General features: G+C 36.4%; 1 pseudogene; it reads right to left on the bottom strand.

Annotated features, from left to right (window-relative positions):
- Positions 1-5,064: 5,064 nt before the first annotated feature.
- On the bottom strand, positions 5,065-49,944 carry LOC124362048 (annotated as a pseudogene).
- Between the last annotated feature and the right edge of the window lie 6,336 nt (positions 49,945-56,280).

Here is a 56,280-nt window from a genome sequence, read left to right as displayed (position 1 = left end):
ATTTATTTTCAGAAGTGAGATGGGATTTTTTTCCAGAAAGCCAATTCATTTTCGAAAATTATTGTGTATTGGGTTGCAGTAATGTGTTCCGAATTTGGGTTCGCCTTGTTAGTCACCTATCGAAGCGGGTTCTTAATTAAATATTTGATATAATTGTATTGACTTAATTGAATTTTGTTAAGGAAAACGAGTGATCAATTTCCAACGTTAAGAGTAAATGTAACATACACATATTCGTTTTCATTTACTTTTATTCTCCAGCGTTTGAACCAATCAGATATTGAATTCAAAACATCTTGCAAGGTATGAGAATGGATTTTAACGAGAAGCGAAGACATAAGTGTCTTCTGCAAAAGCTGCAGTTAAAGTAGTTTCATTAATTTGTATATCTGCTGAGAAGAGTGTGTAAAACAGAGGGCTCAATACACTACTTTGTGGAATTGTAGATTCAATCTCTTTAAGTCTGAATTATAATAAAAAGTTTTAATTGTGGAGTATCTTTCAGATAGATAAGGTTTAATAACATTATAGAGAGTGAGAGGTAGAAATGATTCTCTATCATGAACAAAAGGCCAGTTATGTCAGACTTTCCTGAATGCCTCTCTTACAGCAAGAAACGCTACAGAATACAGAATATACCTCTACCTTTTACCTTTTCTAAAGTTTGCTTAATCAAATCAAGTCGATTGTTTTCGTTTATCGTACAAGAAATTGTAAAGAAGATGTTAGTGTACATTATGCTATATAAACAAATGTAATTTAGTCTTTTAGTAAACAAAACATCATAATATACACTTACACTATAAAAAACACTTAGAAATGAAGTATTTGTTAAATTCCTTTTGAATGAATGTTGACTTCGAACCTCCTTTATAATACAAGGCAAGAATGTTGTAAATAGTACGGTAATACATGAGTTATAAGGATTCTTTTAAAATTCGTTTGATTTGTGTTTAGGTAATACACGATTTCCTCTTCCTCTTATGAGGTACAAATGTTAGTAGTATTTTTTATAAACAGCTGGGAATAGGTCCTGAACATGCAACACTCGTGTCCCAACAGTCCGACCAACACTATTATAAACAGTCCTGCAAACAATGGTTTGCAAAGATTTTCTACTTTTAGTTTTTGTCTTGCTTTAATACACCATTTCTGTAATTTTAATAGTCTTAGACAGTTTTTATTGCTCGAGAATCCACAGAAGATAATACCGCAACGAAGAATAGATTCTACTGAAGAATGATATTCAGTACATGACAACTGCATATCCAAGCAAATTGGCCGGGGCGAAGCACACGGAACGGACTCTTTTGCAAACATGATCAACATGAAGCTCCCAAGAAGAGTTCACATCCATATGTAAGGCCTTCTGGTATCCATATCAGCTGTGTGGATTGTTTTCCACTGCAGCTACTTACCATATTGTATATTTTTGTGTACAGGCCTATACAAGCGTAAAACATAATTTGAACAGACTAATGTAGCCATAGATGTATCCAGGGAGCTTACGTTTTGGTGTGAGGATAGCCGCTAAGTGGCAGTGGTCAGGTCAGGGGATAGAGCAAGCGGGCGAGTGCCAAGCAGTGGTGGGGATACTGTATGAGGGCGGCATCACAGCGGCGGAGGGGTATTTACCCCACCCTGCGTGAACTAAAATCGTCCAGTGTCTTGTCTTTTTATAAGCGATGTACCTATAGTAGTATCATGATTAGGACCGCGTTTTACACAACGGTTTGGGTGCCTTCAATAAGACTTGGTATGCCCATACCAATGGTACTTCTTACATTGTACCAAATTATTATATTTATGGGGAGATTCAAGTACAGTTTTGGCATTAAATAGGAACCCAAAACTGTAAATTTCATAGTTATTAGACGCAGGCTGTAAATTAACAAAAAGACAGATAAAAGTTCTATAAGTCTAGCATGTCTTAGATTATTCGATATAGATTATAATCTAAATAGCATGACTATAAGGTGTTATAGCGGTATTCTACTAATATAGCTGAAAACTAATATTTTCAAACTAAAAATATTACATTTATATAAACAAAATAGTTCAGTCCATTTGTATCAAGGAAGAATTTAAAGAGTACTAAACAATTAAAAAATGTAAATATAAAACAACAAAATTTGGAATGTATGAATATTAAATGTAAAAATTACCTTACCAGATTAGAAATTTACATTTATACAATAAGGGGAAACGGAACGCGTATTTCTGTAATGTTAATGTAAGCAGCATATTCTAAGAAACTACTGGGTATTTTTAATGGAAATTTTTACCATATATCTAATCACCTTTGGTACATACGCTAAGTTTTTAATAGTTTTTTAATTTCTGAAATTATTTTTGTTTTTAATAGTTTCCAAATATATTTTAGGTCATAAACTTATTTTCTCAGCTTATGTGAGAAGGTTGTGTACATATTGTGTAAAATTTTCAGTTAGATATCACAAGTGGTTTTGAGACAATTTTCCTTTTTGACGAAAAAATTTATTTTCGTAAAAAAAGCTATTTACTAAAACATAATACGACAGATTATTGTACCTTGGCTGTGGTGTACCTTGCGCATCATTTACTATTTCCGATAGGTGGTGCTATCTGTTGGAATAACGCGGTATCATGTCGGCCATGACACCTTCTCCGTCAACCACAGAGAGCTGTAGCGCAATCGGTCAAATACCATGATTGTGAGTAGTATTTAACCTGTATTTTTCACTCTTAACCTCAATAACTCAAGTTCCAGTTTGAAGCAGATATATTATGATTGTAGAGTAGATTAATATCCCATCTGGTAGGGCTAGTAAGTTAAAGGAATACATTGATTTTACTTGTTATTTTTTATAGTGAAGGGTTAGGCGTGGGTAGTCATTTTTCTTTTTGCTCAAACGCTCGCGTACCTTGGCATCAAATGGAATCTTGCATCTTGAACCACCAGATCAAGATGCAGTAGGTTACAGAGAATTGCTTTTTCTTGTTCTAGATCTGATTCTATCACCATGAAGCAAATCCGGTACGGAGGAAACTATTGAATGCGGAGGCATAGCAGAATGCCACCGATGTAATAACAAATTATGATCCTGAAAAGGCCGAAAACACACACGAAAAGTGGGGCCAATAACTTTGAATACTGTGTAAAATACGTTATAAAGCAAATTTTTACTGCTTCATAAGAGCAAAGCCTGGTTAGCTTCAAAAATGTCGTAAATACGCAATACAGACGAACAAAAAAGGGAGTAGGTATTTTACCTTTCAAGTTTGCTACGGAAATAAAAAACTACCTAGAAAAATTGAATAATAATGAAATGGCCGGCGAAGAATGGATACGAGCAATTTTTAAAGACACTCTCCGACAAAAATCCCATTAGAAAGCCAAAAGCCACTAGCGTTATCTGTGAGACGAGCTTCAATCGCCATAGCATTCACTGTTTTTTCGCGAACATAAATGCCGTTCACACTCATTCGGACCAATTCCTTCTGAAAATATATGGAACACAAATGAACCAGGACTGACCACAGTCCAAGACCAGTCTCGAACCGTAGCTCCTAAAGGCATAGACGTATCCCGTGGGGGGGGGGGGGGGTTGAGGGTTGTAACCCCCCCCTATTAATATAAATATTCAAGGTATATTTTAATTTGCGTTGAACTGAAAATGTACTCGCAGTTGAACAATGTATCATAGTTCAGTTTTGTTTTAATTTGTTTTGATATTTTAACTATAATAGCTGACATACAGTAAAACAAAAGATTTGTTCGGAATGACGAGTCCGTCTGTGACCCGTGGGATTGACAAATGATACAGACCTCACTTCCAGCGCTTCGGGCGAGAGAGAGCGAGATATAGTCATAAACCCCTTCCAGTCATCTTTTTGAACGGTTAATTTGTAATCTAAACTCAGTTCTCATCGCTTTCGTTGGTGGCGCTAGTCGTGTATTAGTGACTTGTGTTATTAATGAGTACAGATACTTACAAAAAATAAAATATAAGTGCAAAACCTCTAGATTGCTGATTTGATAATTTAGAAATATTATAATTCTTTAAAGCGATTAAAGTTTACTCGCAGGTACTGTCACAATACTCTAGTATTGTTTCAACCAAAATTATGTAAAACGTGTACAAAATTAGATGGCTCTCAAAACGAGTTTTATAAAAATGTTGACAACCCTTTTTTTATTTTATAAAAATAAAATAATAACCTAAGAGAATGTCTAATATGACAATATAACCCTTGCTATTAATAGTATGATTACATTAAAATTGCCAAAAAAACTAGATTTATTTTGTATCGATTTATATTCGTGTATGTTCATTAATTACTAAGATAGTTATTAACCAATCACTGTAACGTGTTTCTGTCACACTTTGTGTATGAAAACCAAAAGTTACAGAACCAAAGTAATTAAATATCGTGCTTTATAAATAACATTTAACTTCAAGTTCATATTTTGTATGTCTATATTTCTTCATCGCCGAGCGTCTGCTGTGCCTATGCGCAATACACGCTTAACCGCGGTAAAAACACAATTACTAATTATGTCTCACAATTTATCGAGTTGTATACACAGTACATATATTGTCTAAAAATTTACTAAGAATAAGCATTACGATGTCTAACAATGAAAGAAACATATTTCACTGCAACAATGCTCCCAGCCAGGCCTTAATATTGAAGTGACAAGTTATTCTTTTCTAGACTTGGACGAAGCTCTTACAGTCATTAGAGCATCAATAGAATATCCTTAAAATCTATATTAGAAACTTTATGTAGAAAAATAAATTATACTTTGATCTATTTCAGGCGTTAACCTTTTCATCCCACCCTTGCATTTATTTAGCTCTACTCTAGGAAAGACTGTAGTCTGGAATTGTCAATATTAAAAAAATGTATTCAAAGAGGTTATATACTCTTCATTTATTCATAATAAACTTCCAGATTAGGTTTTCCAAGTATTCACTAAAGTAGAATCAATATAACTCCAATTTGTGTACATTAGTATGTTGATGTATGTTTTATTTAAAATATAGTTTGGTAAAAAACAGGAGCAAATAAATACTGATGTATAGTTGGTCTTTGTTATTATTTATTCATACATAGTTTCATGTTTAAAATACAAACACATAGAAGTTTAATTTAATAAAAGCAATAAATAAATTATGCATGAGTGGAATCACGATCCACCGAAGTGTTAGAAGTTGTAAATTATGTATTACTCAATTATCTCATTAAATGTTAATGTAGTTCAGTTAATTAATAATAAATAGCTGTAATGTATAATTTACATAGTACGGTTGAGCAAGTATACATATTACTATTAAAATGAACTTGATTAACACCCGTTGTATTATTAATTATAGCACAATGTATAAAGCCATAAGGTAGTGTTTTACTCACAGACTAGATGAAAATGCATAAATAATGAGATAAGTTTATTACGAAAACAATATCAACTGTTTTGTATACGAGAAGAAAAAGTTAAATACATCTAGGAAAATAAAAAATATCATAATTAAAGGAAAAAATGATGATGGTTAAACGATTAAATCCCTGAGCAAGGATAAAAATTGTTATATGTAGGTGGTCCAAAAAGGAAACTTAACGTATTTACAGTAGCGAAATTGATAACTGCTTTAATAATATACCAGATATAACTTTAGAAAAATTCTTAAAATATGTGTGTTGTATTCTTTTAAAAAAATATTTGTTATTGAACATAAATACATAACATTACCAAAATTAATAATAAAACACTGTTGGATATCTGTGATTTACGTACTAGTGTACCACCGGTGGTACATTATACCCAGTGCTATGGAAACATTACTTGAACACTTCCTGTGGTACATAAAGGTCACATTATCTATATTAAAATAAACTACAGGATAATTCATACGATCTTTGATTATATACAGTTAATTTTAATAGTACCATTAATAACATACAATGTGTTTTATTAAATTTTCTCATGCACCATCATGAAACATGAATTTTCAAAAGTCGATATGTACCATTGCACATGACATAGTGAACATCTTTAAATTGCCTGACGCTATGATGAAATTAGTAAGCATTACGCTCAAACGTTTAATTTTATTTCCAGAGAGCGTACATACACAAATGATAAGTTTAGTATTGAGAAATGTACATTCTTTCTTTACAGATTTATGATTAGTGAAAAAGTTGTTAAGGCAGGAGTGCTATTTTAGTTTGTACTAAAACTAATGAAATATTTGGAAAAGAAAATACAATTAAAGGGCAACATTCGTCTTTCAAAGATAAAAAAAATATCCAGTTCTCAATCTTCTTTAACAGTTAAAATAAAATTAGAAGTTTTGGTGAGTATTTATTAGATTACAATGGAAATTGTTGAGGTGTGTCAAGAGGGTAGGAGATATCATATTTTCCACTAGGAAATGCTAACAAAACGATTTTAATTGAATTATTTCATTTCCACTCTTTATAACAAATGCATTGGTAACCTCAAAGAGAACCCCAGAGGGTTCACTCCTGGCTGGTTTATACCTACCTCTTCCAGTTGAACACAGACTGGGTACATAAAAAAACCAATGTGTCTGGGCAACCTTATGGGTGTCCAGGAGAGGCACACCACTAACTGCAAATTTTGAGATTTTGGGGCGCAAGGGTAATTTAATACATGTACTTTACTGCGGGAGATGACTGTTGGAGTTGGTAGGGTTCGTTCTCTGAGAGTCAAAGGTTCATGCCACCCCATGCCTGCTTTGACTGGAGAGGCTGGTTCAGAGCTGGCTTTCCCTTCTTCTGAGGTGACATATGACTTAAGATTAGTTCCCTAAATTTTTCCTCATATATCTCAACAGGAGGTGGCATCTACCCCTAACCTTGCCCAGTCAGAATATCCTGTCACTCTGGAAGTAGTGCAAAGATCCTTATTGGATTAGGTGCAATTTTTTAAGCTTCGTGTCCTAAGAGAACAAAAAAACCTGAATGGGAATTACGTTTCTTCTAAATGGTTTTTAATATTTGAGATTAACCTGTAAATTTTTATTTATGAAAACAAGATTTCTCCTTTGAAAATTGTAATATGACACAAAAGTTGGTCCCTGAAGTATTGGTTTAGTCAACCTCCTCTACGGTTGGACCCTTGCCTCCTCCTTGGTGAAGTTTTGTCATGGCAGGCGCACAGTCAGCCTGCAGCTGTTTCAGTTTGTCTCGGAACTCGTCGGTCTCAGCTAAGGGAGTTGCCGTCCAGCCAGGTTGTCACTGCCGCACATTTCTCGGCCACAGCAGCCTTCTCCTCGGCTGTCAGCTTGTCTCCTGCTTCTTCTGCTGCCTAAAGAATAAATAGTACTTCACTTATTAGTCATCATTCAACTTGAGTAAGTATTACTTAGAATTCAGAACTTTACTGAAAAAGATACAACAAAATTGGGAATGGAAAGAAAAGACTCCTTGTGGATGTTGGTGCACACTCGGAAGCTGTACAGCTATAACTAATTTAATACAGGAAAGACCAAGTTGTCAAGTACATTTGAACCACCCAATGAATGCCCAGAAGCAGCATGTCGCTAACCACAAATTGTGGAAAGGAGACAACTTGATAACTGAGGAGAATAATAGTTGTAATTGGTAAGTTTCACTTCGTTTGAGGGTAAAAATATATTTAGTAAATAGGCTACCTGTGGAAGAAGCAGTGGGTAAAGCACTTCAGAGTTTGATGGAACATTTTGAATGTAGGAGAGTCCAAACGTCACAACACATGATTGGATTAATTAATTGTAGTATATAATATTCTTAGTTACAGAATCCTATCGAGACACAACTTACCTGCTTGACACTAAATGCATAACTCTCCAGCTGATTTCTGGCTGCTACGCGCTCTCTTTGCTTGTCATCCTCCCCTCTGTACTTCTCAGCCTCCGCCAACATCCTCTCTATCTCTTCCTTGGACAGCCGCCCTTTGTCGTTCTGGATCGTGATGCGCTCCGATCTGCCAAAGAGAACGTTTTTATTCTTCTGTTATTTTGGTTTAATGAAATAAATACTTGTAATGCACGGCTAGATTATCATGGTGTTTTCGTATCCACTAAATTATTTTCTTTGTTTGAAGTTTGTTTTTGACTATGGAAGGATTATGAAGGAAACAGTATTTATACGGGCATTTGCCATTGTTCAGTGATAAAAAAAATCAGTAACACTACGTTTCAAGATCTGTAATCTGAGTTCTTCCTCAGGTGAATAACTAACCAAACACATAACTACAATCTAGGTAAAAGTAAACAAATCATACGAGGAGAATTGTGAGACGCATAAGTCAAGAATCACAATAACCGTGTGTGTCAACTCCACTAACTCTATAACATGACGTAACAAACACAAGACTATTTATTGAAACTGAACTACAGAATACAGGTCACGGTAGGTCTGCACTCGCCGACCAACCACCTAGAACTGAATTGTATAGTTAACCCGTATAAAAAATTAATTTCCTTCGTATCTTCACAGTTTATTTATACAGCTATATAGATCATGATATAGTAAAAACATAAAGAATGTTTCCTTGTTATGATTAGAATTAGGAAATGGTCTTCCAAGAATGAAGGTGCTAGTTAGCCACTGACCACCCATCTGAGGTTCCGATTTTAATATGATGATGAAGTTTAAAACTGTGCTATAAGTAGAAATTTGTCTAAAATCCATTAATTTTTCAATATAGAAACTTAAATTGCAGTATCTCGATGCTAATGAATTGTTAAAAATATTGTTATCTGTTAATACTAATTGTTTATAATTTATATTCATCAGTGTTTCTTCTGGGAAAATCTATACTTACCACCTTAAATGACAACTTACTGTAACTACTGACCTGCCGGTGCTGCTATCCTTTGCTGACACATTAAGGATACCATTAGCGTCCAGATCAAATGTGACTTCCACCTTGGGCACTCCACGTGGCGCAGGAGGGATCCCTGTCAAGTTGAATGTGCCCAACAAGTTGTTGTCTTTGGTCATCGCTCTTTCTCCTTCAAATACCTGCAAACAGATTTACTGATTTTAGGAAAACAGTACACTTTTAAAGAAATGTGGCTGTGTACAGTTTTAAAGTGTCTTTGTGTCATATTGAGTGCATTTAATGTCTGAGTAAATACACATGTTTTGTAATTGTTCTGGAAAGAAAGCTTTAATCAAGAGATTTTAGATGTGGGCTTCAATGATAATCTCTTTTTAAAGCAGTATTTAATTGAATTATTGTAAATTTTCTTTGTTCTGTATAGTCAAACAATATTCTTAATTCTTAAAGACATATTTTCTGGACAGTTATAACCAATCGCCAATAAGCATTTTGATGAAGCGATTAAGACACAGCTATTTATGGTTTCTTATACACATTTTCAGTTGAATTTTTATTTTAATTGTTACCTAGACTCGAAATATTTTACACAAAAGATCAAACTTAAAGAATTTCTACTACAACATCATTTTAAAACCCAAGTGGAGTAAATATTTAAGTTCTTGACATAAGAAAGCGATTAAAATATTGCTTTATTTACGCTACGTATATATTTAATGGCTTAGAAGAAAATTAATAAACATATAATTGATGAGAAACATATGTTTGCTGACAAATTAGCAAAAGAGGCAATCAAAGATGGCACTAAAATAGAACAATTACATATATCCATAGACGATTTCAAAGCGTACCAAAAACAATTATACTTCTCAAAAACTAAGATCTGTTTATAGGAGTAGATAAAGCTCGATGGTATAAAGAGGTGGATGTAACAATACCAAAATATACATGGTTCAAAAATGTTGAAATGAAAAGATGGGAAATAATCAACATTCTAAGACTAAGATTTGGTCACGCCAATATAAATAAAAACCTATATACTATTGGTCAGTATTTCACTCCACTATGTCTGAGATGTACTTTAGGTCATAGTGAAACTTTGGAACATATCTTTTTTACGTGCCCTGCATATGACCATGCCAGAAGCCAAGGTTTAAAATTAATAAAGAATAAGTATGGGATGAATGTTCAAAACTTAACTAAAATTCTGCAGTCAAACAATTTAGAGATTTTTAAAGAATTACTTCAATTTCTGAACTCAATTAAGAAATGTATTTAAAACAAAGTAACTATCTGCATATTGGTAACTTAAATGTAACCTGGATAAGGTGCTTCAACCTAGGAAGCCTGATGGACCCTTAGCGAGAAGATAACGTAGATCCTTACAAGACTCCTACGTCAAGAAACAAATAGTACATTGAGGCGGCGTGGGATTTCCCGAAGCCTACTAGCCTAGAGCTAACAATTAGAGAAGAAAAAAAAGAGAAACATATGTATAATTGGACAATTATATTGCAGATAGTACAATTTAAAAACAGTTATGCAGTATTAAAAATAAAAAGCAATCAAAGGCCATTAAAATTCTAAACAATGTACAGAGAAAATATTCTGTTTGTTTACTTTTACTAATGTAAATTGCAGTGGATTTGAGAAATACGATACATTACTAATGTAATGATTTTTAAGTGCATGGAAGTAGGCGGCCCAAAGGGGGAAAAATGTACAAGATGTTATTGTACCTGTATGGTAACAGCGGATTGGTTGTCGGTGTAAGTGGTAAATGTCTGCGTCTGCTTGCAGGGGATACGGGAGTTGCGCTCCACAATCTTGGTCATCACTCCACCTGCAGTCTCTATACCCAGGGATAGCGGAGCCACATCCACGAGCAGCACATCTTGGATGGCAGAGCTTGTGTCTCCTGAGAGGATGGCTGCCTGGACTGCTGCCCCATAGGCCACTGCCTCGTCCGGGTTTATCGACAAATTGAGAGGCTTTCCGCAGAAAAAGTCCTGAAATGTATATTTGTGACATTAATATAGAATAGTAACTAAAATTTGAGCCCCAGGATGGTTCACTTCTGGCTGGTTTATAACTTCTAGTTGCACACTGGGTACAGCAAAAACTAATGTGCCTCTTAAATTTTGGCAACCCTGTGGATGTCCATGAGCGGCACATCACTAACAATGTTGAGATATTGGGGTGCAAAGGTAGATCGATAGGTTTAGTGTACTGCGGGGGATGTTAAAGGCAGTTAGCTAGCCTAAAGATAAGGGCTTGCAACTCCTGCTCACTCTTGACTTGAGAGGCTGGTTCAGAGATGGTTCAGAGATTGTTCTTCCAAGGAGACATGACTGTGATTCCCAAAATCCTTCCTCATGGATCTTGACAGGAGTCTGCCCCTACCACCAACCTTACCCATCCAGATTATCCTGCACATAACTTAGCAATGGTGGAAAGAGCTATGTGAATGTTGAGTTTAGCTCCAGTTCACCTTCCTCTTAGTGCAGCATCTGGAATCTTTCCCTGTCACAAACTTGGCTCCTGGAATCAGGAGTCATGTTCATCTGAAAAAATTCAAAAACAGTCGGTGACGAAAAAGCTAAAAATGAACTCTTCACATTGTTTCGATATCACAGAAACCTAGACAATAAATACAGTGTAAAGTGTAAAGGTGAAGAAGTATTCTCTTTCTCTCACCAAGTGGAAAGGTGAATCAACCCTTAACAATATATATATATATATATATATATATATATATATATATATATATATATATATATATACAATCCAGAATTTTGTATTTGCATGAATAAAATATCTGCCATAGTGGGTTACTGCTAGTTATGGCAATAGCTTTGAGAGTAGTATCATCTGACTCATAACTATTACCATAGATGGCAGCAGTGGTGAATTCAGACCATCTGGTTCATGTTGGATTGCCTACATGAATTAGTTTCCTTTCACACTGTGGGACGGCATATTTACAGTAGATAGCTGAAGAAACAAGATCGGAGGGACCAGTCACTAATATCTCACCGAACCATTCACACTGTGACAACAATCTGGAGAAACAAAAGAGGGCAATGAGCTCGAAACCATTGCAAATATAATCACAAAGCAATGCACTGGACACAAAGTGGAAATTTATTTGTCAGAAATCCATCGAGGCGACAGTGGTTCCGTTTTGCAGAGAAGAGGCTTACGGTACTGATAAGGTAAAAATTAATATGATTCCTAGACTGAACCAAATAGCGAACAGAGATTGAAAAGCAAGACCATACAGAGTACTGCATCAGGTTGAAAGATATCTATGCTTTTGAAGAACTTTGAATCGAGATACACAAGCAAAGATAGTGAGCAGGGTGGCCCGCAAAATAGGCAAGCATTTCATTTTAGGGAATTAAAATAATCATAAATAATTTTAATATTAATGGCACATTGGGATGGTTCGAAAAAGTTTTGGGAATTCAGTTGTGTGTGTGTGATTTTTGTACAATACGGTATTGAAAACAGCGGCGCTTGATTTCCTAAATGAATTTTAGTAAGTAATAGTATTTAAAGTTTATTAATGTCAACTAAAAATTCATTAGACAGGAAAAATATAAACAAGTTATAATAAAATATTTAATTATTACACCGTCGCATGAACATTAATTTTATTTGTTATCCAGCGTAGCGGTGGAGAAGCTGAGTCACATCTGCGGTGCGGGTCATTGTTAGTTGGTCAAGGACACACTTACGCAATCTATTGGAGTGACCGATAAGATAAGTCTAGTAAGACCTCTTCTTCGCTACATAGACTGCGCCTTCATTTTATTACGTTCATGTACATCTTTGTTGAGTACTGCGTCGACTGAATATTGTATCCAAGGAGTTGGAGGCGTCATTACTAGAAAAACTCGTGATAAATGATGGAGAGTGATGGATGAACAGCTCAACTTGCTGAGCTTAAACGAGAAGCAAGAGCCTGTCTGTCTGTCCATCCGCACGTTATCTTGAAAACGAACTGAACTAGAGAATTTTCATTTTGCATTAAGCTTCATTTCTATGTAGCCAACATCGAGTTCAACGATGGTGTATGTCACTCCATGAGATTTGGCTGAGCATTAGTGAAAATTTTTAAATTGATATTATAATACATCATTACATGGATCGTTATAACATTTGATGGAGAAGAGAAAATCACAGAAAAAATAAAATTTTAAACAAACTGAGTACAACCATGTGACATTTTAACATATGGCTTGGTGACTCATGCAGCTATAGACTTGACATTTTGCAGACAACCTCAGCGAAGGCTGTTAAGTGACATGTGGTACGGTTATACTCTTACATTGTTTTATGTTAAGTTCATAGTCCTGATAACTTCTCTGGTTACAGAAGTAGAAAAAAAATGTTTAACACTTCTGGGGAAGATACAGACGAAATTTATAAGCTGATGTAATGAGTTTTAACTACAATGAGTGAAATGTTTTCATTCATTAATGGCGTAAGGAAATTATATTCAGGTATTACATTATGCTTTAAATAATGTTTACTTATTTGGATTGAAATGTTATAAATCACAATATTTTACTTCCTCCAGGTATATTATGTGCACATATTGTAAAAATTTTATATTTGATCTTCAGCATATTTGAACCTGATTTAAAAACTTACAAATTTCATAATTTAAATGTCTGCAATTTCACGTGGAGTGTTAAAAATGTCTTTCTACTTTTCTGTATTCAGAGAAAAGTTATCAGAGTTATGATACTAACATAAACAATATTTTCCAAACCAAAAATCAATTGCACCACCTTAAAGTAAAAATATTATTAAAAAATATTCGTTTCAAAATAAGGAATCAGACCATATTAAAAACTTAACGAAATATACATTTTTAATGTAAAGCAAACTAGAAATAAACTTAGCACACTAACAGAAATATTTAAAACTTTTAAGATTGGAAAACGTCTTAAAGAATATTATATGTCAATTTTAATGGAGGACTGCGAGGCTTTAAAAATACCTAAATTTGTAGTTGAGCAGAGCAATAGTTAAACAAATAACAAGAAACTATTTAGGGTATTTTTTAACTTCCGAAACACTTTTGTAAACAGAATCACAGAACTTCTGTAACAGATTTTACGCCGAATTGGACCATGTCTTTAACATCGGCATATCTGAATATTTCGCAAATTAATCGTAGTTTCTACTTTATCATATACAGAGACATCAATTCATAAACATACGATACTTATAATTATTATAAGTGACAATAATTGGATTTTTACAATGATTTCTTTTATAAACTCGAGCCTAAGTCCAGACACCACCAGTCTGACGCTGATTTTCTTTCAATTTCTTTTTTGAAAAATGCTTTCCCTTCTCCAGATATGAATGCTTTGGATATTCTACAAATCAATCTTTTTGAAAGTAAGCTATACAGGGTGTTCTGAAAAAAGGTGCCCATAAGTCAGGGCGTGATTCCTCACATCAAAATAAGAAAAAAGGTCTAATTAACATAGGTCCGAAAATGCTTAGTTACCAAGTTATACAGGGTGAAAGATTTCGTCCTGAATTTCAGTTCCCCTGCTGCAACGAAGCCCTACGGGTATTTGTTGGCTGTTAATAAGATGTACAATTTAGCGTACTTTATGTAAAATGAACTGAAAAATTGAATAAAACCGTTTCCAGACCTGTAGCTACAGTAATTTTAAGATATGTGACGAAATACGCGAAACTTGGTCCCGAAAAACAAGTTACATTTAGGTTTGAAGCAGATTTACTATGTTAAATGTACAATAAACACAAAATATTTTTTCACGGTACTTGTAGAAAATTTAATTTCGAAGAGAAAGATGTAAAAATAAAGTCTATAATAGACAAACGCAAACTTTAAAAAAATAATCCTTAATTACATACAAAAACGCATGAAAAATAGACAAAATCTGTTAAGCTCTCTACAAATGTAATATTGAAATTAAAACAGCTGTTTTTATTAAAACAAATTAATGAGTTACTATTATTTTTTATCAAGTAAATATTTTTAACAATCATACATTATCATTACATAAAAAAGTTATCTGAATTATCATTCAACAAAAAAGTTACACTTGTCCTAAAAAAACTAACCACTGTCACAGTAGAATGTTCAAAATGTTTCCCCTCATTCAAAATACAAGCATCCAGCCGTCTTCTCATAGACTGCCGAACTCTTTCGAAGATCCCAGGTGTCTCACGTATCCTTTGAATCCCGTTAACAATCCTTATTCGCAACTCTTCTATGGTATCCACAGGCGAGTCGTAGACAAGCGTCTTTAAATGTCCCCATATAAGAAAAAGTCTAGAGGATTGAGGTCAGGTGACCTTGCAGGCCGTGCTACTGGGGCTCCTCGACCAATCCATCTGTTTGGATATGCTTCATTTAAAAATTCTTCTCTTACTTGTAATGTGTAATGAGCTGGAGCTCCATCCTGCATGAACCACATGTTGTTGCGTGTGTATAGTGGCACATCTTCGAGTAACTCATTCAGATTAGTCGTCAAGAAATGTAAATAATTTTCACCATTGAGCGTATCAGGTAAAAAACTAATAAAAATTTTTATCACCCAGAATAGCAGCCCATACGTTTATAGGAAAACTGATATGGTGACTGGTTCTCTGAAATAGCACGTGGATTTTCAATTGACCACATGTGAGTATTGTGGGTGTTAAGAATAAGCCATTCTTGAAAATTTTGCTTCATCAGTAAAGATAATGTAATTTAAAAAATGTGGGATTTCTGCACCTTTGGATAAGCCATTGGCATAGCTGAACACGAGGAAAGTAATCTCGAGGCAAAAGAGCCTGGACCCTTTGATAGTGATAAGAATGCAACTGCTGCTCGTGTAAAATCTTCCAGACAATTGAATTACTAACACCGAAATCCAAGGCTAGTTCTCTAGTACTATCTTCCAGGATGATTCTCTGTTTCGTCCAACACGGCCCTCCTCCAATTCAGCTGTACACGTTGTACGTGGCCGTCCTGATCTACCAAACTTTTCCAGATTTAAAGGTTTCCCGTCTCGCTTAGCCTTCTATGAATGGAAGAAAACATTTTATGAGTCGGTAACTGTCTATGAGGAAAATGTTCCTGATAGAGTCGTCCTAGCCTGAGGACTGTTGCAATGTGCAAGACCGTACATTAAATGCATGTCTGCCATTTCACCATTAGTGTACATAATATTCATATTACCTGCCATGATGAATAAGATATTATTAGCTATCAAAAATTAACTTCAACGGCACTCGCACTAACTTGTATTAAAGTACAGATCAACACACGCACTTAATGAGCAATGGAAAAATAGCTGCTTGTAATGTTTTATTTAAATTATTATAAACAATGTTACATTGTTAAAACATATGTTTTAAATAGAAATTATTTTGTTTCTCAAATCAAATATTTTAATAAAACAGCTTGTTTTTAATTTCAATATTACATTTGTAGAGAGCTTAACAGATTTTGTCTATTTTTCATATGCGTTTTGTATGTAATTAAGGATTATTTTTTAAAGTTTGCGTTTGTCTATTATAGACTTATTTTACATCTTTCTCTTCGAAATTAAATTTTCTACAAGTACCGTGTGAAAAAATATTTGTGTTTATTGTACATTTAACATAGTAAATCTGCTTCACACCTAAATGTAACTTGTTTTTTCGGGACCAAGTTTCGCGTATTTCGTCACATATCTTAAAAATTACTGTAGCTACAGCTCTGGAAACGGTTTTTATTCAATTGTTCAGTTCATTTTACATAAAGTACGCTAAATTTGTACATCTTAATTAACAGCCAACAAATACCCGTAGGGCTTCGTTGCAGCAGGGGAACTGAAATTCAGACGAAATCTTTCACCCTGTATAACTTGGTAACTAAGCATTTTCGGACCTATGTTAATTAGACCTTTTTTTCTTATTTTGATGTGAGGAATCACGCCCTGACTTATGGGCACCTTTTTTCAGAACACCCTGTATATGGCGACAGCGATTAGAAAATTACGTGTACGCGAACGCGAACAAATGTCTTACTTAGTAAGTAAGACACGAGGCACCTGAATTTACAAGTAATTTTAGAAAATACAAGTATACTTTTATTAAGTTATATTTAAAGGAACAAAGAATTACATCAGGAATAGTACAAACAGCTGTAATTTATCCCAGGTGTCTTGGATAAATGTGATGTGATGTGAGGTTATAAGATGTGAACTTTGTCTACCAGTAACATTTTCAAATCGCTCGGAAATGCAATGGATGAAGCTAATAAAACAATAAATACTTTATTTCGGTCAAAATAATCTCTGAAAATAATTCTGTTGAGATATATTTTTAATTTGAGAAATCTTTGCGAAACTAATAGGAATAATTTACATATTGTTATACGGGTTTCAACTTCATTACTGATTTTTTTTAAATCTAGCGTCTGGGATGGAATGGCAACGGAAGTATTAAAGAAACACGTACTCTATTCAGCAACCTTCTTAAGTGTTTCGCATTGTTATTGTGAGTAGCCAATCATTAGTCGGGGAATGTTTCTAAAACCCCACCCTATTGTGCATCCAATCTTAAAACAACTACTAAGCCTCATTTCAGATACATTAAAATTTAGGCCGATATCTTTGCTTCCTGTCTTTACAAAAGTATTTGAAATCACAAACCTTTCCTTACTTCATTTTCTAACAATTCACGATCAAATAATTTTTTGTCAGTTTGGATTTAAAGAAGGGGTTTTTATCATAGCACAGCATCGATGGGGTTATTAATTTTTCATGGGTTGGGTCGATTGCGCTGTCAGTGCAATATAAGTGACCTGTCCTAATCGTTCAACTCGTCCAGCTTACTTCTATTGAGAAAAGTGGAAATGTCTAAGGTGAACAGTGGAGCTTGGTGTTTTGTCTCCTTTTATTTGTTTGATAGAAAGCAAGCGCTGTGTACAGTTAGATGCTAGTTGATTTAGGAATTTCCCAGGGCTCTATATTGGATCCTTTCTTTTTTCTCCTTAAATAATTTTCCAACGAACATCAACTCCAATATTGTTTTCTGTGTCAAAGACTATTTATCTATAGTGTTTAATATTGTGTTCTCGACCTCAAAGGGCCGCAGAATGCTATGAGTTACACACATACTTACTGAATGTGTACGCAAATGGTTTTTGTCAAATGGTCTCCACTTGAATGAAAGTGATATTCACTTGAAATGAGGTGTTATTCACCACGTCATTGTACGAGTAGTTGTAGCTCTTTTAAAAGTCATAGGGTACCCAATTTAGATTATGCTCGTCTTCTAGAGATTATCGTTGATGAAGGCTGAATTGGTCTTACCACGTGAAAAACCTGAGCTTTAATCTGAATTGCTTGCTTTTTATTTCAGAACCTATTTTCAGTAAATAAACAATTCTATGTACACAACTAATTATGTATAAAACTGAAATAAGTTGTTTTGAGGAGACTTCACTTGAACCCTAAAGAACTTTTTAAATGCAGAAATGATTTTACGTTACATTTATAAGGCCAGGTATCATTATCGTTGCTGGCCTCTCTTCTGAGAGCTTCATATTTTATCTCTTTCCAAGATAAAAAATCTTAAATCTTTCTTTCTTATCTCTCTTTTTTTCGTTGGTGATCTATAGCTGTTATTTTTCTGAAAGGCTGTAAGCTATCCTATTATAAGGGGACTAAATTGAAATAGATCATTATTGGAAATATCTGCAACCTTCCTTACATTCCACTGCCATCTTGTAACGTGTATAGTTCATTTGTCCACCTTCCCCTTTTCAATTTATTTTAAAACAATACGTCAAAAAATCCTTCGTTCACGAGAGACGATCTTCCAATACTGTTTCATCCTTTTGATGACGATCCCAAATGTTGGAAACTTTGCATTGAACCCTTATTATAAATTACTTCTGTCATAATATGATGAAAGATAACCACGATGATGTTACTTTATAAAAGTTCCATGGATAAATTCTCTTAAAAGCCATACTGAATTTTCACCACTATATATTTTTCTTCTTTCATGAAGAACCTTGATTTACCTCTTTGTTTGGAATCTTATTTTCACAAAAACCAATTGTAACGAAGTTAAACTTTAAATCCAAACTTAAGCTAAAATTAAAATAATTCTGAAGTTTTAACGTTACCTGAAGCATCTTCTGAATTTTCGGAATCCTAATGGAGCCTCCGACTAAGACGACATCATGAATCTTTCCCTTGTCGAGCTTGGCGTCGGCAAGAGCACGTTCCACGGGGGCAAGGGTAGACCTGAACAAATCCATGCAGAGCTCCTCAAACCGAGCCCTGGTGATTTTCGCGTAGAAGTCCTGACCCTCGTGCAGGGCGTCTATCTCCAAACTAGCCTCAGTGCTGGAGGAGAGTGTTCGCTTGGCTCGCTCACAAGCTGTGCGCAGGCGCCGTACAGCGCGCGTGTTACTGCGCAGGTCCTTCTTAAATTTGCGCTGGAACTCTTCAGCGAAGTGCGTAACCAGCCGATTATCGAAGTCTTCACCTCCTGGCAATCCAGAACACATTGTATTTATACTTGTTCCTGTATAATTTTAATAGGTTTTTAATTCTGGCCAGCACTTACATCGTAAAATAACAATGGCCAAATATTTAGGTTGACAACAGTTTAATTCTTAAACAGTTCAATAAATGTGAAGTTCAATAAATAAACTGAAAATATTTACTGCTGTATCGATAAAGAAAATATATTATGAATTATACAAATAGAAAATGATACAAATGCAATGGTTATTGATTTTGAAAATGTTCTACATTTGCCTATACACCAATAAATCTTGAAGAAAGGAATATGACTATTAAATAGTCATATTCTTTTCTTCAAAATATATGAATTTAGATTTATAAATTTTATAAATCTGATAAAATTGTTACTATAGACAGATTGAGGTTTCAGGTTAAATGTTATTGTAAGGTAACAAGACTGATACTCCACAATGAATTGATGGAGAATATGAAAAACGCAATGAGTAGTGTATTTATACTATGAATTGCAGTATATTATTAATGCTGCTGGCTGTTTATCAAAGCTTCAAGAATACGCACCAAGGTGGGTGTCTCCGGCGGTAGATTTAACCTCAAACAGTGAGCCCTCGTCTATCGCCAGAATGGAGACGTCGAACGTCCCACCTCCAAGATCGAAAATGAGAACGTTCTTTTCACCCTTCAAGTTCTTGTCAAGACCATATGCCAAAGCTGCGGCCGTAGGCTCATTGATGATTCTTAACACGTTTAGGCCAGCGATCGCCCCTGCATCTTTCGTCGCCTGGCGCTGCGAGTCATTGAAATAGGCGGGTACGGTGATGACCTGAAGCATTAAAAGCAATGTTGACAAATGTGTAGGAATAGAGTCCAAATAATTTAAATAAAGGTGTTTCAAAGAGGAGGAAAAGTAAGGGATTGCGACTTATTTTGAAAAGTAGAAGTATTTTGGAAGAAGATAGAAAACTAAATTTTGTGAAACCCTAAGGCATTACTGAAGAAGGAACTTAAAAAGCATAGGAGAGAAAAGGTAACGAAAAAGTTAAAATAGATAATGATGTGGTGATATGAAAGACAAATACCGAGATTTGAAGGAGTCAATTGTAATGGATTAAAGGAAATTATTTAGGTTGATTTCGTGCTAACTAAACTGTAATATTAAAAATAAATTCAAATTGATCTAGTTACGGCTTTGAGGACATACCGCATCAGTGACTTTGCCTCCCAGATAGGTCTCTGAGATTTCCCGCATCTTGGTAAGGACCATGGAGCTGATCTCTTCAGGAGCGAACTTCTTGACCTCTCCCTTGTATTCGACCTGGATTTTGGGTTTTCCACCATCACTGACCACAGTGAACGGCCAGTGTTTCATGTCTTCCTGGATCTTCTGATCATCAAATCGTCGCCCGATCAGCCTCTTAGCGTCGAACACCGTGTTCTTCGGGTTCATCGCCACCTGATAAGAACAAACAGTTGGTTAATAGTAGATCTTTTCAAGTAATGATACATGTATGAGTTCTAGATGATCTTGCTCTACAATATCAGAACAGATAAAAATATCATCTGGCGAGTACAGAGTGAGACGAAAGCATTCACGATTGTTTACACTTACCTAATGTTTGTGGTTACTCTGCTGCCAATGTAAACAAGATACAAAAGTGGCGGCACTGCATGGTTTGTATAAAAACATATTGCATTCAACAGGTTCTTAACCGTCTGGATGGTAAGCTAACTGTAATGAAAAGGTCAACATATTTATTCAAATAAGAAATCCATAACCTCAAAATGTTGATGTGGTTAACAACTACAAAACCTATCTTGGTGAATTCTGTTAAATGTATTGTTTGGACGATGTGAAGCACTAGGCCGGGGTCATTTACCACACTATTTTAGGACAAGTTCAAGTGAGTCCCGAAATGTTTATTGGGCTATATTCAGGCTAGGCTCAGGTGAATCCGGAAATGTTATTGCATTACTTCAGGCTATATTCAGATGAGTCCGGATCCATTTATTTCACTACTCCGGACTAAGTTCAGATGAGTCCGGAACCGTTCATCACTCTACTCAGGTTAGGCTCAGGTGAGTCCGGAAATGTCAATTGCACTACTTCAGGCTATATTCAGATGAGGCCGGATCCATTTATTTCACTACTCCGGACTAAGTTCAGATGAGTCCGGAACTATATATTTCACTACTCCGGGCTAAGTTCAGACGAGTCCGGAACCGCTCATCATACTTCTCAGGTTAGGCTCAGGTGAGTCCGGAAATGTCAATTGCACTACTTCAGACTATATCCAGATGAGTCCGGAACCGTTCATAACTCAACTCAGGCTAGGCTCAGGTAAGTCCGGAAATGTCAATTGCACTACTTCAGGCTATATTCAGATGAGGCCGGATCCATTTATTTCACTACTCCGGACTAAGTTCAGATGAGTCCGGAACTATATATTTCACTACTCCGGGCTAAGTTCAGATGAGACCGGAACCGTTAATCATAATACTCAGGCTAGGTTTAAGTGAGTCAGGAAACGTCATCACTTTACTTGATGATAGAGTTAGATGAATAAGCGATTGCTTAGGTAAAGATGATATTTTTTTTACCGTTGCGGGGAAATGTTGTAGTTTAGTCGTAAGTCTAGAAATGATTACGAAACTATGAAATTAAAAAGGGAAGAAGGGCGCAGAATTTAATCTTCTTGTCGCAGATGCTTGTTATGACAGTGCTGTTGGGGTGATTCAACATTCAATCAAACACCTAGGAAATGATTAAACCTACAAAAATATGTGATTATAATTGTATTCCTAAAGATTAAATAAATATTTAATTTATCATCTAACTGGGTTTTAGTTTTTGTATATTAAGAGTTATAGTTAAAACTACGAATTTAGGTAATTACTCATTTTTATAGTTTTATAACAGGGATGAGGGGTGGGAGGGAAAGGGGGTTATAAAAATTAGAAAATTATTTCGGTCTCCTTTTAAAAATCATTTTGTTCATCCCTGTTGACCAATGGTTTGTAATACGATTTTACTAGTTACAGAGAACAAGAGGAAAGTCAGTGTAGAGTTTCAACCATTTAAAAAATGTTCCTGCAAAATTTTATGAACCCGGTATGTGTACAAATTTTCAATAAACATAACATCTACAGTATAAAATGCGGCACGTTTAATACCTTAATTGTACTAATAAAGTAATAACTGGGAAAATGCATAGGAAGCTGCTATTTTACAAACAAGTGAGGACATTTGCGTGTAGTTAAATTAGTTTAAGAAATAAAAACGTATATTTACAACTATTTTTAATACAAACATCAAATCTACAACGTCATATAAACAAAAAGGCTTCGATTTGAATTCAATAACAGTTTTCCAGTATTTTACGCTAGGTGGCATTCCAAATGTGAAGACCATAACTTTGTTGGTTAATTCGATATAAATTATTTAGTAAGAAAGTTAATAAAAGTACTAAAATTATATAGATGGAAAATGAATCTTCATGAAATTTTAATCGGTTTGGTAGTTTTAATAACTGCGTTTACAAATGTAGACATTGTATTTTTGATCACTTGAAATAAATCTGCTACTAAGCCAGTTAGCTAAAAACTATTTTACTAGCACTGTGTTGATTCAAAAATTGTTTCATTGCTTAAATGAATCTACAATACGCACAAATCACCGTAACAAAAACAAATGTAAAAAAGCTACCCATGAAGGAATTATTATATAATATTACATATGGCTGTAATAAGCTTTCAAAACCCTTATATGAGTAAAAAATCAAATTTATATTTACGATCCATAATTGCATTTATCGTACTTTCAAAATAATTTTTATCCATATCTCCAATTTTAACAATATATACATAAAGTAATTTCTAGCCAAAACAATTATACGGTGTTTCTAGACTGTTAGCTGAGTCTGTCGGAATGATAGAGGATGCGGAAAATGAACCTCGCCGCACTTTGGCTCCAGTGTCGCTAGCCGTGCAGTCCGGTGTGGGTGTCGGCTAATTTTGTCTGTTTGAGCACAGCTCTCCATTACATATTTCCACTTTGTTGTCAGTTCAGCCGAACCAGATGTTGTATCTCAGCCTAACATTTGAAACTGCCTTTCCAGCTTGGTAGTTGAACATTCCACAACTATGATTCACTTGTAAGTGAACAAGTACGATAAGTCTCCATAAAATAGTGATAAGCGGTGTAATGGATAAATAGAACTGTTTAATGATTGATAGATGTTTTAAAGCGATATTCAGTTTCACTATAATGTAAGGTGATCTTTAGTAAGAAAGAATCAAAGTTACCGTGTTCTCACTGTTTGAAGGTTGACGTTTTAGAACATCAGTTTCACAATAACGTAAAGTGATATTCAATGAGAAAGAACCAGCGTTCTCGTGGTCTTACTGTTTGTTAATTTATGTTTTAAAGCGTTATCAATTTCACTACAAATTGAAGTGAAGGGGAGAATGTCCGCTGAAATAATAAAATTAAAAACTAAATTACTGGATTAAGTCACACAATGTGCGTGTTTTAGGTGACAAGGTGTCGGCAAAGTTTACTTTCCAGTAATTCCAATAATGATGGTTTGAATACTAGCTCAGTGTAGTAATAAGGAAGTGATGCTGCATTTAAAACCAGTTTTCAGAGACCTCTCTTCGTATGACCTCTTTGCCAAATGTGTTCATGGTAAGACCCAAATCCGAGAGAGAGCTTGAACCATGTCACTCAGTCAAAAATACCTAAATTGTTTTGTAGGTTACAATAGTCTCGAATGTGTAGTATTAGATGCGGTGCTAGCATTTAACTGTGGGGGAGTGTATAGCTAAAACAAGAGATTTTAAGAATATGGAAGTGAACAAAAACACACAGCGACAGGTCTTAGGAAAATCAACAATAAATGCGTTAAAATACTGAAAAGGCTAACAGGAAATTACGACAGAAGCAAAGGTAAGGAGAAGTCAAATGTAAAGGAAGAAAGAGTACACAATGGACAGGAAACAATTACCCATTGTGGCGCTATAGAGTTTGAATAGTAAGTTTTGAAGTTTTCTTTACTTTTTTAAATTTGATGTATCTAAACACGAATTTTTGTGTTATTTTCCTGTATTTAATGTTAGGAATATGGTGCAGGATTGAAATTAACATTTGTCCTTAGTAGGCCTAAACGATCTTTTAGTGTCAAAAAGGTTTAATAATGTTTCATAAAAGTGCTTCTACAACATCCTCATGATGTCTAATACATGCAGTAAATATTTCAACTTAATGCGTAGTATTTTGTAACAGGTACATGAAAAATTGTGTTTTCCAATTCAAAATTCATTGGCCAGTCTTCAATAAGAAGGAATCAACGTTCTCTGTTGGCTAATTGTTTTATAATTGATATGTTCAATAAATTCAAGTTATCTTCTATTAAAAGAATAACGTTCCCAGTGGTCTCAGACGGCAGAGAATGTTTTAATATGTAGCATTGTTACTTGATGTTTTTAAAAGAAGTGAACAATGAATCACACAAATAGAAAATTACTCGGATATTAAACTTCACGAGCTGTATAAACAATTAACCTCACTGGGTTCTTGTTAATTTTAGTCTTGCTCCTTGATAGTGTTTACCAGACGGTTGCCAGATACATAACATAATTCATTCACGTGATTTACACCACTGGTACACAGCCGTAGATGAAGTAACGCATGAACGTGGCTGCACACAAATTACTCAGCTCTACAAAGAAAACAGTTTCGAGTTTTGCCTGAGGAACAAGGTACTCCACATCACGTTTCGTTGAAGGTTCATACGGAATTTCAATCCTATAATTAAATTAGTTTTAAAGATATCTTGCAGACAGCTACGCTTCGCTAACGCTCAGCCACTTCCCATGGAGCGACTTGCCTCATCTCGAATTTGATGTTGTTTATTGGCTGAGCGTTGGCGACTGGTTTTCTTTTAATCTATTAAGGCACTCCGTTTGCGTTAGGTCTGTTGTTTGTGTGTCGTCAGAACAATGTCATTCCTAGTTTGTGCATGTCTGGATGTCTGTCGAAACAAACTGACATAGACTTGAAAGTTTGCAGGATGCTTCATTTTATATGGGCAACACTGAGTTCGATCATGGTGCATATCATTTCATGGGATTTGACAGAGCGTTAGCGAATATTTTTACATGGGTCTTAGGGAAACTATGATTGTAACCAGAAAATCACGGAATAAATTCGTAAGCAATTTGAGATTTTTATATTTAACGCGTGTAACCTCCTACTCCTACACCTTTTGGTGACTTCGTGCACAGACTTTCATTCATAGGGTAAAAAAATAAAAATAAAATAAAAGTCAAGGCTTAAAATCGGTGAAAAGACTTCATTTCAGCACATTTTTGCGTTGTAGCGTCCTTAGTAACCCACCGGATTTTTATTATTTAAACATTGCTATTAAACCAAACTTAATGAACAAAATGTGAGTGTACCAAATAGGAAGATGTTTCGTGAAAAATTTTGTCTGTTATATTAAATTTTGCATGAAATTTCATTTCTGCATATATAAGAATGAGTTTTGTGGTGGAACCATGAATTCTGGTTGAATGTCCTTGAAATGTATCACTTGGTAGCTTGACAGAAATTCACTTTTCTGATACATATAGATGTAAAGTTTTATTTTCTGTATGTTTGTGAGTATGTCTGTTTGTCCGAGGGTATCTCTGGAATGAAATGTAGGCGGATACGCGTCAAGGGTATGGCCTACATCTATATGAATGAAGCTTTATGCTTCATCTTGAGATATCGTGCGGACAGACTGAAGAGACATTTTGTCCGCCACATGAGTGACTATTTCGTGTAGATTTTGGTACATTAAAATCAAATAAAAATATTCATTAATGCAATTTTAGAGAAAAGGAATATTTCCTTTGAGGTGAAGATTAGTTTTTAAAAAGTTACAGATACAATAACCCGTATGTTGATATACAATTTTCAAAATGTTGGAATCCATTTCTTCTCAGATTATTCTAGTTATGTAAATAGTTAGAAAGTATGTGATATACAAAGTGTTTAAACGCCTAATTTTGCTCTACAAAGAGTTACAACCTAGATAAACAAGTTGTATGAATGTAAATGCCGAGAAATAATCAACAAAAATGTTGTACGTGGTAACATAAAAGGCCGCCATACTGAAACATTTATCTTAATGGATTTAGCGTATAATTCTGTTGTTTCGTTTCAGTTGGAATCAATGGCGATAAGGGTGTCCACTCATAGTGATGTGGAAGTACCCATTGTTTTAAATTACTTTAAGTGAAAAAATATTTTAACTTTTGTAAATTTTGTACGTATAAAAGAAATAAAAGCATGAATTTTAATCGTCCCCTACTGACATTTTTAAAGAACTTATCCAAAGTATACATGAGTTATGTTTTCTTAAAATTTATTAAAATACAATACAAAACTTAAAAAAAAAAAAAACATAATATGTTAAGTGCAAATTCGAAGCCAATTATAATTTTGAAGATAATGACAGCTGTCACCCATCATGTAAGAAACAAATATAGGCTTGAAGAAAAAAATATTTTTTAGTGCATAACATAAAACGTTATATAAATACTTTGCATGTATCTCCCGAAAATTAACCCAAATAATGTATATGGTATGAAATGAAGAAACATCGACCAGGCCTGCCATACCAATTTTTTAATTTATTAATTTCATCATACAAAAAGCTAAAAAAGCATTAAGTGTATGGTTAAAATCAAATCCTTATTTAAACATGTATGCTTGATAAAAATAGTCAGAAACCACTATTTTATTATATGTACCATTATTATATTTTATTAATATGTAAACTTATTTTTGTGCGAAACATACGTAATGGCGTAGCTGTAATATACTTGTAACATTTTTATAGCCGCAGCCGTGACGAAAGACTTATATGTCGCTTGCACGCTTTTAGTGAAAATATAGTTTACAAAAATAACTCTTGCCATGTTATGGTCATTAGTGATGGTAGTGTCTATAAGAAATGTCTGCCGGGTCAAATAATTTTAACTTCTAAAAAAAATTATGGTTGCCTGTAAAGTCGGTTTTACGGGCGAAGATTTTACGTGACAACGTCTTTTTCTCGGTAGAATATTTATTGATATGAATATTATTAAATTGCACAATAGGAACAAGGAATTGAATAAAAATAAGAATTGCACAAATTTTAACTATAGAAATATATTTTGTTTACTAAAACATTGTACATAATTTGAAATTAATTAAAATTTGTTATTGTAAATGGTAAAGTTGAATAAAACATTTACTAAAATTGGAATTTGAAATTCTTGCTAAACACAGTTAAATTCTAACTCCGCGCGTGGTGATTGGTCGGTTTAGTTCGTTTGTTTGGTCGCACTGTTATGACAGGTTAGAGGTTATAATTTGTTATTTTAAATGTTTGACTAGCAATACGCGCTGTTTCTTCTCAATCGACTGAATTACGATTGATTGCAGAGTGATTTAAACTAATAATTTACTTAACACTATCAACATTTGTCAATAGTATGACATAACCTATAAACTCAGTTTCTCAACTTTTGTGTCAATCTAACAATTAATCAATCAATCATAGTTTACGATAATGAAATATCAGTGTACAATTATTTACCTTTATTGTTGTAGTTGTTGTAATTGACGAATCTAAGCACTCCACGTTTTCACGAATAAACATAGTTATCTGCTTTATCCCGTGCGGCGGACCCACAGTTATCTGCTTTATCCCGTGCGGCGGACCCACTGGACGGGCATCGTAACGTTACCGGGCGTTACACTTTTTCATGAGTGACTCCGAGCCGCAACCTAATTTAAGACGTTGTCACGTCAAAAACCTAAACAGAATATTACCAAGAGACTGACGAGTTATTTACAAACGTAATACCCTTAAATCTGTAAGAAATGTAACTGAAACATACATTAAGCGCTAAAATATACATACTTTTTCTTGTAATTTGGCCTAGAGCGCCATTAAATTAATGTTTAAACTCAGGTAAAAGTTAAACTTTATAAGGGACCCAGAGAACTTCTTTAATTAGCAAATATTTCATCCTATTTAACAATCTTTCATATTAACTATTTCGAAAGTTTTCATAATCAGCATTCATGCCATCAGTGTTGATGTCTGTTAGAGATGTAGCCTTGAAAAGTGTTTTATAAATATGTATAATACAATATAAATAAACCTTTTAACACTTTTTGTAAACTTTTATTTTTGTTACTATGTACATTTCGAAATCTGTGATTTCATCTTCAGGTACTCAAGATGAAATCACAGATTTCGAAATGTACATAGTAACAAAAATAAAAGTTTACAAAAAGTGTTAAAAGGTTTATTTATATTTGTTTTATACATGTTGATGTCTTTTGAACAAATATTTGATAGAGCGTATCTGCAGACACGTGATAGGACGTTGGTTTGCAAATGGATAACAGTATTGCAAAGATGTAGTCAGGAGGGCATCCCAGGGGACCTTCCCCAAAATTTCATTTTTAAAAATTATTTTTTTATCAAGCGATTATTATTATTTAAATAATTCAGTATTACTGACGTGTACTGTTGAAATATCGTTCTCAATATTGTAACAAGTCAAGAACTTTTTAAGGAACAAAATGGGGAATAAGCGGTTGACTGCACTTGTCTCACTTTCTGTCCACCACGGGAAGCGGTAAGATGTCAATTTCTCCAGAGCAAGTACTATAACAATTACTCAGAAGTCAAGGAGAATGTTAATTTTGTAAAAAACTGTTGCATATCATCATTTTTCAATGTGGATTTGTATATTTTGTACTATGTTTTTCAAACAGTGAAAAAAGTATAACCAATTTCAACAATTAATGCTGCACAGCCTTAGTGGACTCAAATTGTGATTACGACTTCAGCCGGTTATCTTTTTATTTTTAGAAATTAAAATAAGGGAAACATATAAAAAGCTAAGGTAAAAAGTTATTGATGAAATATCGATTCTTTTCTGGAAAGGTATTCATTGTTTCTTTTCTTTATTGTACAATACTAATTCAATATTTAGATTTCCGCATTATTTTAGAATTAGTGTGAATCATACAAAACGTTTTACGAATAATTAAACATTACTATTGTTTTTGATACGTACTTTATAAGCCAACATTGTAGAAATGAAAATGTTTGTATGCATGGTATTTCTGTAACGCACAGTAATATAAAGACAGAGTATATTTCGGTGGTACTTGGCTCTTGTAGTATAGCTCTAGCAAAGATGTCATAACTATACTCTCTCCAAAATAACTTTGCACTCGGAACACCCACAACTTGACAACGTCGCGAGTGCTCTGCTACCGCACCGGATGTCTGCTTGCTCTATAAACTAGCAAACAACACTTTTGCTAGTTATCAATTGGGCAGTATAAAATTCTTGGTTTAAAGTTTATTATTGACGTTGGATAATTTAAAAAGCTAACAGGATTTTGGAAATTTGCCATCGTTATGCTACAAAAACAGAACGCTACGTTTTTAGGATTGGAATCTGCCCTTTTTATTCTTGTGCCAACAAAATTCAAAAGTTAGTCCAAGCAAAGGTCAAAAAGTTAAAAGAATAACATTCCTATGTGTGCCGATGAATTTGCTAAAATCAAACTTGACAACGATACAAATTTTATGTCAAAACACCCAGTGGCTTACCTTTCTCACCAGTGTCCTCTTATGACCGTTCTGGTTTTCAAGTACTGGTGATTAATAAACCAATACCTATAATATATTCTAAACAAAATGTTTTATTTTCATGGTGAAAATTGTGACGGTCGTATTTACTTGTGACACAGCTGTATACAGTTAGTCGAAAATGAACGGTCATTTTATAAGGTTTTATTAAAAACATCTTCTAGTACACATGCTGCAAGCCTCAGTGGCAGATGCCCGACGGCGCGGCGGTTGTATAAATGTATATATGTAAAACTTGTACATGATGAACTCTAGTTGAATAATTTACAGGGAAGGAAGCTTTCTCTTTATGCTAGTCACATATTTCACTATAAAAACATGAGCTTGATTTTTTACGTAAAACTTGTAGTGTTGTAAAATTTGATTTGGCGAGTTCCTCGTCGTACATGGATTACATTCAATTTTTGTGAATGCTTAGCCCTAATGTTACCTTTTTGTTTTTTAAAAAAGGAGAGGCTAATTCACTTTTGAGCCTTATTCTGCCCGTCATCACCTCATAAGCCACTGGCTTGTGCGAGGATCTTATTAAACAGAATAAGGGGGAGAGTCGATGCAGGACAAGATCGATGGTACTGGTAAAAAGTGCAACGGTCACAGACAGGATTTGAACCTGCGCTAACTCAGACCCAAAGTCCAACGTCCAAGAGATTTTGTCACCTGTCGCAGAGGATAAATTCCAGTCTAGAAACGTAGTTTGTTTTGTAACACATGACGATAGTAAATGTCCCAAATCCAGTTATTTTTAAGTAAAATATTGTCATGTCCCACAAATCAGCTCTACCCCAACAGTCCTCGACTAACAACTAAGATGCAAAGTAAATGCAATTTGGTGTACATCCAATTTTACCGCCTGTACCGCGGTTCATTAAATATGTCACACGTGGCTGTGACAGATCGGACCACGCGGTTGGGACTGACTGGACCTGGACCACCTCTGTTACTCGCATATAAGGAGACAAGGCTGTGCTGATACGCTAGACGAAATTGGTCGACGGGTGCGTATGACGTCACTCGGATCAACAACGACACGCTGATTCACTTCTCAATACAGTGTAGAGGTGTCAGGCCGTTCAGGAACTGGAACCGTTCCGACCGGAACGTCCCAGGCTCGGAACTAGTTCCACGAGGTCCAGTTCCAGGCGTTCCGTTCCGACTGTGCTTGTCTACTTATTTCAGTTTCTATCTGATTTCAGTTCGTTTGGCACTTCTCTAATACGCGTTGCTCCTGGGAGTTATCTTCTAATTGTAATATTTTATACTATTTTAGTTCTACTGAAATTTGTTTTTGATATTATTTTTTATGATATTAATTCTCATAGGAAAACTAAAACACCAAAGCTCGAATCAAAATCAAACCAAATCAAATAAGTTTTATTGCAGCGACAACAGCACATTCTGTAACAAACGTCATAGATTTTAATCTAAAATTTCTTACATTCATATCACAAAATTCTCATTCACACATACAATTTTACAACTATGCACCTTTCATTCTTCGCCAATGTAACCCACTTTAAACAGCAGAATCAGTCGCCTAATTAGCGGTCTCCCAGTTAAATGCTAAAAACTCCCCTACATAATAAAACTGTTTTAAGCATAAAACTCCCCAAAAGGTGTCTGTTAGGGAATTTTTTATTGAAATTGGCAATCTATTAATAAAATTAACACCTGCCTGCGAGGGCAGATGTTCAAAAACCACTGTTCTGTGTCTCGCAGTTCGTAGTAGTTCTCTACCTTGTGTCTCATGTATATGCATGTCACGGCCTCTGGTTAAGGCACACTTATACATACAAAACAAAGTGGTTTCCAAAATGCACAGATACAGGAGAGTTTAACAGCTAAAATTCCTTAAAAGCTTTCCTGCACGACTCTCTGAATGTTGTTTTTACGATTATTCGAATAGCTTTTGTTTGGAGTTTGAATGCTTTCTGAACATGAGAGTTTGCGCACGCTCTCACAGGACCACTCCTTAGTGCAAATGGGGGTAAATTAAGCCATAATACGCCGTTAACAGTTCCTGACATGAGCAGTATTTTGCTAAGAATCTCAAAACAAATGCCTGAGGAAATTTTGGCGCAAACATGATTGATGTGCTCATTTCAAGTCAATCCTCGATCAAGGATCAAGGCTTATTCCTATTAATTTTGAAGAGAGGACTTCTTCCAGTGTGGATACAGCTAACAAGACGGCAGATCCACAATGGTTGCCCACATCGTGCAAAGCAACATTTAAAACGTTGGATTTTGAGGTGTTTGTTGTGAGATTGTGGCTTTGGAAGTATTGTACACAGTTATTGATGTCAAAAAAGGCCTGTTTTTCCATCACTTCACTTTATATTGCACTAAAACAGATAGTCGTATAATTAGCATACTGCACTAGTCCTCCATGCAGAAGTGATGGTCCTATGTCGATCACATAAAGCAGGAAAAGCACGGAACTGAGAATGGATTCCTGGGGAACACCGTCACTCAGTTCTATTGGTTTTGACGATTGATTTGATATTTGGGCAACTTGGGATCTATGACTATGAGCTAAGCCATTTAAGCTGTGTGCTGAGGATGGACACTGGCGGTGGACGTCGCGATGTCGAGCGGTGTGCTAAGGATGGACACTGAAGGTGGGCGTCGCGATGTCGAGCGGTGTGCTGAGGATGTACATGGCGGTGGGCGTCGCGATGTCGAGCGGTGTGCTGAGGATGGACACTGGCGGTGGGCGTCGCGATGTCGAGCGGTGTGCTAGGGATGGACACCGGTGGTGGGCGTCGCGATGTCGAGCGGTGTGCTAGGGATGGACACCGGTGGTGGGCGTCGCGATGTCGAGCGGTGTGCTGAGGATGGACACTGGCGGTGGGCGTTGCGATGTCGAACGGTGAGCTGAGGATGGACACTGGCTGTGGGCGTCGCGATGTCGAGCGGTGTGCTAGGGATGGACACTGGCGGTGGGCGTCGCGATGTCGAGCGGTGTGCTAGGGATGGGCACCGGTGGTGGGCGTCGCGATGTCGAGCGGTGTGCTGAGGATGGACACTGGCGGTGGGCGTTGCGGTGTCGAGCGGTGTGCTGAGGATGTACATGGCGGTGGGCGTCGCGATGTCGAGCGGTGTGCTGAGGATGGACACTGGCGGTGGGCGTCGCGATGTCGAGCGGTGTGCTAGGGATGGACACTGGCTGTGGGCGTCGCGATGTCGAGCGGTGTGCTGAGGATGGACACTGGCGGTGGGCGTCGCGATGTCGAGCGGTGTGCTAGGGATGGACACCGGTGGTGGGCGTCGCGATGTCGAGCGGTGTGCTGAGGATGGACACTGGCGGTGGGCGTTGCGGTGTCGAACGGTGTGCTGAGGATGTACACGGCGGTGGGCGTCGTGATGTCGAACGGTGTGCTGAGGATGGACACGGCGGTGAGCGTTGCGATGTCGAACGGTGAGCTGAGGATGGACACGGCGGTGAGCGTTGCGATGTCGAACGGTGAGCTGAGGATGTACACGGCGGTGGGCGTCGCGATGTCGAGCGGTGTGCTAAGGATGTACAAGGCGGTGAGCGTCGCGATTTCGAGCGGTGTGCTAGGGATGGACACTGGCGGTGGGCGTCGCGATGTCGAGCGGTATGCTGAGGATGGACACTGGCGGTGGGCGTCGCGATGTCGAGCGGTGTGCTAGGGATGGACACCGGTGGTGGGCGTCGCGATGTCGAGCGGTGTGCTGAGGATGGACACGGCGGTGAGCGTTGCGATGTCGAACGGTGAGCTGAGGATGTACACGGCGGTGGGCGTCGCGATGTCGAGCGGTGTGCTAAGGATGTACACGGCGGTGAGCGTCGCGATTTCGAGCGGTGTGCTAGGGATGGACACTGGCGGTGGGCGTCGCGATGTCGAGCGGTATGCTGAGGATGGACACTGGCGGTGGGCGTTGCGGTGTCGAACGGTGTGCTGAGGATGTACACGGCGGTGGGCGTCGTGATGTCGAACGGTGTGCTGAGGATGGACACGGCGGTGAGCGTTGCGATGTCGAACGGTGAGCTGAGGATGGACACGGCGGTGAGCGTTGCGATGTCGAACGGTGAGCTGAGGATGTACACGGCGGTGGGCGTCGCGATGTCGAGCGGTGTGCTAAGGATGTACACGGCGGTGAGCGTCGCGATTTCGAGCGGTGTGCTAGGGATGGACACTGGCGGTGGGCGTCGCGATGTCGAGCGGTATGCTGAGGATGGACACTGGCGGTGGGCGTCGCGATTTCGAGCGGTGTGCTAGGGATGGACACTGGCGGTGGGCGTCGCGATGTCGAGCGGTATGCTGAGGATGGACACTGGCGGTGGGCGTCGCGATGTCGAGCGGTGTGCTGAAGATGGACACTGGCGGTGGGCGTCGCGATTTCGAGCGGTGTGCTAGGGATGGACACTGGCGGTGGGCGTCGTGATGTCGAACGGTGTGCTGAGGATGGACACGGCGGTGGGCGTCGCGATGTCGAGCGGTATGCTGAGGATGGACACTGGCGGTGGGCGTCGCGATGTCGAGCGGTGTGCTGAAGATGGACACTGGCGGTGGGCGTCGCGATTTCGAGCGGTGTGCTAGGGATGGACACTGGCGGTGGGCGTCGTGATGTCGAGTGGTGTGCTGAGGATGGACACTGGCGGTGGGCGTCGCGATGTCGAGCGGTGTGCTAGGGATGGACACCGGTGGTGGGCGTCGCGATGTCGAGCGGTGTGCTAGGGATGGACACCGGTGGTGGGCGTCGCGATGTCGAGCGGTGTGCTGAGGATGGACACTGGCGGTGGGCGTTGCGATGTCGAACGGTGAGCTGAGGATGGACACTGGCTGTGGGCGTCGCGATGTCGAGCGGTGTGCTAGGGATGGACACTGGCGGTGGGCGTCGCGATGTCGAGCGGTGTGCTAGGGATGGGCACCGGTGGTGGGCGTCGCGATGTCGAGCGGTGTGCTGAGGATGGACACTGGCGGTGGGCGTTGCGGTGGCGAGCGGTGTGCTGAGGATGTACATGGCGGTGGGCGTCGCGATGTCGAGCGGTGTGCTGAGGATGGACACTGGCGGTGGGCGTCGCGATGTCGAGCGGTGTGCTAGGGATGGACACTGGCTGTGGGCGTCGCGATGTCGAGCGGTGTGCTAGGGATGGACACCGGTGGTGGGCGTCGCGATGTCGAGCGGTGTGCTGAGGATGGACACTGGCGGTGGGCGTTGCGGTGTCGAACGGTGTGCTGAGGATGTACACGGCGGTGGGCGTCGTGATGTCGAACGGTGTGCTGAGGATGGACACGGCGGTGAGCGTTGCGATGTCGAACGGTGAGCTGAGGATGGACACGGCGGTGAGCGTTGCGATGTCGAACGGTGAGCTGAGGATGTACACGGCGGTGGGCGTCGCGATGTCGAGCGGTGTGCTAAGGATGTACACGGCGGTGAGCGTCGCGATTTCGAGCGGTGTGCTAGGGATGGACACTGGCGGTGGGCGTCGCGATGTCGAGCGGTATGCTGAGGATGGACACTGGCGGTGGGCGTCGCGATTTCGAGCGGTGTGTGCTAGGGATGGACACTGGCGGTGGGCGTCGCGATGTCGAGCGGTATGCTGAGGATGGACACTGGCGGTGGGCGTCGCGATGTCGAGCGGTGTGCTGAAGATGGACACTGGCGGTGGGCGTCGCGATTTCGAGCGGTGTGCTGAGGATGGACACGGCGGTGGGCGTCGCGATGTCGAGCGGTATGCTGAGGATGGACACTGGCGGTGGGCGTCGCGATGTCGAGCGGTGTGCTGAAGATGGACACTGGCGGTGGGCGTCGCGATTTCGAGCGGTGTGCTAGGGATGGACACTGGCGGTGGGCGTCGTGATGTCGAGCGGTGTGCTGAGGATGGACACGGCGGTGAGCGTTGCGATGTCGAACGGTGTGCTGAGGATGGACACGGCGGTGAGCGTTACCATGTCGAACGGTGAGCTGAGGATGTACACGGCGGTGGGCGTCGCGATGTCGAGCGGTGTGCTAGGGATGGACACTGGCGGTGGGCGTCGCGATGTCGAGCGGTGTGCTGAGGATGGACACTGGCTGTGGGCGTCGCGATGTCGAGCGGTGTAGGCGGGAATCCCGACACAGTTAACCCGAAACTATTCCCGGAGTCGTGTGACAGCCGTCCCCGCGAACTCACAAATATTTCATCTGCCTTGATAAACAGTCTTGTTCGTTACTAAGGAGGTCGCCAACCTACAGCTGATTTACGCGACGCTGTTTACCTAAGTTACGACATATAAATAATGTCCATATGATAGGCCTGAACAATGATAATGAATTTGTCTGAGTTAAATATACGAGTAATATATTTTCTTTATATTCTGTACTCATCCTATTATAAAGAAGAAAGTGCTTCTGTTCGTTTGCTCTGCTTTCAAGCGTAAATTATTCAACTGATTGTACTGAAATTTTACATGGAGATTCTGACGGTCCTCGGTATGAGTATAAGCATATTCTCATTTCGAAATATCTTCAGCAGAAAATTCCAGTAGACTTCTCTACTGTGTTATATATTTTCATAATCAGGAAAAGGCAAAATCAACAATGGAATAAAACGTTCAAAGACCGGAGTAAAATACAAGCTTTTTGGCATATTTTTTATCGTGGCTAAAAGGCAAACTCAACATTGGCGTCAAAAATATAATTCACTCGAACCACTAGTGTTCTCTTGACATCAATGTAATTTTAAATTTATAGCACTAAAAGTTTCTAAAGGAAAACGATCCAATCCCATTTGCAACTTTGTATTGACTTCACCGAGAATCGAACCCGATACCTTTCGGTTGGAGAGCAGCGGCCTTACGAGCATCTATTTCGTAATATTATTTCGGGGGGGGGGGGGGGGGTTAATGGAGTCCATAACATAGTTATATTTTATCGAAAATAATTAATATTTATGCTTATTGGTATGTATATTGTTACGTATTTGTTTACTGTTATTGTTTTACCTTTAATTATTTATTTGTTTATTTATTTAATACTCTTAATATTTAAAATTTGCTTCATATATTATCTACTTTTGACTAGCTGAGTTTAGTTAATGGAAAATGTTGTTCATTCTTGTTATCTACTTGTAATTATTATTCTCTATTTATTTTAATTGTCTCTGTTATTACATTTTCTTTTAAAGTTATGAATGGACTCAAAGTGAAGGAGTATAAAACCAACTTCCAAAAAAGAAGTAAAAATGGAATAATCAACATGACTGGGTAATTTATGCGTACTCTACGAAATGCATGGGGCACTTCGAAATTTTGTTGTTACATTTGTGTGAATAAAGGCTTTCTAACTTGTAAAAACCCATTATTTTCAAAATTTCGTCTCAAATCCAATGTTTTTAAGCGTTTAGAATCGATATTAACTTCCGAATTCGTTGTCCTCTTCCAATATTTTGTTCCTTAATCAAAGTGGTTCTTCGTTTTCCTCAAGCACAGAGATTCACAAACACACAGCCAAATATTCTGAAACAGCTCTCTTGCTCGTAAAGAAAATGAAAGCGGAACATACCTAGGATATGTTTATCCAAAACTAATTGAAGCTGTTTGTTTTCTCACACTGTTTGGGTCCATGCAACGTTTACACGTTTGGCAGCCTCGTACTTTGCAGTGGTTGCAGTGTTTTATTGTTTACTTGCAAACAAAATCGGAGACTGAAATATACCGTCGATACTGCGCCTAATTTTAGTCTCATAAATGGAACAGTGGTCATGGATGTCGGAGGAGTCATAAATATTGGATGGTAAAACCACTCAAGAGAGGTGTCGATAATAACACGTATCAGTTCTCTCCGGTTAACCTCCGTAATAGCACACGTGAGCAGAGAAGTTTTGTGGTTATTGAATTACACTGATTATTGTTTCAGTTGCGGCCAGTAATTTAGGCGAGACGCGAGAGTGGAGTCGGTACGGCCCTCAGCCGCCTGCCCTCGCCTTGTAGGTACCGCAGGTCGGGGAAAGGCCGAAGCCACACAGTCGCCTGCCGTACATGGCGTGGCGGCCAGCCCGCTCTGTCAGGCCCTGATATGGCTCTTGTCTCTCTCGTACAAGACAATGCCACAAATTGCAATCTCAACTAATCACTCAATCCTTGTCCGTTTTGACTACATTACTCAACTGACACCCATCGCCGCGCCGTGAGGCAAGGGCTCGATTGTTTCACTTCGACGTTGGTGGCAAGCCACTGGCAAGTCTCCCCCCCCCCTCCCGTAGGGGGGAGGGAAGACAACATAATACATCACTTGCGGGAACAATTTCCCTGTTAATACGCCGCTCTCCAATTATCGTACGTACATGTCTTTATATTCATAAACTACTAGCTGTTACCCGCGGCTTCACACGCAATCTTTAGAACCGAAGTCCTTATATTACTTAGTAAAAGCACTTATGATGTAATATGATGGAGTGCTATGAACATTTTAAAACGAAAGTAGGCGTACATCAAGAAGATATTATTTAAGTTCATGGTAAATAGTATCCAAGTTTAATTTAAATAATATATCATGTTTTGCACCTGGAAGAGCATTTCTGGTTCAAATTAACTATATTTCCAACGTCACATCTGAGCCTGCATTGTTACCCCAATCAAGAAAATACAATACACAGGTCTCAAAAACTTACTTCGGTCAAAAAAGCGTCTATTTCTAGCCTTTATCACATATTTCTGGTGTAAGATATTTCCAGTACCATATTAGAGTTTGCCTTGTCCTGTCGAAGAAAAAAAGTATACTTACGTGTAGGGCCAAGAACCCTACTTCAATTAAAAAGTTCACCTAGTGCAGACCATTTAAATTCACTTACTATGTCACAATTTATTATTTATACGTATTGCCTCGATCAAAATACTATTTAGTTGGAATATGCAGTTCTTGGAAATCTACTTTGGTCAAAATCATCTACTATGGGCTTCTGTAATATACTTTCCGTCTAACATTTTTCCAGGGACATAGTTGGGTTTGCCTTTTTGTCCTGATGAAGAAAATATACACATAAGTAGAACTGAGAAGCCTATTACGGCCTAGAAAGAAGTCCTACCCATTTCCTATGTACTTTCGGTATAAGGGAGAAATCCTTATTAAGGTTATGCAACATTCCAAAATAAAAGTGTTTTGTTACGTTGAGGCATGTTAGTATTAATTTTTCTCTGTTTTCCCATAAGCCACTGTTAAAATACCATATCACAATGTCAAGAAAGCCTACCAGTTTAAAGTAACGTATGTGAAAACATTCATGACTTTGTTCATTAAGGTTTGTTTTATAACAGTGTTGAAATAATATATAAAATGCATTGCATGATTTAAATTTAAATTCATCACTGGCACGATCTGGAGTAAAATTTTGATATTAACTTTGTATTTACTATCTGCATTACACTACTGATCAAGCACTGTTCACTTCATATTTGATCAAATTTAAATGTAAACAGATGTATCAGCCAATTTGCCAACATAAAACTGAAGGTGTGAACAGCTGTTTAGTGCCAGTTTAATTTGGATTATGAAACGTAAAAACTACATTTTTTCTGAATTTCAAAATATTCCAGGTAGCTTTTCTTATATTCTGCTTCATAAAAACCTTCCTCGGATTTCAATGGACATTTTACAAAAAGAATTAACCGAATTGGTCCAGCAGTTCTTGAGATTAGCGCTTACCAACACATTTAACGATTCATTTTTATTTATAAGATTAGTGTGATTAGCAAATACGTCATTCAATATTCTAATGAGCAATTATATAAGTTTATTTTTGAGGATGGAAGGATTGTGAAGGAAACAGGATTTTTCCGGACATTTGCCATCGTTCAGTGAAACAAAAATTCAGTAACACTACGTTTCGAGATTGCAATCTGATTCTTCTTCAGGTAAATACTAACCTAATACATAATTTTACATAAAGTTATCTGAAGAAGAGATCAGATTGCAGATCTCGAAACGTAGTGTTACTGATTTTTTCCACTGAACGATGGTAAATGTCCGGAAAAATACTGTTTCCTTGAGCAATTACCATGCTCTCCGCAATGGAACAATACGCATGCTATTTGGCCTGGAAGGAGTACTACTCTTATGAGGAAGCCTACCCAACATGTGTAAATATTTTCAATAATACAAATCAAAGGCCATATGTTGTCAAACTACATTGAATTTTAGTCCATAAGAACAATGTGTGTACTAAAGTACACCTCATAGTGATCTTTTTTCCCTATGACCATTCTAGAAGCCAAGGTTTTAGATTAACTAAGAATAAGTATAGGATGAATTCTCCAAACTTAGCTAAAGTTCTTTAGTAAAATGAGTTAGATATTTTTGAAAGAATTTAGATATTTATTTAAAACAAAATAACACTTTGCAGACTTAACAAAAATGTAACTTGGATAAGGTGCTTCATCCGAGGTCCTCCTTTTCGGATTAGTAATGTTTTATAGACCTCTGGCGAGAAGTTATCCTAGATCCTTACAAGACTCCTACGTCAAAAATCAAATAGTACATTGAGGCGGCATGGGATTTTCCGAAACATGTTAGCCTAGAGCTAACAATTAGACAAAAAGGTTACACTTAAGTTATTTTACGCCCTTGTTTTCCGTTGTAGAACTATGGGAGCTGTCGTATTTTAAAGAATGATCAGTACGCGTCCAAATTAAAATACACATCTTTCTAGTTTTTTTTTTAATATTTAAACGATAAAGTACAAAAAGTTAGTATTTTTCTGAGGAATCAATAAAAATATAAAAAAAAAAAAAAACAAAAAAGTGTTTGGGTGCGTATTAATTGTATTTATTTAAAAGTGAGACATTTCTAATAATTCTACAACTAAAATAAGGTTGAGTTTTGACATAGTTCTTATGGCACTAAATCAAAGTAGCTGTCAATACATCTGGATTTTAATATTACATGTATGAGAGTATTAAAAATCTAAAATTCCAGAATTAAAAATTTTAAACCGGTGGTTTAGTTGGCTATATTTACATAAACCGAATTTTATTCATTATGGAAGCTTAATAAACACTAATCGAGTTGTTTTTATAACCTACATAAAAACTTATTGAAATAGTTGCATTGTTTTATTTAAATATTATGAAAGGACAATACGATTTTGGACATTTGCGGTTGTCAAAAAATGTATAGCACAACGTTTCGTGGATTGGAATCTATTCTCTTCGTCACGTGAAAATATAATTAGTACATAAAAAAGAGAAAGAAAAAGAATATGGTTCAAACATACTCGTAAACTGTTTAGAGTCCAGATAGAAGAAAATAAACCCAGACGTTGTCACTGCACAGGATGCATATTTTTCTTTTTTGTATGTACTAATTATCTTTTCACCTGACGAAGAGGATAGATACTAGCCCTCGAAACTCTGTGTTATACATTTTGTAACATATAACGGTGGCGACGACCGTAATCCTGTTAACCTGTCAAACATTTCATCGTCAATAACAAACTTTAAACAAAGAATTCCACATAGTATTGTATTCCACATTCATTTAAGCATCGTCAATAACACACTATAAATAAATATTAAGGTTAATAATTTGCACTGGAAAACGTCTGAACACTCCATAAGGTACAACACAATAAATCTATCACATATATTTATTTTCAGAATCTTTCAATGATCATCTTCTGATGATTATTAGTACAAATTTGAAGTTAGATTTCCTTATTCATAACATTTATTAAATCTGCATAAAATCGCCAGTGAAATATTACAATAATTTAGTAGAGTGTGAGTAGTGTACAATCATTGATGAATAATGAATTACATGGAGTAATACAAACCGATACCACAGAGTATCGAAAGACCCGACAGAAAGTAGCGAAAGTCTATACAGATGTAACTGACTGGAAGGGCAACTTTTTTGCTCTTTGACCTTTTGATTCCGTTCATATATACATACTTATACATCCCAACTATACCCATACATGGTAACCAACGGTGCACAGAATATCTTTATGCCGTCTTCCCAAGGACAACTATGCTGTTCTTTACCCTTTTGGTCGCAAAATCTATAGAGTTCATCCTCGGGCCAAGACGACTCTATATACGAAGTTTCAAGTCTTTAGGACTCGCACGTTATCGCACAGACAATTGTGATTTTAAGAACGAATTTTTAGGACCCTGTTGAGTCCAGGCAGGAGAAAATAAACATAGGTGTTGTCACTGCACAGGATGCATATTCTTTCTTTCTTTTTTATGCACTAATTATCTTTTCACCTGACGAAGAGGATGGATTTAAATCTTCGAAACGTTGTGTTATACATGTTATAACATATAACGATGGCGAATGTCCGAAATCCTATAATAAATACATATATTCACAGACATAATCACGCATATTGTTAATACTCGTGTTACTGTGTCTGTTACGACAGGTATTACACAACAGCGTCACTGTAGTAACACGCACCTAGGCTCGAGAACACACCATAATGTTCTGGCAGGAACGATGGCTGCTACAGAGCAGAGGACGTTGGACGGCTGTACTGATTAGAGACCTTTATAGAACGGTTGGAGCTACAACACGGGGAGGTAAATTTCTACGTGACAAGTTCCAAGTTCCTCGCCGGCCATGGCAACTTTCGAGCGTATCTCTTGGTACGGTGGGTAAATGTAATAGTTCGGAGTGTCCCCATGGGGATGCGGAGCACGACAACGCCAACCATGCGTTCTTCTTTTGAAGACGGTGGGAAAACGAAATAAGAAGACTCGAGATTTCCATAGGCCAACTCTCACCGAACACCATTGTTCGCAAAATGATCTCTGAAGACACTCTTGGAATACTGTCTCTACTCATGTAGAGGGGTGTTGACACCCAAAAAATTAGAAGAAAGGTAATACTACCCCGACGTTGCCCAACCAATGGCAAACTCTGCTTAAATAGACAATCTCTTGTTGAAGTAATGAGGAAAGCAGATCGGAGAGGGAGCGATAGCTGGGCGGTGAAATGTTTGGTGGGTGTTAGTGTCACTCACCAGCGGAACACGCTGACGGTGCATTAGCATTTTCCTCATCAATTTAAAAAACAAATAAAAACCGGACACTGACGGACTAACGCTTGTATACTTGATGTATTCCAGCTGAATTGAACTGTCTGACACCTCTACTATAAAGTTGTGGTTTCTGAAAAAGAAGTTCTACGGAAAAGACTTAAAATGTGGTTTTCCGGAGATCGTATTGGTGCTGAAAATGTGTCTCTAAAACACTTAACCATACTTTAGCAAAGTAATAAACATACATATTTTATAAGTATGAACAAAATTGTTATTGAGGAGAGAATATTGATACTAATTGACTGAGCGTTAGCTAAGCCCATCACTCGAAGGACTGGAAAAATGTAATTTCTGTCTGTCTGTCTGTCTGTCCGCGTGATATCTCGAGAAAGAACCGATCTACAGACTTTAAATGTTTGCAAGAAGCTTTATTTCCATCAAGAAAATGGCAGAATAAATAAATTTGTTAACAAACTGGGAATAATCATATGAAATTTGACATGCGCCATAGTAACATGTGTAGTTTAATGAAATGACCTTTAGACTTGATATTTTATATTACAGTGTGTTATGCGGTACTTGGTACCTATATTGTATTAACAGTGGGTCTATATTAACAAATTGTCAAAGTTTACTATCAAATTGAATTTCTGTTTTATTGATAACATTAATCCAAGGGCACTCCACCAAATAAATAACTCATCTTTCCTATCGGGCAGATAGTCTAAAATTGGTTGGAAAAGAAATTTCAGAGAGATAAAACAAGATTATGAATAATGTATCTTAACACACTTATTGTTTTAGAAGCTAAAAATATCTGTAGGTGAAATGTTCCATGGAATCCATTAAGAAACATTATATTCAATGCAAAATGTATGTTCCTGTAAAAGATTTTTTAAAATTTCCCATCATTTAGTCGAGATAGCAGGCTTTAAAGCATAATTTTATGTTTAAATTACACTTACCAATAGCAAATATTCGAAAAATACTTACCTTCACAGATTGTCAAAATAAAATGTAAACAAACAAAATTACTGTAAACCATATGCAGTTCCTAAAACTGTTGATACCTTGGTTTTACACCAAAAGAACAATGTATTTGAATCCCAGAAGTACGGAAAGAGTCAAGATTATGTGAATGTTAAATTTAGCTCAAGTTTATCTTCCTCTTAATGCAACGTCTGAAATCTGATGCTGTCACAGACTTTACTCCTGGAATTTGCAGTCATGTTTGTTTGAAGAGATGAAACAACTGTGACGAAGAAGCTCAACTTTTTAAATCGTTTCGACGTTAGAGACACCTAGACTACAAAATATAGTGTAATCTAGGGGAAGAGTAATTGAGAGGAATGAATCAATGTGAAACCAGTTAGTTCTTCGTCACCTATTTTGGAGGAAGGTGAACTGGAGCTTAACTCAACATTCAAATCGTCAACATTAGTCATTCAACATAAATCTTAATAAAAACCAAACCACATGAAAGTCTCAATCGTTTGTACTTTATCGTTTAAAAATCCGAAAAGTATAAAATCTAGAACAAAAACTAAACATTGTTTGTTCACGTATTTATTACATGATTAAAATGATATCTCCCACAACTCTTATGACCAAACATCAAGGCTTTTAAGTTTTTTAAGTAAAATATTGTAAAACTCAAGATCATTTCAATACCGCCTGGTCTTTTTCACTGAACTGTTATTATTGCTTGATTCCGATTATTGGTATAGCACAACGTTTCGAGGATTGGAATCTATCTTCTTCGTCAGGTGGCGGAGGCATTAGTATATACAAAAATAAAGAACAGAAATAAGAAAAGAAGGGAAAGAAAAGAGAGGGACCCAAAAGCTGCTTGGAGTCTAGTCGACGCGTTGACGATGCAGAGAATGCAAGTCCCGAGCACAAGTCATGAGTACGAGAAATGCAATCACACATCACACCGGCACGGATGTAAGTGGCATCTTTTGGGTATGTTTGAACCCTTTTCTTTCTTATTTTCTTCTTTCTGTTCTTTATTTTTGTGTGTACTAAAACCTCCCCCATCTGACGAAGAGGATAGATACTAGCCCTCGAAACTCTGTGTTATACCTTTTGTAACATATAACGATGGCAAATATCTGAAATCCTGTTAACCTGTCAAACATTCCATCGTCAATAACAAACTTTAAACAAAGAATTCCACATAGTATTGCTTAATCGTTTTTTACATTTCTCAACAACATTCTCTAGGATATAATCACTTAATACATTTGATCGACCAATCTAATACTGCATATACTCCATCCGAATGTATTCGCCATATGTGTTCTGTCCTCAACAGGTCGACCTTCTCGTATCCGCCCACACACGTTAGATAAGACTCTAATTACATTCCTCAGCATGCGCTGCTGAGTCACAGGTTTGTGGAGGTCACAGCTCGCCGAAAGGAGCTTTAAATGTCCCCGCATTTACTATCATCTTAACGACTCATTTGCATATTCTATTTTTATTCCTCCCAAAAATGGTTATTTCGCCTTATAAGGATAGTGACCACTGTTACGACCTCTACTGAGGTCACACGGTCGTTCGACAGTCTCGACCCACAAAGCGGGTGTATGACATCAACTCATTTGAAATATAAATGAAGACTTGAAATGCATAATGGGATGAGTGCCAACTATGAAGGTTGGAGACGATTTAAACAAGACTGCGAGTAATACAAGATCAAAACAATTATACACGTATCTAGAGTTAATTTAAAGAAATAAAATATTGAACTGGTCGTGTGCCTTATTATTATAATACAACCTAAATAATACTCTACCAAATATACTCTCTCTATATTAAATGGCTCGTGTCATTTTTTGTAAAAAGAATATAGTACTATCACTCAATAGCAATCAAAGATTCACTTAAAAACTACAAATATTTAATGATAAAACAATCAAAACTTTAAGTTGTCATCTGTAGCCATGGCTAATATAAGAAGGGAGGGGAGGGGGGTAAAGACGAAATTTTGAAAAATAAACATTGCAATTGTATCCAGTAATTTATTTTAAGCTAGAACACATTTATTAGGTCTTAAAGCTCAAGAATTGTCCGCTTAAATATTACCGACTCCCTGGTTTTGGAGGGTATATGATACATCCTAAATCACCCAGTGTGTCAGCCCCCTCCAAATTAATTTTCTATATACACCACTGCTCTGTAACTGTGTATGGTCTTAACAGTGACACAGACCACAGAAAATTCAGTTGGATTTTTAGTAGGCTTACTTCCACAGCACTTGACAGTTACCTCGTTATATTTGCGTATCTGTATCTTCAGAAACACGTTCAATAAAAAAAAGTTCTTTAACTGTTGGCGTCTGATCCGTTATATTACACTCCGTTTATTACAACTTCAAATATATATTGTTTTAAACATGACGTAGATATTGTGAGAACAGTTTATTCAGTGTGAATATTGTGTTTAGCTACAGTTCATCTTCCTCTTTAACCTTCCTCTTAATGCAGCGTCTCGAATTTGATGCTGTAACAGACTTGATTCCTGGAATCTGGTTCGTCTGAAAAGATAACAAGCGGCGACGAAGAAGCTCTAAATAAACTCTTTGCGTCGTTTCGACATCAAAGACACCCACACTGCAAAATATAGCGTAATCTACATGAAGAGGAAAGAGGAATAAGAAGAGTAAGATAACTTTGTAGGGTAAAAACATGAAAACAACCCAAATCCCTAAATATACAACGCGTTACTTTTAAAACAAATTATAACAGTAAAATGCAGTGACTGTTGTAAATATAGTGACACAGTGACGTAACTATCGAGAGAGACGTGGGGGAAACAACCCCCCCCCCCCGAAAGAGCCGTAAAAATTAATTTTATTTTAATACGGCAGTTCAATGTTTTACTATGAATTAGACCTATCCAATTGATTCAAAAATAGATTTATTAAATGCCCCCCTCCCTTATGGTGTGCTCTTCAATCACATTCACGGGGCCCCCAAGATCCACATACACTGGTTGGTAGAAAATCTTAAAAAGGAACACAATAAGTCTACTGTAGTTGCGTATTAAAGGTTTTGATACGATAAGATGATTGCAGTGATACAATTTAGACAAACGAGAAAACGCCAGTGTTTAACATTTTAGAATATTAGAACTAAATGGCCATTATAAATTAATTAAGACAGTGATGTGGTGGAGGAGCTCTGGGAATAAATATAATATTTTATTTTAAGAAAGCCCCCTCTCCCCACTTGTGATACATAATTTTTTACCTCTGTTTACCCAAAATCCACATTCGTTTTTTATAAATTTTACTAACGCATATACAATTATATAGCCAGTTTAGTATGCAATATTCGTAAAAGTTAAACATTCTTCATTTTTAAGACAAACACGGCCGAAGATATAAATATCCTACATGAACTTTTCACACTGTATACATAATTAAGATTTTAGGGAGCGACACGCTTTTTATCCATTTATGACTTAAGGGAATAATACTTTTTTCATCAAATATAATTTAATATTTATGTAATAATAAATTATAATATAATAATAATAAAGTACATGTTTTTAAATATTTATTCCTTAATAAGATTTTAAATTTATTTTTTATAAATACAAAATATGTCACTGATAATACGCTTTAGAGTGAGTTTCATAGTGATACCTGTATATAAATGCATTTTGTTTCTTAAACAAAAATAAACATTTCTTTGTTTGAAGGTTATTTTGGACGATGGAAGGATTGTGAAGGGAACAGGATTTTTCCGGACATTTGCCATCGTTCAGTGAAACAAGAAATCAGTAACACTACGTTTCGAGATCTGCAATCTGATCTCTTTTTCAGGTTGAGAAGAGAGATCTCAACCTGATATCAACCTGAAGAAGAGATTAGATTGCAGATCTCGAAACTGATTTGTTGTTTCACTGAACGATGGTAAATGTCCGGAAAAATCCTGTTCCCTTCACAAAAATAAACAAGTATTTATATTTATTATTCAAATTTAAATTGAATTATATTTTTTTTCTCGCATCTAATACCTAATGCCGTAAGCTAAAATAGTGATATTATACATGAAATAAATAGAGTGACTCATTAGAAATGCATTAAATTAAAGATACCAACCAGATTTATAGTCTTGGAAATAAACACAGCTAATTTTTTCATTGCTGTGTTGCAACATGCTCTTGATTTCGTGTTGAGGTTATGTTGCTTCAAATGTGTAGAGAGTGTACGAGTATAATTGTATTATTCTCGTATGTTTTATCGCTGAGGCTATACTTTACTAAACTATAAACTTACTGTGGACGAAAGTTCCACGTAAACTGTTCTTAAGCATCAATACGTAGTAACTATATTATTTGTCGTTAAAATGCAGATCCACTTTTATATTTTCTGTTTTATTTAGCATTCGCAAACACCATTGGAATTTATTATATTCCTCATATTTCATGTTTTTCTGATTTTCCCTGCTGTTTAATCTGTATATTTTGTAATAATACCTAATTCTTATTTTTGTATAATAAAACGAATAATTAATAAAACACATGTGTTGGGGTATGGTGAACATCGCTTTCAGTATTAACGTTTCTGAGTAGTTTTGTGTTACCGAAGGAAAACTTTCAAAATCCATTAAAGACGAATGTTTTTTTTAATTTTTAATTGTCCGTTCTGGTTTATTTACAGTCCAGGCACGCCCAATTTTTGCTAAAAATAAATATGTTACATTTTGGTTTTTCTTAACACTTATTTATTGTTTACAATACAAATGTATAATAAAATATAAATACAGTAATTTATCACGTTAAAACCCTTTAGTACATCACAGTAATCTAACAAATTTTATCATTATAAGTATAGTTTTGTTTTTAAACTAAATGTTCGTATTTCCTATTTTATGTGGGTATTAGTAGGCTAGCCTCCAAAAGTGTAAATAAAATTCAAAAAAATAAACTACCTATAACAATTTTAATATTTTTTATTTGTACTATGTATATTTAAAATTCAAAGAATTCATCATCAGGCACGTAGGTTAAGGTAAGCATAAATAAAAACAAAATCAATAATCAAATTCGCGCGCGCTCGCGTGTGTGTAATTTATACTGTATAAAAGTCTATCAAATAATAAATTTTTAACATCATTGTAATTGAATAGTGCGCCAGGATTAATTTTGGCACTTAAATAAACTCAAAATTCAAATTGTTCAAAATTTAACTTCAAAGGTAACTTTACTTGCGTGTTTGTGACATTTGGGGATTATTTTCAATAATCGTGTATGTATGACCAGCATTATTTGATTATTTCGTAAATAATCAGTCTATTTTGAATTTGATTATGTTTTCAAGGATTTTATAAGCTAATTACATGTAATTTTGAAGGTTCGGTTGGTTTGTACAATTAATATTTCTTTTTTTAATTATTATACGTGCTTATCTTAACATACGCGCCTAACAAGAAATACAATGTATTCAAAATATACATGGTACATATAAAAATATTAAAATTTTATAGGTTTCTTAAACATGTTTTTATTTATAATTGTCCCTGTTTTGCGTTTTGAAACAGTCCATTGAACGTGTATAATCACCTTGAATGAGGCTATTTATTTCTTCTGTTATTCGGGTTATAATATCGTACAATATCCAGTTTTCTGTCACGTGACACTGACCTGACTCTTGGCGGCATCCCCTATGAGACGTTCGCAGTCGGTGAAGGCGACATAGCTAGGGGTGGTGCGGTTCCCCTGGTCGTTAGCTATGATCTCCACCTTACCGTGCTGCCAGACTCCTACACACGAGTAGGTGGTGCCCAGGTCTATACCTACAGCTGGCACGCGGGGTCCCATGTCGATGGAGGCTACAGTACAGACTACAGACTACTGACTAGTGACTGTGCCGGTCTACCGTAGCGCTCACTCCACTACCGCGCCCCCCCCTGTGCAGATATGTCTGCGCCAACTGACACCAAAATTAGCTGCACCTATTATAGAAGGTTCGCTTTTTGACATTTTTTACAAAAATCGCTTTAAGGTGCATAAATAAATGTTTGCAAAACTTCTGCGTTCACCAATGTTTTGAAAATACATTATGAGTTAAGAAAAGATCGACATAGGTTGTGGGTCGTGTTCAAAATTCATCAAAGTTCTTTGTTTGAGGTTTGTTTTTGACGATGGGAGGATTGTGAAGGAAGCAGGATTTTTCCGGACATTTGCCATCGTTCAGTAAAAAAAAAAAAAAAAAAAAAAAAAAAAAACCAGTAACACTACGTTTTGAGATCTGCAATCTGATCTCTTCTTCATGTAAATAACTAATCTAAATAATTACAAACTACGTTAAAATAAACAAATCATACCAAAGCGTTGTGACACGCCCAAGTCAAGAATCACAACTACCATGTTGTGCGTCAACTTCACTAACTCTTAAACATGCACTTAATAAAAATTATGTGTATGTGTATGTAATTATATGTCAGGTTAGTTATTTACCTGAAGAAGAAATCAGATTGCAGATCTCGAAAAGTAGTGTTAGGCTACTGATTTTTTTGTATCCCTGCACAATGGAAAATGTCCGGAAAATCCTGCTTCCTTCATCAAAGTAGCTATTGTTCATTTGCTGATGCGTACTAAAATTCTGTGTGCAACAATAGAACAATCTGAAACGTCTTTGACTTGCGTATGTAACTTCAGTTTGTGAAAGGCGAACACCTTTAAAATATACAACATTGGCGAGTAAAGTCTAAAAAAGTATGTAGTGAATTGTCAATACCTAAGTTTTAAAGAACCATATTTCAAATGTACTATCCAACTTATTGCAATCTAGAAACATTGCAACTTATTTAGCAACTAATTTATAAATAGATTTTTTCAATATTTTTAAAAGAAATACAATAAACTATGAAACACAAAAAGAACTGGTATGAGAAAAATACGTTAACCCGAAGACGAGTGTACATTGTATACGTTTTCAAATTTAGCGATATAATTAATTTGCAAGGCTTAACATGGTTTCTGTCCAAATTATACGAACCATTACAACTATTTTATTACCTATTACTAATAATGTAAGGTTTTAAATATAGTATAAGCTTATATTTATACAACGTAACAAACATTTTATTTGAGATGAAAACAGAAACTTAAGATTTGAATACATTTGATTGAGTTTTATGAACAGATTTCCTAATTAAAAATACAGTAGACGTAATCCCTTTATTGACATTTGTGTCAAAAAAAATTATTGGCAGAACGTTAGCAAAGCTTGTGACTTGAGGGGCTGGAAAAGTGTCATTTCTGTCTGTCTGTCTGTCCGCACAATATCTCGAGACCGAACCGATATACAAACTTGAAATTTTGAATGAAGCTTAATTTTTACATAAGCAAAATCAAGTTCGATCATGATGAATACTATTCGATGCATGTGGTTTGGCTGAGCGTCAGATAACTGTAACTCAGGGTGGTATCCCGATAATGAATTGATCTATACTCTTGACATTTTGTATTTTTTGCTTAGTTATCACCCTTGATTATGAAACCTTCAGACGTTTTCGTAATTAAAGTTATCACTAAAGGTTCTGATAGAAATCTGCTACATATAGACTATGAATATCTGCATGTCTTTGTTTTCGCTAAATATTTAAAAAGCGAATTGAGCTATGGAATTTAAATTCGGCTTGTGAATCCATTTCCACAATGGCAACGCCTTATTTGATGATGGGCATGTTCCTCTATGTTATTTAGCTGAATTTCTCGTAGCCTAGCTGTCTGAAATATATCTCGAGACGGATTTTGTCTGTAGATTTTTATTTTGGCATAAACTTCAATTGAATACAGACAAGAATTAGAATCAACGATTGTGCTTGTCTATCAATGGGATTTGTCTGGACGTCATTGAAGCCTATCACTGGAGTAGGCTGTAAAAGCTTCTATTCTGTCTGATTGTCTGTCTGCTTCTCGGTCCGCAGGACAAATAGAGGATGAAATTATCTATATGCTTGATATTTGACATGCAATATCAGTTACTCGACTCGTGGTTTGGCATGTTCCTACTTTGTAATAATAAGAGAGAGAAATTCGAAAGTACATTCCAAAAATAGTGGAATATGAAAATAATGAGTAGAGTAACACTAAGTGATTAACAATAACGAAGTATTCCTCAATTAATAATTTATACTTAATCAACGGTATTAATTATTATTTTGTGCAAAAACAATAGTCATGAAGGCGATTAAAATATAATGCATTATTTACCTACTTATTACAGATTTCATCAATATTCTTAAAAATGTAGTAAACCAAAACAAAATTAAAGAGTTTTTACAGCACGAATTAACATTTACAGTGGCTACGCAAAATTTATGCTGTTGCAAAGTCAAAGAACATGTTAATGTATTGTGGCTGCCAAGACGTGCTGGGCTATTTGTGACTATGACGTCACCACAGCTACCTGACAGCTTGTCAGTTCGTTTTGATTTGATATAAGATTCCTTCCTTCAAACCTACGAATGACTTTAGACTGATGCATTATTAGATACCATCTAACCCATCACGTAGATTTTGGAAGGTTTTTTTTCTTTGCTGTACTGAGCAGTAGAATTAGCTGGGTTTTGTTTTCATTGTATTTTAAAATACAAAGTTCAATTAGCACTGTCTGTTAAAATGAAAGTTATTGTTGAGCTAATTTTAATTTGTTGAAAACTGCAAAATCCCAATTTTTGTTCAATGTAGTTAGTATTTTCTTTACCTTCAACAGTTTCCTTATGGTTTAAACGTTTTAGAAAACGCAATTTTTGCTCCCAATTAAGACTCGCAGGAAATTTGTGTCAGCATAAAAACAGACAAATCTAGGATTTAAATTCTTCAATTTTGTAAAATAGTTACGGTTTAGTAATTCTAAGGCTTGAACTTAAATGGATGCTCTCAAATAAAATTTTCCGAGCATCCAAAATTCATTGGAAATAGTTGAAAAAAAAAAACTTTTATAAGCAATTATAAAAGTCTTAGTTGTACTTTAAAGATCCATCTTGGTAACCTTTTCAATAAAACCCTCTTTGAGCAAGTAATTTTGCAAGAGATAAGGAAGTTAAGGTGGTGAGATAACTTCTATAAGAGTTATCCAACACAGCCTTGTGTGGTCTGAAATTGCGAACTGACTGATTACAAATTGATTTATGTTGGAATGACGTTCCACCGTCGATAGACTAACCACATTCTGTCATGGAGATGGTGAGATCTGCACCAGTACCAACAGCAGCTCTTGGAACTGTTTCTGTGAAAGTCAAGTGAAAATAGTATAAGGTATTCACAGTGAAAGTTGTGAATTTAAATTAACCTCTGCAGTAAACAAAAGTTAATTATTGTAGACTTTATAGGTTAGATGATACTGAAGATGCTCAGATAGTTCAGCAAGAACAAACTACAGTTCATAAACTGTTTAGCATTTAAGGCACACTAATAGTTTTCTTTGTTGAATTAAGGACATAAATAGTCATTTTTATTTTAGTTTTGTATTCCAGTTGACACATGTTTAATTTAGTAATTTTCCTACAATATTGGTTTCATGCAGTCACTTGCAAAATTATTCACAGAAAATATTCAGGTTCTTGGTAAAAAAAAACTTCCAAAAAAATAGTCTAGGAGTAGAGAGCCAATCTGTATTGTATACTTATTGAAATAACTTATTGTTTCATATTTTAAACCCTTTTGATAAAGTACCTTTTTGACCCCCACCAAAAATTAGGGCAACTGACAATACATTTTCTCTTAGAAAAAATTCTTCTAGTGATAAAAAATGCTTTATAAAGTGCATACTAGTTCTTGGCTTCAGTATCTAAATCAATATTAATTGGCTGAGCATTAGCGAATCCTATCACTCAGAAGGTTGGAAATGTTTAATTTGTCTGTCTGTCCATATGATATCTCGAAAACAATGGACCTATTAAATTGAAATTTTTCAAGAAGCCTCATTTATACATTAACAATATTGAGTTCGCCAGTAGTGCATGTCACTCCATGGTATTTGGCTGAGCGTTAGCATAAGTTTTACATTGGTCTTATGGGTAATAAATGAGAAATTTGCAGAATAAATACATTTTTGAAAAAACAACCTCTTTAGATTTTAACATGTGCATAATAGCAAATGTAGGTTATTCATACAGTTAAAATAAAAAAAAAAAAAAAAACAATATAGTGAAAGTCAATGTTATGGGCGACAAGATATGATTGCTAAGAAACCTAACTCAATTCATAAGATGCCTCGATAAGATCATATAAAGACTTTAATTTTGTATTAAACCAAAGTTAAAAAAAAAAAAACAATATAGTGAAAGTCAATGTTAAAAGTGGGCGACAAGATATGATTGCTAAGAAACCTAACTCAATGAACAAAAATTATATCATGTGGCAAGATGCCTCGATAAAGATCATATAAAGACTTTAATTTTGTATTAAACCATTACAGTTAACAACAAAAAAAAAAAAAAAACAATATAGTGAAAGTCAATGTTAAAAGTGGGCGACAAGATATGATTGCTAAGAAAACCTAACTCAATGAACAAAAATTGTATCATGTGGCAAGATGCCTCGATAAAGATCATATAAAGACTTTAATTTTGTATTAAACCATTACAGTTAACAAAAAAAAAAAAAAAAAAAACAATATAGTGAAAGTCAATGTTAAAAGTGGGCGACAAGATATGATTGCTAAGAAACCTAACTCAATGAACAAAAATTATATCATGTGGCAAGATGCCTCGATAAAGATCATATAAAGACTTTAATTTTGTATTAAACCATTACAGTTAAAAAAAAAAAAAAACAATATAGTGAAAGTCAATGTTAAAAGTGGGCGACAAGATATGATTGCTAAGAAACCTAACTTCAATGAACAAAAATTGTATCATGTGGCAAGATGCCTCGATAAAGATCATATAAAGACTTTAATTTTGTATTAAAACCATTACAGTTAACAAAAAAAAAAACAATATAGTGAAAGTCAATGTTAAAAGTGGGCGACAAGATATGATTGCTAAGAAACCTAACTCAATGAACAAAAATTGTATCATGTGGCAAGATGCCTCGATAAACATCATATAAAGACTTTAATTTTGTATTAAAACCATTACAGTTAACAACAAAAAAAACAAATGTTTAATTTGTCTGTCTGTCCGTATGATATCTCGAAACAATGGACCTATTAAATTGAAATTTTTCATATCAAATCAAATTCTTTTATTGCAAGGACAACATGTATGAGTTGCATAGCAAACGTCAATATTGTGTACGAGTAATTCTAAAATTTTAAACATTCATACCACATTACCTCATTCAAACATACAGTTTTACAATCACGCATCTTTCATTCCTGGCCAATGAAACCCACTTCAAACATTGGAGTCAGTCATTCCAATTGTGTGGTCTCCCAGTCGAATTCAAAAAAAACTCATCTGCATTATAAAATGCATGCGACACCAAAAGGCGTTTGAGACGAGCTTTTGAACGCCTTGGGCGTTGGGGTAGTTTTTTATAGAGTTGGGGCAGTCTGTTGAGGAAATTAAACCCCTGCTTGCGAAGGCAAGTGTTCACAAAACTACCGTTCTGTGTCTTCCCGTACGGTAGTTTTCTCTGCCTCGTGTCTCATACATGTGTATGTCCCGGCCTCTGGTTAAGGCACATTTGTACATACAAAACATGGTTGTTTCTAAAATGTAGAGACACGGCAACGTCAACAGCTGCAATTTCTTGAAAACCGGCCTGCACGACTCTCTGTAATTGATTTTTTGCGATGATTCGAATCGATTTTTTTTGAAGTCTGAAAACTCTCTGGAAGTGAGTGTTTGCACACGCTCCCCACAGAACCAGACCGTAGGACAGATGGGGATAAATCAAGCCGTAATACGCCGTTATCAGTACCTGACTCGGGCAGTATTTTGCTAAAGACCTCAGAACGAAAATTCCTGAGGAAATTTTGGCACAAACGTGGTCAATATGATCATTCCAGGTCAACCCTCTATCAAGGTGTATTCCCAGGAATTTTGAAGAGCAGACTTCGTCCAGTGTGGAGTCCCCCAAGAAAATTGCGGGGGTTCACTAAGGTTTTCCACCACACGCAAAGAAAAATTCAAAACATTTGATTTTGATGAATTTGCTGTGAGATTGAGGCTTGTTGAAGTGTTGGACACAGTTGTTGATGTCAACAAAGCCTGTTGTTCCAAAACTTCACTGGATTTCCCACTGAAACAGA

Source organism: Homalodisca vitripennis, chromosome 5 (genome assembly GCF_021130785.1).
Source record: "Homalodisca vitripennis isolate AUS2020 chromosome 5, UT_GWSS_2.1, whole genome shotgun sequence".
In the NCBI taxonomy this organism is placed as follows: Eukaryota; Metazoa; Arthropoda; class Insecta; order Hemiptera; family Cicadellidae; genus Homalodisca; species Homalodisca vitripennis.
The sequence above is the reverse complement of the archived record's forward strand: the minus strand, read 5'-3'. Positions and strand labels throughout refer to the sequence as shown.